Below are 72089 nucleotides of genomic sequence, written 5' to 3' on the forward strand. Positions count from 1 at the left end.
TACGAACCACAGTTGAAGCTTTAGCATGATCCTTTATTCTAGCAGGGAAGGGTGGTTTCTCAATAAAAGCAGTAGGAACAACATGATCATAATAAGTGATAGTCTTTTCTTCAACTATAATAGGTGCAACTACTTTTACTTCAATGGGAGGATTATATTTAAACCACGTCTCCTTAGGGAGATCAACATGAGTAGCAAAGGAGTCACAGAAAGAAGCTACTATCTCAGAGTCTAGTCCATATTTAGTGCTAAATTCACTGAAAGCATCGGTATCCATAAAAGATTTAACACAATCAAACTTAGGTGTTATACCTGACTCCTTACCTTCGTTGAGATCCGAATCTTCAGATTTGCGTTTAATTCTTTCCAATAAACCCCATCTGAATTCAATAGTCTTCATCATAAAAGAGCCAGTACAAGAAGTATCGAGCATGGAGCGATTATCGAGAGAAAGCCGAGCATAAATTTTTTGAATAATAATTTCTCTTGAGAGCTCATGATTGGGGCATGAATATAACATCGGTTTAAGCCTCCCCCAAGCTTGAGCGATGCTTTCTCCTTCGCGAGGCCAAACATTATATATATAATTACGATCACGATGGACAAGATGCATAGGATTAAACTTCTGATGAAATTCCAATTTCAATCAGTTGTAGTTCCACGATCCCATATCATCACATAGCATAAACCATGTAAATTCCTTTCCCTTCAAAGATAAAGGGAAGACCTTCTTCTTGATAACATCCTCGGGCATACCTGCAAGCTTAAATAACCCACAAACTTCATCCACATAGATTAGGTGCAAGCCGGGATGTAATGTTCCATCTCCTGTAAAAGGATTAGCTAGCAGTTTCTCTACCATACCCGAAGGAATTTCAAAGTAAACATTTTTAGTAGGTTCAGTAGGTTGAGGAGCAACTCTTTGCTCTACTGGTTGGGGTGAAGATACCCCGAACAAGCCCCTCAAAGGATTATGTTCCATAGTAACAAGTGACAGTAAATTTCAGCACACTATATAAAATTTTCCTTACCAAAGGCGCTTCACTCCCCAGCAATGGCGCTAGAAAAGAGTTTTGATGACCCACAAGTGTAGGGGATCTATCGTAGCCTTTTCGATAAGTAAGAGTGTCGAACCCAACGAGGAGCAGAAGGAAATGATAAGTGATTTTCAGCAAGGTATTCTCTGCAAGCACTAAAATTATCGATATGGATATTTGCCGCGGGCCATGTGGATATGAAGGAGATAATCCTCGATCCATACCGTAGGATCTGTTGTGCCATCGTATGATTCGATGTTTACGGGTTTGAAACCCTCGGGGATTTGATGATCCATGAAAGTGCTAGTGATCGACTAGAGGGTGGGTGAATAGGCGATTTTTATGAAAGTCTTCAAAACATGTAAGTTTCGAAGACAATGACTTCACAAGAACCAACAGTAAGTAAAGGGAAGGGAAGTATGAAATCAGTGACTCGTTGAAGACAATGATTTGTTGGACCAGTTCCAGTTGCTGTGATAACTGTATGTCTGGTTAGGGAGGCCGAGATTCAACTCAAAAGACCTCATCTTCACCTTATTCCCCTTGAGCTAAGGACACCCAGTCCTCGCCCAATCACTCTGGTAAGTCTTCAAGGTAGACTTCCAAACCTTCACAGACTTCGTTCACCGGCGATCCACAATGACTCTTGGATGCTCAGAACGCGACGCCTAACCGGCTGGAGGATTCACAGTCCTCAAGTGTAATAAGTCTTCAGATCACACAGACAAGAAGACTTAAGTGATGCCTAACACTCTTTGGCTCTGGATGGTTAGGGCTTTATCCTCTCAAGGAATTCTCTCTCAAAGGCTTCGAGGTGGGTTGCTCTCAAACGACAGAAGCCGTACTTTAACTCTGAGCAGCCAACCGTTTATGGTTGTAGGGGGTGGGCTATTTATAGCCACTAGGCAACCCAACCTGATTTGTCCGAAATGACCCTGGGTCACTAAGGAACTAACATGTGTTCCAACGGTCAGATTTCAAACACACACGGTAACTTTACTTGGGCTACAAGCAAAGCTGACTTGTCCAACTCTGAACAAGATTCGCTCTCATTATCTTCACTCGAAGACATAGGATTTTGGTTAAGCATCACTTCAGTCATTCTGACTGGTTTTCTTGGACCCCACTTAATAATACGGTGGTTCCTATGACTCAACAAAGAAGAAAAAGAACTATGAAAGATCTAAGTCTTCGCGCTCCATAGTCTTCATGCGATGTCTTCTCTTGTCATAGTCTTCAAGGTGAATGTCTTCACGTACCACCTTTGACTTCAATGTCTTCATACATTTTTAGGGGTCATCTCTGGTAGGAAAACCGAATCAATGAGGGACTTCTACCTGTGTTATCCTGCAATTCTCACAAACACATTAGTCCCTCAACTAGGTTTGTCGTTAATACTCCAAAACCAACTAGGGGTGGCACTAGATGCACTTACAATCTCCCCCTTTTTGGTGATTGATGACAAACTAGTTGAAGTTTTCAACGGGGAATATAATATGTGAAATTGTAAAGGATAAGGAATTGTCTTCATAAGTTGCAAGGGCTCCCCCTGAAGATGTGCATATAAGTAATTTGCTTTTGGAATGCAAATGCACATGGAAGGTTGTACTTGTGGAGATCCTCTTCAACTTATGATGACAGTTCATCATGCATGAAAGGTATGTGAAGATAATGACATGCATAATGGTAAATGGACGTCTGCAAAATGATCTAAGTGCGGAATTTATTGTCGCACATGCGGAATTTATCATCGCATCACAAAATAGCAAATAAGTAGCAGACGACCATCGAGTTTAAGTGTTACAACTCATAGAACCAAATGTATCAAAACGAGAGTTGTAAGCACTAGGCAAAACTTATAAGCTTGAAGACTATCAAACTCATAAGCTTCTCCCCCTTTTGTCAGTGAGGACCAAAAAGGTTTGAAGACATAGAGCATCTACTCGTTCCCATGAAGAGTAGGTGAAGCAGCAGGGTCGTCGGTGGTGTTCGGCGGTGCAAAAGAACTTGGGGCAGTGTCGAGGCGTGCAGAAGTAGGGGGCGGTGAAGTGGCATCATCTTCGTCCTTGATCACTCTGGCATTCACAGTTGCCACAGAGGAAGAAAACTCAGAGTCTTCAAGAGATGGAGTTCGTCGCAGCACAGCCCTTTGGGGAGGTGTGGAGTCAAACTTGAAATGTTCAGAGAAGCCATCCTCTTGAAGATCATCCTCAGAACACATAAGCGTCAGCCCTTCCCATGTACGCCGACAGGTTTCATGGGCAACAAAGGCATTCTTGGTGGCAAGATTGCGAATGCGGTTCACATCCACCAAGAGGCTTTGCATTTGGCGCTTCAGCCAGTCATGATGCCTATCCTGTTTCTGATGAAGAGCAACTAGAATCTCTCGGTCATTGAGAACTAGAGATCGTTTCTTGGGTCGTTGGGCAATAGTGCTTTCAGTGGCTTCAGTAAGAGGACGATGAGGTGCACGTGTAATACAAGCCAGAGGATAAACACGAGTGACTGCTTCAGCTCCTTCAATGTTCTGAGTGAAACTTTGATGCTCCGCATTCTGAAGACTAAGAGATTCCTTGGCAGGCTCTGGATAAATGGCTTCAACGGACATATCCACATCAGGCAGAAAGATCCGATGATTGCGAGTAGATGGCTGATATGAGATAGCTGAGTGGAGTTTAATCAGCTGCATTATCCATGGAGCGTAGAACTTCAAGCCAAAAAGATCAGATCCCGAGGCAGCAAGTTGGCGGATGAAGAAGTCTTGTGCATTGAAGCATTTGCCATGAAGAATATAGAAGACCAAAGTCTTCATTGCACCTTCCAACTTTGCATGTGGAGAATGTCCTTTGATGGGCCAGAGAGTTCGCCTTATGATGTGATAGATAGTCCTTGGCAGATACTCAAGGTCTTCAACAAAGAACACCTTAGGATATGCAGCATCGTGTGGCAAAGGCTTCATCATACAGAGCATCTGACTCATGTTCGGTTCAGGCTTCTGAAAGATGTTTTCCATAGCTTCACTATGAAGTTGACATCCAAGTTCATAGAGATCTCCAGGAGTGGGCAGACCAGTGAGCTCAATGATATCAAAGGCTTTGGCTTCGTGATGAACATTTCCTGTCATCCACTCAAGGACCCAAGTCTTCGGATCTCTGTTGTAACCACGTATGTGAAGTGTGGCATAAAATTGGAGCAGCAACTCTTCGTTCCAGTGCTCTTGGTCGGTGATGAAAGGCAACAATCCAACCTATTTGAAGCAATCCAGAGCTTCTTCCAGACAGGGTAGACCAGCTATTGCTTCGGTGTCAAGACGCATATGTGGGAAGATGCGACCTTGATTGTACAGAATGCAGGAGTAATAGCTTCGCTGCGGATAGCTCCAGAACCGATTAGAAGATATTCGTTCCCTTGAGTAGGGGTTCTTGGAGCTATTGAAGAAGGTATTGTCTGCTTTGAAGCCGTTGACATTGATGGATCCAGGCGCTGTTGCAGGACCTGGAAACCTGGGAAACCTTGGCATTGGCTTCTGTACCTGAGGCCTATGCTCAATATGATAGTCAAACTGAGGACCAGCAGCAGGTGCAGGAACAGAAGCAGTAGCATCATTGGCTTCGCTGACTTCTGGTTCTTGGGTTGGTGTAGGCTCCACATTTGCTTCAGCCATGACAACGTCAGTGGCTTCATTGGAGTTGGTGGTGGCAGCCTCAAGATTTTCTACCTCCACTTGATGAGCTGGAGGGTCGGGCACAAACACGTTCTCCTTGAGAACAGCTTCTTCCGTAGTTGGGGGAGTAGGAACACGTTCTTCTTCTTGGGTGTCATCGGCTGATGGAGCCGGAATGTCTTCAGCAGTTTTAGCCTCAGACTCGGAGACTTGAGACCTTGGTCCTTTGAGAAGCCTGGGTAACGCAGGCGACACCTTTGGAGATTGAGTTGGCTGGGCCTCAAAGTCATCTTCTTCTTCTTGTCGGGGTGGTGTGACTTGTTGTTGTGGGTGATCAGCCCATGATGCATCCTGAGCAATTGGCGTCAGAGGACGACCAATGCTGATGAGTTCGTTGTGCCTAAGCACATGCGATGATACCTGTTGGTGCTCGATCTGAGGAAGTACTACATCATCTTCAACATGGTCATGGTGACCAATGTCTTCAGCTTCATGAGCCTCTGTGAAGGCAGGCTCAGGGACAGTTAGTTGACGCTCTTGATATTCAGCGGTAGGCCGAACCACGGAGATAGGTTCAACAATTAAGGGCTCTGTGGGAGCAGCCCGATCCTTCTTGGTCTTGCGCGTCTTCTTGGAGGGAGCAGCAGCAGAGGCTTCAGGATGCTTTCTCTTTCTGGCTTCAGCCTCAGCAGTCCTCGTCTTATTTAGTTCTGAAGCGGTAGACCTGGCTTTTGGCTTCGAGCCAGTCATGCTGGTTGGGAAGACAATGGGATGTGCTTCCTGCCTTGGTGCGTCGGGATCGGCCATAGCGGGCTTCTTCTTCTGCTGCTTTGCAGCCATCCTGGGGTCAATGCCAGGATGCCCAAGGGCCTTGCACTTCTCAGCCTCATTGTAGGCTTGCACACACCTATCAGCCAGGCTCTTCATGCGCTCACGAGAACCTTGAGCTTCTTCACGCTTCTTGAGAAAGGCTTCTTTGAGCTCGTGCAACATGATCTTGAAGTTCTTGACCTCTTGCACACTGAGCTTGGCCATCTGCTTCTTGAACTGAGCTTTCTCAAAGTCAATCTTTTGCTTCAGTTCGACGATGCGCTGAGCTAGAGCTAGCTCGGAAGTAATGGCGCCATGGAAGGCGACACTGAGGCCAATGGGAAGTTGCAGGTCTTCAAAGCTGAGGTTGGGCGTTTCAAACCACTCATCGATGAAGTCGTGGATGATTGCCACGTCAAAGAGAAGCAAATTGTTGATGATTTCTGCTTCTTCTTTGCTCTAGATCAGTTGCTCAAGAGCGTCATCTGCCAGATCTTCATCACTGGACAGATCAATGGCATCGTTGCGCAGAATGGCAGCAGCAGTCAGTTCTTGGCTAGTGTGAGGCAGAGGCATCTTGAATCTCAAGGGCTTGGAGATACGTGACAGATCTTCAAACTACACACTGTCTTCAGGAGGTGCAGTAGCCAGTGGCTTCGCCCATGAGATTTTTGGTGCTGAGGCAGGCTTTGAAGCTTTAGGTTGCTTCAGTTTCTTTGGCTTCGGCGCTGCAGGCGCTTCATCAGATTCAGCGTCATCTGCAGGCTCATCCACAGTTGTCCCTTGAACCACGATGTGAGTGATGAGACCTTCCAGGTTGTAGAAGGGCCCAACAAGATTGGGTTCAGCTTCGTAGGTGCCATCGGCACGGGGAGCAGAGGGACCAGGGTTGAAGTCTAGTCCCAAAGACTTCTTGTTCTGCTTCGCCGAATTCTGGGCAAACTGGAAGTTGCGCTTGAACAGATTGTCGTCACGACACCATAGCAGTGACGATGGGTTAGCATCAGCAGGCTGTGGTCCACGGACCATGCAGGGATAGAAGCCTTGTTCAATGGCTTCATCTCTGGACCTGGGTTGAAGATTTCTGTATAGGATGTCTCCCCATGGTCACTTGATGGCATTCTTCTCAGCATATTCCTTTGTCACAAACCTGTACTTGAACCATTGTTCTTCCCAATATCGTCGAATCCATTGGATTCGTGTCTTGCGCTGATTGTAATCCTCTTCTGGATCTGTCTTGTATAGTTCTGAGAGGTCATCGGGCAGATCTCTTGATGTTTCACCTCGACGCTTTCTGCCACCCTTCCTTACTGATTTCTCTGCAGCCATGAACTTTAAACTGAATGGCTTCAATACGTTCAAAGGCTTCAAGGGCTTTCGCTTGCTGGACAAACAGGAACTGGCTTCGGGAGAATTTATATGATGCTGTAAGAATTCTGCAAATGAATGCAGACTATGAGAACCAAGGGATTCTCCCACGGACATGTACCTGTGACAGCATTAAGGTGCGAGGGAAGGGGAAGAGGTCATATGCATTCTCAGAAGATTTTGAAGATAAATCAGTTTAGAATACATTGACCTCATCGTGCGAAGACATTCACTCATAGATAAGGAGTTGGTTCCAGATTTGTACGAATCTACAGATCAGTACAAGTGAGGAATCTAACTACTTTGTGAAGCATAAGTGAACATACTAGGCATAATATGAGATGCAGTATGAAGTGGATCCAACATGTGTGAACAGAAACTGCTTGTGGTAGAAAGTGACGAATCTATAGGATCAAAGGGGCCATCAAAAGGAAGTTTTATTTACCACACAAGGAACTGCTAGACGGAGTGGAAGAGGAGGCCGAGCAGTTCGATCGTCCGTGCCCTAACTTGGCGACGGAGGACACCTACGGCGACGGCGGAGAAGACGATGTCCGCGGCTGGCGTGAAGACGGCGTCGGAGAGGTCGCGACAGCTAAGCGCTTCGTCGCCGGCATCGTCGAGGGCTAGCGGTGGCACTAGGGTTCGTGCGAGAGTGGAAGAAAGGATAATGACTGTGGTGAGGCGTGTATTTATAGGGACAGGGACGGCACAGTGTTATTACACAGGTGCCCCTGGCTATTCACATCTGAAGAACACGTGGCCATCATGCAGCATATCGGAGGTTGTTCCATGTTCCCACGCACGCCTGGATTGTCGGGTGGTCGTTCCCACTTCTCCGGGTTTCAGGTGAAGGAATTGGCATTGAAAATGGACTTAATGTTTGTCTCTGTATCTTCTGCTGACAAGGACGCAGAGAAGACATTCGACAGTTTCAATAGAATGCATATGATTTGGAGAGATAGAGTTTGAGATAGAAAGCATAGAGAGGGTAGGGTCCGATCACATTCACTTAGTTCAAAAGACTCAACAAGAAGACATAGCTATAAGTGAATGCTGTAGAGGACAGAACACTAGTATATATATATATATGATCAACATAATGAAGATAATCATGAAGACATGTTGAGATTGAAACCAAACCATATGTAAAGACACAGCAAATGTAACACCATGGGTAAAACACTTCAAACAGACGAATTTTGTGGTGGCGTTACCCACCGTATAGGAAGTATTAGACCCAGACACGGCGCACAATTATCGTGGCGCTCCGAAGTCAAATTCCACATTAATGTATTCACACTTGGAATGTATGTCTTCATTGATTGAAGATATACTTTACTTTGTGTGTTTCACATCTAAGTCATCAATATGCATAAGTGTTAGGATGTGTGCCTGATCACGGGACATTTGAGGATTCCAAGATATTTAGCTCATACCGTAACTTGCAAAATCTCTTCTCATCCAAGGGCTTGGTGAAGATATCTGCCAATTGCTCTTCAGTGTTGACGTGTATGATATCAATATCTTCCTTCACAACATGATCTCTGAGAAAGTGATGACGAATTTCAATGTGCTTTGTCTTCGAGTGCTGAACTGGGTTGTTGGCAATCTTGATGGCGCTTTCGTTGTTGCAGTAGAGTGGCACTTGCTTCGGATGAATGCCATAGTCTTTGAGTGTTTGCTTCATCCATAGAAGCTGAGCGTAGAAAGATCCAGCAGCAATGTATTCAGATTCAGCAGTAGAGAGAGATACACAGTTCTGCTTCTTTGAAGACCAACATACAAGTGATCGTCCTAGAAAATGACATGTGCCTGATGTAGACTTTCCATCCACCTTGTCACCAGCATAATCAGCATCCGAGAATCCAACCAGATCAAACTTTGAGCCCTTTGGATACCATAATCCTAGAGTTGGGGTGTAAGCCAAATATCCAAGAATTCGCTTCACAGCTAAGTGATGCGATTCCTTTGGCGTCGCTTGGAATCGAGCACACATGCAAACACTAAGCATAATATCTGGCCTAGATGCACATAGATAAAGTAAAGAACCAATCATGGAGCGGTATACCTTTTGATCGAACTCTTTACCATTGTCGTCGGGACCCAGATGATGTTTGGCTGGCATTGGCGTCGTGAAGCCTTTGTAGTCTTGCATACCAAACTTCTTCAGGCAATCTTTGAGATACTTCTCTTGAGATATAAAGATGCCATTGCGTTGCTGGCCTATTTGAAGACCAAAGAAGAACTTCAGCTCACCCATCATGGACATCTGATATTGCTCTTGCATCATATATCCAAACTCTTCACTTTATTTCTGATTGGTGCAGCCAAAGATAATGTCATCCACATATATTTGGCACACAAATAGTTCACCATCATATGTCTTCATGAAGAGAGTGGGGTCGAGGGAACCAGATTTGAAGCATTTGCTCTTCAGGAAGTCTTTGAGTGTGTCATACCAAGCCCGAGGGGCTTGTTTGAGGCCATACAGTGCCTTGTTGAGCTTGTATACCATGTCAGGATGTTTTGGATCTTCAAAGCCAGGTGGTTGTGTGACATATACTTCTTCTTCAATCTTGACATTGAGAAAAGCGCTCTTCACATCCATTTGATATAGAAGTATGTTGTGATGATTTGCATTGGCCAGCAGTATGCGTATGGCTTCACGTCTAGCCACAGGAGCAAATGTTTCATCGAAGTCAATCCCTTCAACTTGAGTGTATCCTTGAGCAACGAGACGAGCTTTGTTTCTGACAACTTGACCATGCTCATCTTGCTTGTTGCGATATATCCATTTGGTGCCTATTATATTGTGCTTCCAAGGATCAGGACACTTAACCAGTTCCCATACATTATTTAGCTCAAACTGTTGAAGCTCTTGTTGCATAGCTTGAATCCATTCAGGTTCCATGAAGTCTTCTTCAACTTTCTTGGGTTCTGTTATTGAGACGAATGCGAAGTGCCCACAGAAATTTGCTAGCTGAGTTGCCCTTGAACGAGTGAGTGGACCTGGTGCATTGATGCTATCGATTATTCTCTCAATCTGCACTTCATTTGCAACATGAGGATGTACAGGATGAAGATTTTGCTCTTGCTGATCATTGTCATTGTTAGAGGGATTGTCTTCAGGCTGAGCATTATCTTCAGGTTGATCAGGTGCGGAGATGATAAGTTCTTCTTCGGGTTGAGCTTCAGAAGGTATGATTTCTCCAGTTCCCATAAGTTTGATTGATTCACTGGATGGAACTTCATCTAGCACATTTGGCAGTTGCTCTCTTTGTGAGCCGTTAGTTTCATCGAACTGCACATCCACTGTTTCAACCACTTTGTAATGAAAGATATTGAAGACTCTGTAGGAGTGAGAATCCTTTCCATATCCAAGCATAAAACCCTCATGTGCTTTTGGTGCAAACATTGAAGTGTGATGTGGATCCTTGATCCAGAACTTGGCGCCAAATACTCTGAAGTAGCTGACATTTGGCTTCTTGCCAGTAAGGAGCTCATAGGATGTCTTGTTCAGAAGCTTGTGAAGATAAACACGGTTGATGATATGGCATGCAGTGTCAATGGCTTCAGGCCAGAATTTTCTTGGAGTCTTGTATTCATCAAGCATCGTTCGAGCCATCTCAATAAGTGTTCTGTTCTTGTGTTCGAAGACGCCATTCTGCTGTGGCGTGTACAGAGCTGAGAATTCATGTGTGATGCCCAAAGTATCAAGATATGTATCAAGGCCAGTGTTCTTGAATTCAGTGCCACTGTCACTTCTGATGTGCTTTATCTTGGCGCCATAGTTGTTCATTGCTCGATTGGCGAAGCGTCTGAAGACATCCTGCACTTCAGTCTTGTAAAGGATTATATGCACCCAAGTATATCTTGAATAATCATCAACAATGACAAAGCCATAGAGACAATCAGTAGTAGTAAGAGTTGAGTAATGAGTGGGACTGAAAAGATCCATGTGTAGCAGTTCGAAGGGTTGAGTCGTTGCCATGATTGTCTTCGAGGGATGCTTGGCCCTCATCATCTTTCTTGCTTCACAGGCACCGCATAAGTGATCCTTCTTGAACTTGACGCCCTCGATGCCTATGACATGCTTCTTCCTTGCAAGGGTGTGGAGGTTCCTCATGCCAGCATGCCCTAGCCTTCGATGCCAGAGCCGGCATTCGGAAGCTATTGCTAGAAGACATACTGCAAGTTGTGGTCCTGCTGAGAAATCTACCAAATACAAATCATTTTTACGATACCCTTCAAACACTAGAGACTTGTCAGATTCCATTAGTACAAGGCAACGATATTTTCCAAACATCACAATCATGTTTAAATCGCAAAGCATTGAGACAGACATTAAGTTGAAACCAAGGGATTCAACAAGCATGACTTTATCCATGTGTTGATCCTTTGAGATTGCAACTCTACCTAGACCCAATACCTTGCTTTTACCAGTTTCAGCAAATGTGATGTGACTTTTGTCTGATGGATGTAAAGTTGAGTCCATATGAAGGCTTCGCTTGCCAGTCATGTGATTTGTACACCCACTATCAGTAATCCATTCTGAAGCAGCTGGTGTCGTACCCTACAGTGCAGTTAGGGGGGATAGGCTTCACGAAGAGAATTGTGAAGCAAAAACATTTGACGAACCAGTGGATTATTAAAGCTTAGATCGAGATTAGGACTGATAGGACAAGTTGCAAGCGATTCAGGAACAAAGTACATAATAAGACCATTTTAGGCATTTGATCTTGCGCCCTACAAGATGTTTAAGGTCCCCAGCAATAGTGTCAGACGATTTTGGTTTTCGGCTGGAGACCTTTCCCTGCAAAAGAGAGTTAAGCTTTCTTAGCCACCCACATCTTCAGGGTGGCTTCGAAGCAATAAGTCTAAGTGCAGCATCTGAGAACTTTGGCTTTGGAGCCCTAGCAAAAAGTCTTGTAGGTGGACAATAGTACTCATAAGAATAAGCAGAATAGTTCTTGGTCTTATGAACATGGCGGTTTAATGGACCGCACTCATATTCCTAGGCCTGAGTATGGCTTCCCTGCAAAACATTTGCGTTAGTTTGATCAGGTGAGTCCTCTGTCTGTATGAAGCCTTTGGACCGTATGAAGCCTGTGGTCTGGGGTTTGTCTTCTTCACCTGTGGTGTCATGATGACATTCACAGGAAGATTCTCCAAACACCTTTTCGGCACCCAGATCTTCTTCATAGGCGGTCCATTCCTGCAGTTAGTACCAATGTACCTGGCAAACACTTCACCATTCTGATTCTTAAACAGTTTATAATTTGCATCAAAGGATTCATCAATAACAATGGGGTTAGCACAAGGGAAGCCAGATAGAGTGGATGGATCTGCTGAAGGTTCCTTTGCAGCAACCCATGTGGTTTTGGGGTACTGCTCACGTTTCCAGTAAGAGCCATCAGCATTCATTTTCCTTACGAACCCAACACCCTCTTTCCTAGGGTTTCGGTTCAGGATCTGCCTTTTGAGGACATCACATAGTGTCTGATGCCCTTTGAGACTTTTGTACATCCCTGTTTCAAGCAGTGTCTTCAACCTAGCATTCTCATCAGCAATAGCAGTGGTGTCCTCAGCAGAGGGGTTAGTTTCCACATCAACAGTTGAAGATATTGCAATAGTATCAGCAGCAGAACATTCAGCAACAGAAGTAGCGTTATCACGCTCAATGCATTTAAGACATGGTGGTTCAAATCCTTCCTGAGCTGAACTGATCTGTTCGGCGCGAAGTGACTCATTTTCTTTTTTAAGATCTTCATGAGCCGCTCTCAATTTCTCAAGATCTTGCTTCCTTTGAAGATAATCATAGGAAAGCCTTTGATGAGCTGTTGAGAGCGTTTCATGACGACTTTCAAGTTCCTCATACTTAACGTGAAGATTTTTTATGTCTTCAATTAAGGACTGAGATCGAGTCATTTTAGCGTCTAACAGATCATCGCTTTTGTCTAACAGTTTTTGAATGTGTTCCATGGTTTTCTGTTGTTCAGTTGCAATTTTAGCAAGTGTTTTGTAGCTGGATTTGGAACCACAATTAGAGTCATCGTCACTAGATGTTTGATAGTGAGTAGTGCATGTGTTTACCTTGGCACCACGTGCCCTGAAGCAGTAGGAAGGAGTGGAGTAGTCCTTGTCATTTGCATCGGTGTCGGTGATGAAGTCATTTTCTTCAGTGTTGAAGATGGAATTGGCAACGTATGCTGTAGCCAGACTTGCAATGCCAGAGTTGGACTCCTCCTCAGACTCCACCTCCGCCTCCTCAGAAGCGGACTCATCCTCAGAGTCCATTTCCTTGCCAACAAATGCACGTGCCTTGCCAGATGAGCTCTTCTTGTGTGATGAAGACTTGGAAGAAGACTTTGAGTATTTCTTCTTCTTCTTGTCGTCAGAGTCATACTCTTTGCTCTTCTTCTTCTTGTTGTTCTCATTGTCCCACTGTGGACACTCAGAGATGTAGTGGCCGGGTTTCTTACACTTGTGACATGTTCTCTTCTTGTAGTCATGAGCAGAAGCTTCATCATTCCTTGAGCTTGATCGTGACGCTTTCTAAGGCCTTTCTTCTTGGTGAATTTTTGGAACTTCTTCACAAGCATAGCAAGCTCCCTTCCAATGTCTTCAGGATCATCAGAACTGCTGTCAGATTCTTCTTCAGATGAGGAGACAGCCTTTGCCTTCAAGGCACGAGTTCCCCCATAGTTGGGACCGTAGATGTCTCTTTTCTCAGAAAGCTGAAACTCGTGTGTGTTGAGCCTCTCAAGTATGTCAGACGGATCGAGTGTCTTGAAATCAGGACGTTCTTGAATCATCAGGGCTAGGGTGTCAAACGAACTGTCAAGTGATCTTAGGAGTGTCTTGACGACTTCATGCTTGGTGATCTCAGTAGCGCCGAGGGCTTGATGTTCATTTGTGATGTCAGTGAGTCGATCAAACATGAGCTGGACATTCTCATTGTCATTTCTCTTGAAGCGGTTGAAGAGGTTGTGAAGGACACTGATTCTCTGATCTCTCTGGGTTGAGACGCCTTCGTTGACCTTGGACAGCCAGTCCCAGACTAGCTTAGATGTTTCCAAAGCACTCACGCGGCCATACTGTCCTTTGGTCAGATGACCACAGATGATATTCTTGGCAGTAGAGTCCAGTTGAACGAACTTCTTGACATCAGCGGCAGTGACACCTTCTCCAGCCTTGGGAACGCCATTCTTGCCGACATACCATAGGTTGACATCAATGGCTTCAAGATGCATGTGCATCTTATTCTTCCAGTAGGGATATTCAGTTCCATCGAAGACGGGGCACACAGCGGAGACTTTAATTATCCCTGCAGTCGACATAGCTAAAACTCCAGGTGGTTAAACCGAATCACACAGAACAAGGGAGTACCTTGCTCTGATACCAATTGAAAGTGCTAGTGATCGACTAGAGGGGGGTCAATAGGCGATTTTTATGAAAGTCTTCAAAACATGTAAGTTTCGAAGACAAACGATAGAAATAAACCTATTATCATGCAGCGGAAGGTAGACTACACTAGACAAACCATGGTCATGTATTCAATGAAGTGAAAGCACAATGACAAATAGCAGCTAGGCAGTAAGGATCAGGTAGGAAGATGTTGAGAAGCCAATCAGTACACGTAATCACTTAGTGAAGTCGAATGGTGATGCTATCGTACAATGACTTCACAAGAACCAACAGTAAGTAAAGGGAAGGGAAGGATGAAACCAGTGACTCGTTGAAGACAATGATTTGTTGGACCAGTTCCAGTTGTTGTGACAACTGTACATCTAGTTAGGGAGGCTGAGATTCAACTCAGAAGACCTCGTCTTCACCTTATTCCCCTTGATCTAAGGACACCCAGTCCTCGCCCAATCACTCTGGTAAGTCTTCAAGGTAGACTTCCAAACCTTCACAGACTTCGTTCACTGGCGATCCACAATGACTCTTGGATGCTCAGAACGCGACGCCTAACCGGCTGGAGGATTCACAGTCCTCAAGTGTAATAAGTCTTCAGATCACACAGACAAGAAGACTTAAGTGATGCCTAACACTCTTTGGCTCTGGGTGGTTAGGGCTTTATCCTTTCAAGGAATTCTCTCTCAAAGGCTTCGAGGTGGGTTGCTCTCAAACGACAAAAGCCGTACTTTAACTCTGAGCAGCCAACCGTTTATGGTTGTAGGGGGTGGGCTATTTATAGCCACTAGGCAACCCGACCTGATTTGTCCGAAATGACCCTGGGTCACTAAGGAACTGACATGTGTTCCAACGGTCAGATTTCAAACACACACGGCAACTTTACTTGGGCTACAAGCAAAGCTGACTTGTCCAACTCTGAACAAGATTCGCTCTCATTGTCTTCACTCGAAGACATAAGATTTTGGTTAAGCATCACTTCAGTCATTCTGACTGGTTTTCTTGGACCCCACTTAATAGTACGGTGGTTCCTATGACTCAACAAAGAAGAAAAAGAACTACGAAAGATCTAAGTCTTCGCGCTCCATAGTCTTCATGCGATGTCTTCTCTTGTCATAGTCTTCAAGGTGAATGTCTTCACGTACCACCTTTGACTTCAATGTCTTCATACATTTTTAGGGGTCATCTCTGGTAGGAAAACCGAATCAATGAGGGACTTCTACTGGTGTTATCCTGCAATTCTCACAAACACATTAGTCCCTCAACTAGGTTTGTCGTTAATACTCCAAAACCAACTAGGGGTGGCACTAGATGCACTTACAATCCATTACTTCGTCTGTGAAGCATAGTGGGTGTGCGGCGCCTCTGTACTAGGCTATATCACGATGTAGCTCCTCTAATCGGGGTAGCAACCTGCGCTTTGGGTAGCTCTTGGAGGGGCGTTCGAGTTTATGCTCTTCGGCCGCAAGGACTTCAGTCCATCTGTCGACTAGCAAATCTTGATCAGCTCTAAGATGTTGCTGTTTTTTCTTGAGGCTTCTTGCTGTGGCCATAAGCCTGCGTTGAAAACGCTCTTGCTCGACGGGATCCTCTGGCACGACGAATTCGTCGTCGTCGAGGCTTGCCTCGTCTTCGGAGGGAGGCATATAATTATCGTCCTCGACCTCTCTGTCTGCCGCTCTCTCATGAGGGCTGGCTTCTCCGTCCTCCTGTGCTTAATCTTGCTGGAGGGGGTTTTCTTCAGCGCTCTCCGGAGTATTATTATCTCCCGTGCTGGAGTCACCGTACTTGCTTTGGCGGGATTTTGAGCGGCGCCGCTGACGCCGATGCTTAGGCTTTTTCTTGGAGGGGTCATCCTCCGCTGTTCCATCGCCATCTCCTTCTTTTGGGGTGTCCACCATGTATATGTCATACGACAAGGTGGCTTTTCAGGGCCCAGTAGGCGCCGGTTCTTCATCGTCTCCTGCATCGGCATCCATACCGTCGATGTCTTCGAAGTCGAAGTCGAGCATGTCGGTTAAATCGTCGACAGTGGCTACAAAGTGGGTGGTTGGTGGGCTTTGAATTTCTTCATCGTCCGTATCCCAACCTTGCTGACCGTAGTCCGGCCAGGGCTCTCCTGATAAAGAGAGAGACTTTAGTGTTTTCAGAATATCGCCGAAAGGCGAGTGCTGAAAGATGTCCGCGGTAGTAAACTCCATGATCGGCGCCCAATCAGATTCGATCGGCAGGGGCGCGGAGGGTTCGGAGTCCGGAGGGGAGTCCGGCTCCTTGGAGTCATGAGTATTGCGGAGTGCGGGGCTGGTGTTCGGCTCGACCGCCGTTGGGATCGCAGCCCCTGAGGCGGCGTCCAACCACCCATCCTCGATCGGCGCAGTTGGCTCCGAATTAAGGGTCGAAGCCGATGCATGCCAACTAGACTTTTTGGATGATGTGGCACACAATTAAACCGGAAAGGAGGTAGTATGAGAATAGCCACAATGGAGAGTATAGTAGTAACATACACATATCCCTAGACTATATATGATACTACCTTCATAGCGGGTAGTAACATAAGTGTAGTGTCATGCAAAGCTTCATTTATTTGGTTATAGACTCATATTGCATTGGGACATGTGATGTTATAGTAACTAGCTAAGTTATTGAAACTATCTCTCTCCTCATTAACTTATTGCCACATAAGCAAGTTTGCTGAGTTGGAGTCGATGTTACTGCTGAAGTTACTCCCACTGTGGCTAGTGATCTCATACTAGCTAGCTAGTCGTCTATGATATAATAGCTACCTCACTAAGAGCTTGGTTAATAATACATCCAAGGGTCGGCTATAAGAAGTTGCCATGTCATATACAACCAATCTCTTAGCAGGCATGTACAATAGTAAGTTTTATATACATACTAGTTTATCAATAGTTGGCCCACCTTACATCCTCACAAAGTGTCTTGGGTCTCGTGTTGCAGCTTGCTCTACTAACCAATAGCCCGCTTCTCTTCTCTTTCCTCCAACTAATAAGCACATATATATTATTCTATTCCTTATAGCCTTCTTAGACTACCCACAGTGGGAGTAACATAGGTAGCAACATCACACGTATCTAGATGAAATAGATGATGTGGCAAGCAATAAATGAAGAAAGAGAGGAAAGTGGTAACATAGCTAGTTAGACTGGCCACAATGGGTAGTAACATAGACTAGTAACATGCACATGTTACTAGTCTATGTTACTACCTCTACAGTGGGGAGTAACATATGTGTGGTAACATGCAACACTTCATTTATTAGGCTATAGACTCATTTTGCCTTGATATGTGTGTGATGTTACTCATACTACTAGTAACTAGCTATGTTACCACTTTCCTCCATTTCTTCATTTATTGCTTGCCACATCATCTATTTAACCTAGATATGTGTGATGTTACTACCTATATATGTTAGGGCATCTCCAATGGTTGTAAGATAGTTGTTGGTAGACTTAACCACATACAATAAATGAGGGAAGATATCAAGGTTGTATGTACATGAACCAACACCCCTTGCACAAGCTCCAATGTAGAATGAGAGAGCACCTTATTTATTATCTCACGTCCAACTAGGCAAACTAGATACTATCCATTGGAGTTGTTGTATGTTAAGGTGTTGGTTGATGACATGGCATATTTTACCAACAAGCTAACATACAAACTGTTGGAGATGCCCTTACTCCCACTGTGGGTAGTCTAAGACTACCCATAGTGGGAGTAACATATATAGGTAGTAACATCACACATATCTAGGTTAAATAGATGATGTGGCATGAAATAAATGAAGAAAGAGATTAAAGTGGTAACATAGCTAGTTACTACTAGTATGAGTAACATCACACACATATATCAAGGCAAGATGTGTCTATAGCCTAATAAATGAAGTGTTGCATGTTACCACACACATATGTTACTCCCCACTATAGATGTAGTAACATAGACTAGTAACATGGGAATGTTACTAGTCTATGTTACTACCCATTGTGGCTAGTCTTACTAGTAGAATAACATCACACATCTCAAGACAAGATGAGTCTATAGCCTAATAAATGAAGTGTTGCATGTTACTACACATATGTTACTCCCCACTATAGAGGTAGTAACATAGACTAGTAACATTCTATGTTACTACCCATTGTGGCTAGTCTTAATTATGTCACTCTATTCTGTACTTGCTCTAATGCAAAGTATCATAGAGTAGCTATAGTATCATATGTATTACTTTATTTATATTGTCATGCATGACACATAGTAGCATAGCATTTATTATGATACGGTTTCATGATATGATACTTAACCCTCTCTTTCTTCATTTAATTAATTGCCTAGTTGGCATGCATGATACTAGCTATGATACCCCCTTACTATCAGCCTAGCAAAGTTGTACAGATCATTTGTGCGTCGCTTTGTGAGTTTTCATCCGTTTGTTCGAGAAGCGGGGAGAAGTTTCCAACATTTTGGCCGCGAGGTGTGGCCACTAGCATAGGCCTAGTTGGTATTTTAATTACAGGAAATTCATATGGAGTTCGGACATCATCAAAATCGACGTGTGCCTGTGGCATGCTCTCACGACCCCGTGGAGAAAAAATGGTAAAGTTTGGCACAAGTTTTGATGACCGCTCCTTCCAAATCGGAGCATCTCACATGAAGGATAATGGTTTTCCAAAAGGAGACGTGTCAATTCAAACTCCTGTGGCCAATGACTTTATCGTTTGGCCTCATAAAAATTTCCCCATGGTACGCAATCACCAATATACCACTTGTTTGATTTTCTGGAGCATTTGAGGTATCATTAGCTATATTTAAGACATTTTTTGAGATTAACATGCATTTTGTGCATAAAAATAAAATTATAACCGGAACTGCATGTGCTCTCGAAAGGGATGAGGATCGCCGTTCGATCTCCAATCATCCAACGGTGCAGACGTACGATCCGTGGGGTTTGGGTTCTGGCCAATCAGAAAGCATGACTCGGATCATGGGCGGGGTGGCGGGGTTTGGTTGGCACACGGCTTTCATCAACGAACCGTGTGCTATTCGCAAACCAGATTGCATATATTTGTTCACACATACTGTAGTGAGATCAATTGAGTGTGCTACCTCTATGATATAATAATAATAACAAAAAATAGTTCATATTCATTGCCCGAGCTGACAATATATCAAGGTCAACATATTAACGGTTCTTACATCAACATAAAACTGGGCATAACTCACAAATTCAGTACATGCGACAGTTCTAAATTGAACGAATTAAGTTGCAGGGAAGGCATAAAGACTAGTCTTACAACTTAATTCCCATGTACATGGGGGAACTGGGATCATTAAGTTGACCCTGAATAAACTTGGGGTTTTTGATGATTTTATGTTGCTCTGTTACACGGGTGCCTGATCCCTTGGCTGGCAACTCATCAAATTCATCATACTCATCCTAATCGGCAACATCGTCGACACCCAGCACCCTTATCTTCCCATGCATCGCTCAATGTCCGTTCTTATGCAAGGGGTCTTCCACAAAGAAAATCTGGGTAGCATCGCTGGCAAGAATGAATGGGTCCGCGTGATATGCCATCGTTGTCCTGTTAACACAGGTCTTCTTGTACTCATCAATCCTTACCTAACTAAGAGGGATCCATGCGCACCTAAATAATGCCACCTTAACTTTCATATAGTCAAGCTCCCAAATCTCTTTGATGGTTCCATAGTATACCCTTTTATCAGCTTCGTTTATAGTCAAGCATTCTATTCGAATAGAGCTGTTATGATACAAGGTCTTCTTATCATGTTCCTCAGTGTAGAACGTGTATCCATTTATGTCATATGCTTGGTACGACAGCACCGTAGGTGATGGCTTTTGTGCCAACCATGTAGCAATGTCATCGGTGGATCCTTGTGCTAAACGATTCTTCACCCATTCGGCATAGTTCTTAGTGTGCTCCTTCATCTCCACATCCGATGAAGGCACCATTGGTAAGAATCTTTGGCATATCTCCGCCAAGTGTTCTTTGGCATAAGAGATGAGAACTGGGCTGTTAAGCAGTACCGTCAAATGGGCTTTCTCTGCCAATTCTCTGGGTGCAGCCATTTGCGTGCCAGCAAGGACCGTCTTACCTTTCAACCTTCCCTCGCAGTGAGAGAGGGGCAAACCTATAGGTCTTTTTTTCATGTATTCGGTGCAAAACTCCTTGTAGGATGCTTGCCTCTGGATGGTTTCGGTTCTGACAAAAGCGCTTCAGTATTCCCATGAACCACTCGAAGGGATACATGTTGCGAAGAAACACAGGACCATAATACTTTATCTCATCGACAAGGTGCACAATGAGATGGACCATGACATCAAAGAATGACGGTGGGAAAAACATCTCTAGGTTGGACAATATTCTTGCAATATCATCTTGCATATGATCCAACTCTTCAGGATCTACAACTTTTTGCCATAGTTGGTTGAAGAAATCACATAGGTCAATGAGTGTGTTTCTTATATCTTTGTGCATTAGATTCCTGATGGCCACCGGGAGGATTTGTGTCAACATTACGTGGCAATCATGTGACTTCATGTGTCCCAACTTCATTTTACCTGAGCTCACATCCACGAGACTTCTGATGTTTGCGTGGTAGGAAGAGGGTGTCTTAACTGACAACAAATAGGTGAAGAACTGTGTTGCTTATTTTGTACTGAAATTGTAACTCTGGCGAGCTTTGATGAATTTGACATCATCTTCTGCTTCACTCTTGCCTTGTGGTTGATCAGCAAGCATATCGAGCCGTGAACCGTCACCATCCTTTCTTTTACCTTTAATCTTGAGTAGAGTACCAAGGATGCTTTCGCATACGTTCTTCTCTACGTGCATGACATCGATGCAGTGACGTACACGTAGAATCTCCTAGTAAGGTAATTTCCAGAACACCGATTTCTTCTTAAACACTTGATCCTTGGGTGTTAGTTTCACTGTTTTTAGCCATGTTGTGGACCACCTCCCCTTCATAGGGTCTTGGGCCCACACCTGCCTCTGTCGTACCATCAAATTCAGCTTTCATCTTTCGGTATGGGTGATTTTTCCGTAAGAACCTACGATGACACAAATACACTATTTTGCGCAAGTTGGGAAGTCTTCTGCTAGCTGTCCTATCCATGCATGTGACACACCCTACATCTCCCCTTGTTTTCTGCCCCGATGTGTTGCCTAATGCCGACATGTCTTGAATGGTGTGCACCAGCATCGCATGTAGATCAAAAATCTCCTTTCTGTAAGCATCATAACATTTTACAACAGGCGCATCTATCCACACTGTCAGCAGTTCTTCTACCAGTAGCTGAAAGTAAATGTCGATGTCATTTCTAGGTTGCTTCGGGCCTTGGATAATCATTGACATCATAATGTATTTTTTCTTCATAACAACCAAGGAGCTAGGTTATATATGCACAGATGCATCGGCTATGTGCTGTGATTGGTGCTCATATCACCAAAAGGATTCATCCCGTCAGTACACTCCCCGAGTCTTATACTTCTAGGATCCTCGACAAATTTTTCAAACTTTTTGTCGATTAATTCGCACTGAGCCCCATCTTTTGGGTGCCTCATAAACTTATCCGAAATTCGCTCATCATGATGCCACCGCAACCTCTTTTCCTCTCTAGGGTTTGCAAACAAACGCCTCAACCTTGGAATTTAAGGCAAGTACTAAACAACCTTGAACGAGATTCCTGTCTTGATCTCGTCGTCCAATTTGTACTTGTCCTTTGCTCTCTTGCACTTGTATCGTGCATGCTTGCATGTGGGACATGCTCGAAAATCTTTGTACTCACCACGATACAATATACAATCATTCACACAAGTGTGTATCTTCTGTACTTCAAGTTCCAATGGACAAACAATTTTATTCGCTTCATTCGTGCTTCTGGGGAGCACATTATCTTCCGGAAGAATTTCTTTCAAAATACCTAACATCTCTATGAAGCCCTTGTTTGATAGACCGCTTGCTGCTTTAAATCTGAGAAGCACCAGGGTGGCACTCAACCTGGAATATTTCTTTTTGCAACCTAGATACAATTCTTTCTTGGAGTCTGCATCAATGGTTGGCAGATCCTTTTACCCAATCATATCCTTTTCTAGGCCCTCGAAATCTGCAATCATAGCAGCAAAATCTGGCATATCAAGAATGTCCTCATCTGCGTCGACATCTTGGTTTTCCAGTGGGCATTTCGGCTTTCCGGCGTTCCATTGGTAGCTTGACGCCTCTGCCCCGATGTTACGTTCAACATCCATGTGACACTGATCGGGGTTTGGCATCTCGCTGCCCTGGGTATCTTCATCCATGACCTCCTCTTCACTGTGTCTGGTCCAACGTGTATATCCATCCATGGATCCCCTAGAGACTAAGTGCATTTGGACATCTGCAACTTCATGTGACTCTGTATTGGCATAATCAGTACATGGACACAGGATGTAATCCGCATCACCAATTCTCCTCTTTGTACTTTTAGCCAAATTCATGAACTCTATCACGCCGCTGATAAAATCTGCGGTTTTTCGATTCTTCATCCATCGAGATCATTCCATCTGCAGCACACGAATGGTAATTAAAAACAAGACAACAACATTAATACACAGATTAACTGTTGCCCAAAGATGCATGCATAAATCACAAGGTTTTATTTTAATAATTACTAAGGGTGCTCCATGTTGTTATCCAGACGTGCAATGACAAAAATTAATGGCCCGTCAATTTACACGCAGAGTACTAGTTACAACACTACACTTAGGAATTGAATACCTTAATTTAGCCACTCTCAAAAGGAATACCTTAATTAATTACCCGCGCGGCGACCTCCACCCAGTAGACAGACAAGCGCGATGCGGCGGCACGCCAAGATAGCAGGGTCAAGGAGCAAACCTTAGTGTGGCTGCTGCCTGAAGTTCGACCTCCACTATCCCGCCATTGACCGTGATGGATGTGCTCGAATCACGCCGCAGCCGACCTTGATGGTTGAGCTCCTCCTATCTCCCGCCACAGACCGAGGATTGACCTCCTATGACGCCACCACCGCCCACCGACCGAGGATTGACCTCTTCTCCAGTAGCCACTTCCTAGGCCGCCGCCGCCAACTCTATATGCAGAGCGGCTGTTTTTTTTGGACGGATACCCGCGGGGCGGCTATTTACATGGTATCTCACCGTAACTCAATTATATGGACATGGTAGTACATCATACGATTATGTAATGACAACCGTGTCTAACCTACGTTGTCTTCTCACATGGTTTGGTGCGGAAAACGTGTGTGACGTTATAATACCTAACACAAATGACATGTACAAACAGTGTGCCGTATACAACTTATATATAGTGCCACTAGTAGTTCCCGACCGTTAGCTTATCTCCACAATTTGCCCATTTCCCCCAAATCCCTACATAGCCTCCAAATTCCCTCGCGTGGCGCTGACATTGGGGGAATGCGGATGAGTGGTGCTGATGGTTTCGGTGCGGCTGCTCCTGCTCGTATCGCCGCCACGATGGCGGTCGCCGCCGAGCACTTACCTAAGGTCATTAGAAGGCAGGTGTACTACAGATCCAAATCATCCTGTCAGGTTCCAATCTATCCCGATCTTTTTTAGCATGTCCAAAGTATAGCTCCTTGTTGAATCCGTCCTGAATGACCCCCCTAGGAAAGCGATCTGCCGCCGGATCCGGAGCTTGACTCCAGACTCCCGCAAGACAAGTTCGACTCCGATTTCTGGGCCACCGAGAAGTACGAAAAGCTGAGTTGTGTGCACGGGCACACTCCCGCTTGACGTGTATGCACGAAGGGATTCGACATTGGCAGGTGGTTTCTTAGTTGCCCCTTAGAGGTTAGTGCTAATTAAGTTCATCATTTTACTTCAGTTAATGCCACCGCTCATCCAGAATACTATTTAACGTTGGCAGGGATATGAGGCTTGTGCCTTTGTTAACTGTCTGGATGAAGAATGGCATGGCAGGGCTCAGAGTGTTATCACCAAGCTCGCAGAAGATAATGTAAAGCTAAAGAAGAAACTGATTGATCTGGAATGTACAATCAGTACGATGAAGCAAGAAATAATCAATCACAGGCAACAGATGAAAGCAAGAGACAAGAAGGAACTAGCATGTGTAGTTGTGGTTGTCACATTAGCCATGTTCTGTGCGTTGTTTGAAATGATGATTAGGGGTTTTGTTTGACAGTATTGCTAAAGCACATCTAGATGTGCTCTAAGTAATGCACATCTAGGTCCTATATATGCCATTGATGTTACGCGAAGATTCGTGCAGATATTTTTCTTTGTCTTTTCCTTTCTAGTTTGATTATTACTGGCTTTATCAATAAGAAGAGCTCAATGTATTGCTTGCCAATTGTCCTACTCCGTTCGTACTGGTACTGGTGCATAATCCCAAAACTCGTTCCTTGTTTTTGTCTTGAAAAAGGAAACCAGCCAAATAGCCAATAGGAGTCCTGCGCAACCCCGGGAATTTGGAGCGACTGGGTATAATTCCGGTTGATTATATCAGCGGTTAGATAATATGTCAACCCCTGCTTCAATTCCCCCCCCCCACTGCGCAAGAACATCAAAAACTTCAAATTGGACTCATTTCCGCTCAACAAATAAAGGCTTGGGCTAACAAAAACCTACCTAATGGAGAGGTCGTTGGCGAAGTCACAAGGCCCCCCGCTTCAATTGGCAGTTCCTCTTCTCTACATACCCGCACACGTAAGTGTCCACCATCTTCATCGTCCCTGGCAGGCCGCGCTACACACTAGCACACACTCTGCAGCCATGTTGAGCGATAGCGAGGATGACAGTTCGGCCAATAGTCTGGTGCCCGATGATAGGTCAACATCGGAATCATCCGCTCGTCTTCCATGAGTCTGGCGTCGAGCCTAGACCTTGATTATATCCGGTTCATGGAAGGGACGCCGCCTCCGGAGTCGTCAGACGACAACCAGACGGACGAGGAGCCATCGGAGGACGAAGAAGAGGACGACGATGATGATGAGGAGGAATGGTTGAACGAGGAGGAGGAGGAGGACGACAACAACGACGGTGATGACGACGACGGCGATGAAAAGCCAACGGTCAGCGGCAAGAAGTGTCCTCACCAAGACGATATCGCGGGGCCATCTAGCAACAACAACAAGAAGAAGAAGGACTAAATTAAGCAGACTATATATATCTCTGTTTATCCTGTCAATCTCATCGCAGACGGTTAGGAATATGTATTCGACAAAGATCTTCTACATTATCGCCCACAGGTTGGTTTGTTGAACTGTGTGCCCTGACGAGCACACAATTCACAAAAAAGACTATATGGGCTGTCTATAATGATCACACACAATTTTGATTACCAACCTGTTTGCCGGGCATCACACACATCTTGTTACGCCGAATCCTTTGTGTTCACCTCAACCATTGCAAACGGTTCATTAGAGTGAACTGTTTGCCGTATATCGCACACACCTTGATCTGGCTGCCAGTTTCTGCTGTTCTATCTCATCACAAACAGTTCGTACAGATCAACCGTATGCCCTTCATCACACATGCAACTAAAATCTGAACCGTGTTTGATGCATCCTCCATCGCAAACGATTTGCACCTTTTTTGACGGTTTTCATACACCACCGTTTGTGATTATTGCATCGCACACAGTTTCTCGAAGGGTCTCTGATCGTAGTGTCGCGTTAGCAGCATCCTGCAGTAGTGTGTGTTCGATATTTTGATAGTATGTATGTTGTGATTCTCTTAGTGGTGTCATGTGAACGTCAACTACATGACACTTCACCATATTTGGGCCTAAGGGAATGCATTGTGGAGTAGAAATTAGATGATGGGTTGCGAGAGTGACAGAATCTTAAACCCCAGTTTATGCGCTATTCCGTAAGGGGCTGAATGGATCCAAAAGTTTAATGCTATGGTTAGAATTTTTTAATACTTTTCTTGTAGTTGCAGATGCTTGCGGGAGGGTTAATCATAAGTAACAGGTTTGTTCAAGTAAGAACAACACCTAAGCACCGGTTCACCCACATATCAAATTATCAAAGTACCGAACACGAATTAAGCCAACATGATGAAAGTGACTAGATGAAAATCCCGTGTACCCTCAAGAATGCTTTGCTTATCATAAGAGACCGTTTTGGCCTATCCTTTGCCTCAAAAGTATTGGGCTACCTTTCTGCACTTGTGTTACTACTATCGTTATGTGCTCATTACAAATTACCTTGATATCAAACTACTCTGCTACTTACAATTTCAGCACTTGCAAACATTACCTTGCTGAAAACCACTTGTCATTTCCTTCTGCTCCTCGTTGCGTTCGACACTCTTACTTATCAAAAAGAGCTACAATTGATCCCCTATACTCATGGGTCATCCAGGCTATTTTCTGGCGTCGTTGCCGGGGAGTGAAGCGCCTTTTGTAAGTGGAATTTGGTAAGGGAACATTTATATAGTGTGCTGAAATTTATTGTCACATGTTACTATGGAAAACAATCCTTTGAGGGGTTTGTTCGGGGTATCTTCACCTCGACCGGAACCACAATTAGCTACCCCTCAACCTAGTGCACCTACTGAAAATATTGAATATGAAATTCCTTCGGGTATGATAGAACAACTGCTAGCTAATCCTTATGCAGGAGATGGAACCGAACATCCTGATATGCACTTGATATACGTAGAACAAATTTGTGGATTGTTCAAGCTTGCAGGTTTCCCCGGAGATGAAGTTATGAAGATGGTTTTCCCTTTATCTTTGAAGGAAAAAGCATTGGCATGGTATAGGCTATGCGATGATATTGGATCTTGGAATTGGAATTGATTGAAATTGGCACTACAAAAAAAAGACACATCGGTGACATTTTGGGCCGAACGAATTTTTTTCTGTCACACTTATGACACTTCTATGAAAATAATTGTGACAAAACATGGTATCATCATAGATGTGGTGGGGTCCTACTTCTATGACAAAAAATCATGACAAAAAATGGGCTTTTTGTCCTGGGCGGGCCGGAGACGCAGCTGCATGACATTCTTTGGGTCGTCCATGACGGAAAAAACCGTGGTAGAAGCGAGGGCGAGGAAAATATCTGGGTGTTCCCGGTTACGGTGGGTGGTCGGGGCCAAGCGATGCGCGTTTCTCTCATACGCGCATGCGCGTGGGTGCGAGGCGTTGGGCTCTAACTAAACCCGAGCGATTGCACTGCAGGCTACGCGTTACTGAAACCGAGCGATCAATCGATGGCTATTAATGAACCCGATCGAGCGATTCCTTCGCTACTGCTGCTAACTGAAGCCGATCGATGCTGCCTCTAGATGAACAGTGAGCGTTGCTGGGGGGTTTGGATGAACAGTTCCCGGTGGGGGTGGATGAACAGGACCCTGTGGTGTTGCCTCTGGATGAACAGGATCCCGATCGATCGAGCCGGTTGGGGCTGGATGAACAGGACCCCGTGGAGGGCAGGATGAACAGTAGACGGTGGAGGGCTGGATGAACAGTAGCCCATGGAGGGGTGGTTGAACAGGAGCCCGTGGAGAGGGCTGGTTGGACAGTAGCCGGTGGAGTAGCGCGCGGTGGAGCTGGATGAACATGAGCCCGTGGATGAACAGTCGCAGGTGGAGACTGGAGGAGGTCGACTGTGGATGAACAGTATCCCATGGAGGCTGGAGGGGGTCGACGGTGGAGATGAACAGTATCCCGTGGAGTCCCGTTTTGCGGTACGCCACACCCCTCCCGATGAACAGGACCCCCATTTCGATCGTAGTGCTCCAACACAAGTCCGTTTCCTCTGTTTTGCGGTACGCAACACCCCTCCCGATCAACAGGACCCCCGTTCCGACCGTAGGAGGTCCGTTTCCTCCGTTTTACGGTACGCCAGACCCCTCCCGATGAACAGGATCCTATTTCGAATGTGGCCAGTCGAACACAAGGCCGTTTCCTCCGTTCTGCGGTACGCCAGGCCTCGTTTCCATCAGCTATTCCGTCCAAGCCCTCCCGATGAACATGACGACGCATTCCGTTCCGACCTAGCCAGTTGGCTCCCCATGAACACGACGACGCCGCTGTTTCTCCGTTCCGACCCAGCCATGTACACGAGCCATGGCCGTACGTACGCGCGAGTAGGCGTTCGAGACCCCGCCCATATGTACGTACGTGGCCGTATTTACTTTCTTGCACCCTGGCCGCTGTACGTACGTGTACATGCTACGTGCGCGCCTCTACTACGACACGTGCACACCTCTATATCGACCAGTATGTACATACACGTTCATGACCAGAATGACAACGCTATGTATGCTTCGACCAAATGGGTCCCGACTGTCACGCACTTCCTTGCGTGCGAAGATGTAGCTGGTGGGTCCCAGCTGTCAGGGGGGCGAATCATTTTTTTGCCCGGACGCACTTCCTTGTGTGCGAAGATGTAGCTGGTGGGTCCCAGCAGTCAGGGGGAAATGTTTTTTTCATGAAATACGATGGCCCGTCCGGTGGGTCCCCGCTGTCAGGTGGGGGAATATTTATTCTGCGCGTAATAAGGAGGCACTTCCTTGCTGCGGCCGTGGACCCAGCTGCCAGCCTCTCCACGTACAGTACTCTTCCGATGGAAGTCGTTCCTTGACCACATTGACCACGCCATGCCAAGAGCACCAGGGCGGTGGACGACGGTGAGGCATAGGAAGGGGACGACGCGGAGCCGGGGAAGACGCGGTAGTGGAAGCCCGCATGGAGGGGAGTACGAGGGTTCACTGGTTCGGCTGCAGTGTGAGGCTGCCGTCGCCGCAGGGCCTCGCTAGCGGTGGGAATAGTAGGGGGCAGTGAGGCCTCCGCGGCAGCACAACCGACCACGGGAGGCTGGAGCATGCGGCACGACCGGTGCTGCTTTGGGCGGCTGGAGCAAGAAGACCAGAGGTTGAAGAAGCACTACGGCCGTTGGATGGACATCGTACGGTCACTGGAGCTAAAACCGTGCATATTGACTAAGTTGACAAAGCCCTCCGTCCCCGTCAACTTAGTAGGCCCACAAGTCAGCCTCCCACTATACTGGGTCACAGCTAGCAGGGGGAGTATTCATTTTTTTTGTGCGTAATAAGGAGGCACTTCCTTGCGTGCGAAGATATAGCTGGTGGGTCCGAGCTGTCAGCGGCGGTAACATTTTTTCATGAAATACAGAGGCCCTTTCGGTGGGTCCCAGATGTCGGGTGGAGGAATCATTATTTTGCGCATAATAAGGAGGCATTTTCTTGCGTGCGACCATGACCCAGCTATCAGCCTCTCCACGTACAGTCCACTTCAGATGCATGTCGGTCGTTGACCATGTTGACCAGGCCATGCCGAGAGCACCAGGGCGGTGGACGACGGCGAGGCCTAGGAAGGGAACGACACAGAGCCAAGGAAGACTCGGTAGTTGTTTCCCACGTGGAGGGGAGTACGACTGTACGAGGGTTTGCTGGTTCGTCTGCCGTCGCTGGAGAATAATAGCAGGTGTGGGTGAGTAGAGGGATGTCTAGGCCAACGATGGGAGTACGATGGGGCGGTGAGTCCTGTGCAACAGCACAACCGGCCGCGGGGAGGAGAGAGCAGGCAGTCCCGCCGGCTCTTGTTTGAGCGGCTGGAGCAGGAAGAGCAGAGATTGAAGAAGCACGACGGCCGTTGGATGGACATCTAACAGTCACTGCTTGTGCGTCAACCTTTTTTTGGAAAGCCTCAAATCTTTGGGAAACATCATACATCCCATCTGCCATTATTTCTAATAATTTACAACCCATTTGCTAATTCTTAAGGTTTTTTTGGAGCTCATATTCTTTTTGTTAGCATTACAGCCCATATTGTGGCCACGGTTAAAAAATTATACGGAATTTTGCATATTTCGGTGCGGTCCGAACTGTTTTTAATCCCAAAATTTTGAGTCATGTTCAAACTGATTTTAAAAATAAATATATATCAATATAAAATCCAACAAATTGTCCACGCATAAAAAATCAATGCAATTTAAAATCTCGAAATGAAAAAAAAGAAATTTGAAACTAATTGCCGGTTTGATGTGTTTTAAAAATGTACAAACCATTTCTCATTACTGATAGGCCATTTTCTCGGCCAGCAGAATGAAAGCTCTCCTCGTCTTGAAAGATTTCCAGCCCAACAGGCCTGACAAAGTGACTTACTTGGCAAATCACAAAAAAACTGGGCTGTGGCCGTGGACCCAACTGTCAGCCTCTCCACGTACAGTACTCTTCCGATGGAAGTCGGTCATTGACCACATTGACCACGCCATGCCAAGAGCACCAAGGCTGTGGACGACGGCGAGGCCTAGGAAGGGGACGACGCGGAGCCGGGGAACATGCGGTAGTGGATGCCCACGCGGAGAGGAGTACGAGGGTTCACTGGTTCGGCTGCGGTGTGAGGCTGTCGTCGCCGCAGGGCCTGGCTAGCGATGGGAGTAGTAGGGGGCGATTAGGCCTGAACGGCAACACAACCGGCCACTGGAGGCAGGAGCAGGCGGTCTCACCGGTGCTGGTTTGGGCGGCTGGTGCAAGAAGAGCAGCGATTGAAGAAGCAGCAGGACCGTTCGATTCAAATCCAACGGTTACTGCTGCTATAATCGATTGTTGACTAAGTTGACAAGCCCTGCGTACGCGTCAACTTAGTAGGCCCACATGTCAGCCTCCCAACCGGTGCGCCCCAGATGTCAGTGGGAGGAATCATTTTTTTCGCGTAATAAGGAGGCAGTTGATTGCGTGCGGCCAGGCCAGCAGAGGGAGTGGGGTGGGGCGGGGAAGCCTGCGCGGCATCATAGCGGGCCACAAGAGGAGGGAGCAGGCAGTCCCGTCGGCGCTAATTTAGGCGGCTGGAGTAGGAAGATCAGAGATTGAAGAAGCACGCCAGCCATTGGATGGACATCCAACAGTCACTGCTGCTAGAATCATGTGTTGACTGACAAAGCCTTGCGTAAACAAGTCAGCCTCGAAATCTGTGGTGTGTACAACCCATTTGCTATTATTTTTATATTTTTTACTCATTTTCTAATTCATATGGAATTTATTGCAGCCCGTTCCATTTATAGAATTGCTGTCCATTTTCTGGTCAGTACCAGGGTTAAAAAATTTAACTAAATATGCGGAAATTTTGAAAATTCGCAAATTTTTGTTGGGGAACAAAATATTCTTAATCCAAAAATTAGTAGCCATACTAAAACAAATTTAAAAATAAATTAGTACTATGTCATGTTAAATCCAGTGAAATACGTATAAGATATCAGTGAAGAACAAAAACAAAAAAAGAAACTAATATCCCATTTGCTATATTTTTTTTGGAATTTTCAACCCCTTTTGATATTACTTTTAACAGGCATTGACCATACTCTTTGGCCAGGCCGGAATGCATCCCTCCTCATCTTGAAAGATTTGCAGCCCAGTAAGTCGGAGAAAACAAATAGGCCTATCTTGGGAATTCTTCAAAAAGAAATACTGGGCTACCTATTTTCCCAAAGAAAAAACTGTTGGGATGGTCATGTTGTTAGGCGGGCCACAGAGACCGCACAACCCAGTTTATAGCCTGCTCCTCCGAATTACTACTAAAAAAAGTTGTGCAATTCTGGCGTTAATTGACTATACGTTGAAAATGATGTGGGTCCCAGATATCAGTAGGGTGGATTAGAGTAAAAAACAAGGGGTTCATCTTAGTAGTAAAAGAGGCGCTTGCTTGTGTTCAGGAGTGGACCTGGTGGGTCCATACTATCATACTCACAACTACAGTCCTCTCCCGATTCACTATGTTGACAGGGACCGTTTCAAAAAATACTATGTTGACAGGGCCGGACGGCGGCGCTGCGGCGAGCGCAGCAAGGCGGTGGATAAAGTGCTGCCGCCAATGTGCTGGGCTGGGTTGGACATTCTTATTGAAAAATAAAAATGGACCAGATCTATTTATGACGTTGACTACGATTTGCATGGGCCCGCTGGTTGCAGGAAGAAAATGCTGGGAGGAAGAAGACTGGTCGCTATCTTTGCCGAAGAATAATATCGACTGAATGTAACGACACTAGCATAGGAAATAATATCCTCCTGTTAAATCGTGAATTTAAAGAACTAGTGCATGAGCATTTAGCTTTATTATTTACTTATTTATGTTTAGGGGACCATGATCATGTACCTGGGCCGGATTCATGTGAGAGCCTCCCTTCCAGTTAATTATGGACTTCTCTATTGGGCCTTCATCAGTGGGCTGCATGTTATCAACAAGTGGAAAATGTGTTCCGTACGAAAAATAGTATGCGCTACGTACGGTACGGGGCACTAAAGGATCGAACCATGCAACGACTTCCAAAACATTGTGTTTGTCATTCTAACAACACATTTATTCAACCAACAGACGAAATATACTACTGATTGTACATTGAAAATAGTAGCAGCAGCAACCAGGGCTGGGGGTGCAACAGAAGTAGTAAGCAGGCCAGAAGAGTGAAGACGCATCTCTCTCTTCCAAACCAAACATCAGCCATCATTACAAAAGGGATACCAAAAAAGAAAAAGTGTATGCATCAAACTAAATAAAGATCCTACTACACCAAGTGTACGTATCTAACTAACTGGCTCAGTTAGACGTTACTATTTATTAAGCTGTGGAGATTGGCTGACGGCTTGAACCAGATGGGTGCCTGACGGGGGAAACTCCAGCCAGGAGGTCGAAGTCTGATACTTGCGACCCTCTCTCCTACTTTGGGTATGGTACATGCAGAGACGCATGGTACGCTATGTACACACAGTTTTGCCTGATGAATGAAACCGCGCTGCCATCATGATCCTTGCCGTCGGTTATCTCCTGGTTAATCGGATAATTCAGTCCGACAAACAGAGAGCGTGTACCAAGGCTACTTACCAACCTCCAGTCAAAAATTCCTGAAGGCCCAGAGAAGCTGGGATCCTTCTCAAAGACCTCACAGTGACTGTGATTGTATTCCGTGAAACAACATGTCCGGTACGTGTGAACGATCATCAATCGTTCGCCATTGTCTGATCGAGCCAGGAACCACCTACAACTGCCATGCCGCTTTTCTTTGAAAGGTTCTGGGATTAGGAAGGGTAGGGACACCAGGCGGCCTACAACATCATATCAAGTTGGAGTCAAATAAAAAAGGGCTCTTGATGTAGTCAATCTTAAGAACAACATGTTATGAGCATGAATATTTTTTCAGTAAATGTTGACAGTAATATAAGCAAGCCATCATGATATCATAGGAAAGTAACATAAAAAAAGTTGGAGTCAAATAAAAAAGGGCTCTTTGATGTAGTCAATCTTAAGATCAACATGTTATGAGCATGAATATTTTTTAGTAAATGTTGACAGTAATATAAGCAAGCCATCATGATATCATAGGAAAGTAACATACTGCTGTAACAACCGTTTGTAGCGATGACTGGAGTAGGCCAGCAATACGTCCAGTGATAGAAGGAGTCGACAGAGTAAATGAAGCCCTTGTGTTCAATGGCATCAGAGAACCAAGGAGGATGTATGATCCTACGATGGACGTGCAGACTTATCCACTTACCGCAGTGACCTGTCAGATAGGCGAGACCGCAGTTGAAGAATGCAATTAGCCTGAAGTCTTTATAATTCGCAGATCTTGTGGGCACTTGGCAGATTACAACCTTGAGCAAATCAAACTTGGTATCATGTTGGTTACCGTAAGATTCTGAGTATTCTGGGCCGCGGTGCCAAAGCAGTGTAGTGTTAATTGAAGGAAGGGGGGTCAATCGCCGGGTGTAGACCTCCACGAGCATCCAGCTGCCACGACCGTCGACGAGCACCATCCAAGACGTGTTCATGCCGACCCAGTACATACCGTTAATGTAGTTGAGGGTGACGGGGATAGGATCGCAATCAAGGGGGTTGATTCTCGCCACCCTACGATCGTTATGCTGCGTGACACGCCGTTTCTGGAGATCAGGCGACATCAGCAAGCAAGGTGCTGGCCTGAAAAGCTCCGGCCTGAGGGCTCTGAGTAAACGGTACAGCCCTGACGAGCACGCGGCGAGCGGCATGGTAGTGAGATTGTCCACACGCGAAACAATGAGCTTGATTACCTCTGTGGGAGCGAATTCCAGCCACTCTTTCGTCGGACACTGCTCGGTTCTGCCATTGTTAGTGCTTGGGTTTCGGACGAGGGGTGGAGGCGCCTTAGCGGGGATGGAAGATTGGACGAGGGGGGGAGGCGCCTTAGCGGGGATGGAGGAGCGGACAAAGATGGAGAAGCGAATATGTGCTGCGGGAAGTGGACAGGTGATGATGACTACATCACGCCGCTTGACTTACGAGACACATACCAGCAGCGTAGGGTCATATCGAAGTCAGACAACTTGCTTGAGTGATCACAGTATTGGTACTCCCTACAGTACCTGCTACTATGCCCTAACTTGCTTGAGTAGAGTAGTAGTGGAGTAGGAGTCGCTCGAGGATCAGCGCCGCCTGCTAGTCTCGGAGGAGGACGACATCGTATCCCTCTTGATCGTGGCCACCGGGCACCTTCCATGCAACGCACGGGCACCTTACTATATATTAGTACGACCAAAAATTGAACTAACATTATATATAGTACGATAAATGATGATGCATGTCACCTAAAATTATATCATTGAAAACTATGTTCAAATACGAACCAAACGATATTGTTTTTGTTGACATGAACTAGCATTTTGTCAGTTAAATCTCCAGTCAAATTCAATGGGGGATAAACCACGACCGATGTAGTAGTACTAGTGTAGAGGGCGGCGCTGCACAGGAGTCTCACCCCGCTCGTGGCGCGGTAGTAAAGCCGTCATATCACAAAACCCAACCACTCCCAGTAATAAGTGGCCTGGTAAAATAAATGGACGAGCAACCATCACATCCCTCCGTCTTTTTTGCATTTCATCTCTCTGCATTTACTTTCTTCGGTTCATCTCGCACACTCGATCCCTAGCTACCACTCCTAGTATCCCTAGCTACTACTCCTAGGGCCAGTTCTTTTGGCGGCTTCCCCAGCTTTTCCCATAAGACTAGTCATAGTGGCGAGTAACATTAAGGTGCCTCACTCATTTATTTGGGATTCTAAACTACTACTTGTAGTACTTCTGTCCTGGTTTATTCCTCACCATTGTAATTTGTGCTAAATTTTGACCAAAGATTTAACTGATAAAATATTAGTGCATGTGACATGCACTAACATTTCATTAGTTAAATTTATGATCAAAATTTGACACCGATTACAATGGGGACCAATAAACCAGGACAGAGGTAGTAGTTATGGGATTACTAATCTAGAAGCCTAAAAGAACTGGCCCCTGGTACTCCTACTAGTAGTAGTACTCAAGTTGGAATTCCAATTGCACGACACAACTTGTCAGGTAAAAAATTCGATACAGGGTGTAGGAAGCGGTTTGGGAATTTGCATGCCTTTCCAACCAGTGAGATACTCTATACAAATTACGACAGAGAAATAACCACAGAGAAGGAAGCTAAAAGTAAACAATCAAACGAGCATTTTTGCAATTTTTTTGCATTGAATCGTTTCACAAGCTTGACTAGTGTTGTTTTTCTACTTTTACAAAAACCGCATCGTAATGTTAAAACATGCATTTGCACGTACATAAGTAATAGTAGTACTCCCTTCGTCTAGGTGTATAAGTCTTCCCTCCTTCTTGGTCACGGTGCACAACCAAAGATGACTTATTGACCTGGACGGAGGGAGTAGCACAGTCTGCAAGCATATATAGAGAGAGACGTGTAGTGCGATAGTATATAGTAAAGTTTGTGCTATATGCCCGCACATCGCTATCTATCTCGCACGCACAATCTCTTCGTGAATACCCTGTTTAGCAAGTAGCTTTCCATCACATACACACACATTTCTCTCCTTAGGTTTGTTTTCTCTCAATATCTGACACACACACACACAGCACACATCACACACACACACCCTCCCCTGAGCACACAATTCATCCCCATCCAAGGTTATATGGCGACCACTCTCGCTTGTGCTTCTTCACACCCCATCATGCACAACACGTCAATCTTCAAAGAGGGCATTGAGGAGATCGAAGACGGCGACCACAGTCCGCTAGAGAATGCGGGGCCATTTGGAAGCAGGATGATGTGATGACGGCTGACTGACGCCTCCCCCACCCTCTCTCTCTCTCGCACAAAATTACCAATCCCTCTCTCCCCCGCACAAATTTATCAATCCCTCAACCCACGAGATCCTTCCCCTCTCATCCAAGTTTTTCCATCTCTCTCATCAAACCTGTTGTCTCTTCTCCTTCCACGTGTACAGAATCCGGATGCACACGCATCTCACGTATATTACATGTCTCCATCTTTCTCACAGACCTAACCTCTTCCTCTCTCTTTCTCTCTCTATCTCCCTCTTTCTGTTTAGTTAGGTTTGTCTCCTACTCTCTCGTCCACATACATACAATCTTTCCCGCCCTATCTGCTCCATCTTCGCAAGCTCTCTCTGCACGTTTCATTCACACATTGGGATATGTTCAAAATGTTGCTTTTATAATGGTTGATGTAGAGTTATTGTTGGTTTTGTTGCATCCTACAAAGTAATAACTATGAAATGCATTTTGATTGTCATTTGACTTGGATTATGAGAGTTTGAGCATGTTGTGAAGTACTATAGACCTCGTATACAGCTTGGAATTTGACAATGATTGTAACTATTGAATTGTATAGACCATTACATTTGAAGTCAGTAGCCTAATATATTTATTTCACAATTTCAACAAATGATTAATTCACTACATACTAAGAAAACAAATGTGTACACCCTCCGTTTTTATTTAAGTCTACGTATTAGCATTGGTCAAAGTCAAGTTTTGTAAACTCTCAGAAAGTTAATAACAAAAAATATTAACATATACAATAACAAATAAATACCATTAGATTCATTATTGAATGTACTTTCACATCATACATATCCATTATGGTAAATGTTTATATTTTTCTATAAACTTGGTCAAAATTTAGGAAGTTTGACTTCGGTCAAACCTAATATGCAGAGTTTACTAGTACTACTCGCTAGTTGCTTAGCCAAATCACCCAACACGCCACACGGGGAGTTCAGTGTCACAAAATTTTGAGGTCGGCGGGAAAATCTCCCGTGACCCTGATTCGAGCAGTGGGAAGTTACCATCGTAGCCTTCGGAACAGTCCTACGGATGATGGTTGGTAGGGGGCTGTTTTCGTAACTTCAGGTTCACCCTACCCAGCCAACCCCACCCCGGCACCCAGAGTAGTACACCTGAATACTCCCCATTTTCTATCCCCGCCGCAAAATAGACTTCTCCATGGCACCGCATCCTTTGTGCTCCTCCCCTTCTACATCGGCGCACTCGTCCACCGCAGCGCATCTGCCTCATCGATGACCTCGTACGCCGCACTGGAGCCGGTCCACCGTCGTCGTCGTACACGGAGCCTCTTCCCCGACACCGTCTTCCACGGTCTCGGATCTGCTTCCCGGAAGCCGACGCCAAGCGGAGAAGCACCACCGTCATGGACAATGAACTGACTCCCATTGCCAACCATGACTCACATAGGCCGCCGCGACTATCGTTCTCCTCCTCGATTGGTAATGTGTATATTGATTCACTTAGCAGTACATGTGCAGTTCCAATTTTGTTCATACCTACCCTTCAAATTTCCTGGGTGCTATTGTTCCCGTAAAAGTAATTGGTTATAGCCTCCATTGTCCAACGGAATATCATCTTGTAATTGTGCGTCCCTCCTGTATCACGCTGTGCTTGGGTAGGTATTTCATCTACAACCAGTAGTGTGGCAAATGATGGATAATTTTTTAGAACTAGCAAGATGCCCATGCGTTGCACGCATCAAGATGCATTTTTATGAGTAGTTTATCTTGTGGGAGAAAAGGATGAACAAGGGAATGCCTTATTTGCAAATGCGGAGAGGGGTGTGGGTATCTTTTTGGAAAATTGCCATAGTTTCCTTCCTATCCGTCGGATATAAATCGGATGGCCTATATTGCAGGATGGCAGGAACACCATCATCACCAACTCTGTTTTTTATAAGAGTAGGCAAAAAGTAGCGAATAAAAATAGAGAGTAGAGAAGTAGAGATAAATATTAAATATAAAATAAATATAACAATAGATAAGAGAGTAGAGATAGCAGAGACGCCGGGAAAGGATTGCGCTGATACGTCCATTTTGCATCATGCTTTTATATTGATATTTATTGCATTATGGGCTGTTATATTACATTATGTCACAATACTTCTGGCTATTCTCTCTTATTTTACAGGGTTTACATAAGGAGGGAGAATGCCGGTAGCTGGAATTCTGGGCTGGAAAAGGAGCAAATATTAGAGACCTATTCTGCACAACTCCAAAAGTCCTGAAACTCCATGGAACACCTTATAATAAATAATGAAAAATACTTGACAAAGATGAAGACCAGGGGGCCCACACCCTGCTCACGAGGGTGGGGGGCGTGCCCCCTACCTCGTGGGCCCCCTGGTGGCTCTCCGATGGCCATCTTCTGCTATATGAAGTCTTCCGTCGTGAAAAAAAATAAGAAGCAACCTTTTGGGACGAAACTCCACCGCCACGAGGCGGAACCTTGGCGGATCCAATCTAGAGCTCCGGCAGAGCTGTTCTGCCGAGGAAACTTCCCTCCCGGAGGGGGAAATCATCGCCATCGTCATCACCAATGCTCCTCTCATCGGGAGAGGGCAATCTCCATCAACATCTTCATCAGCACCATCTCATCTCAAAACCCTAGTTCATCTCTTGTATCCAATTCTTGTCTCCAAGTCCGGGATTGGTGCTAGTAGGTTGCTAGTAGTGTTAATTACTCCTTGTAGTTGATGCTAGTTGGTTTAATTGGTGGAAGATCATATGTTCAGATCCTATATGCATATTAATACCCCTCTAATTATGAACATGTTTATGCTTTGTGAGTAGTTACGTTTGTTCCTGAGGACAAGGGAGAAGTCTTGCTATTAGTAGTCATGTGAATTTGGTATTCGTTCGATATTTTGATGAGATGTATGTTGTCTAGCCTCTAGTGGTGTTATGTGAACGTTGACTACATAACACTTCACCATTATTTGGGCCTAGAGGAAGGCATTGGGAAGTAATAAGTAGATGATGCACTACTAGGGAAAAGCCTATACACAGAATCTTATCAGCAGCGCGCTTTAAAATAAGGCACTGCTGCTAATGAGCCGTAGCGAGCTCAAGAATAACTTGCTGCTGAAATAAATATAGCAGTAGCGCACCAGATGAAAGACGCACTACTGCTATAATTCCCACGAGGCCGCCGTGAGGCTAGCTATAGCAGCAACGCATTATAACAAAGGGTGCTACTGCTACGTAGCATAGTAGCAGCGCATTTCGCCAATAAGCGCTACTGCTAAGTTTACTACAAAAATTTAGTCCCACCTCGCTCCATGAAGAGAGTTTCTACCACCTTAAATATGTTACTTCTCAAACTTTGACAAGCACTTGGTCTTCATTGAACTCTATGTGTAGAATTTGTGGCTGCAATATGAGTCTTCACTTGTTCCTAAACCGGTGAGGACTCATATTGAAAAATCAGATTGTACACCAAAAGATCGTTGATGATCAATGTATTTTTGATACATTGAACTATAAGTCTATTTTTACATGCTGACACATAGCAGTAGCGCTTCTTTGTTAAAGGCGCTGCTGCTAGGTAGTTTAGCAGTAGCGTCTTTCTCTATAGCGCGCTACTACTAAGCCATTCCATCTCCCACCCCATCTCCTCTATCCGATCCAGTCACAGTCACACACTCACTGGATCCCTCTCTATCCCCCGCGTCGGTCCTCCCCCGTCACCCCTCCTCCCTCTGCGCCGCCGTCACCTCCTCCTCCTTGCTGGACTCGGTACCGGCCTCCTCCTCCTCCTCCATCCTCCCTCTCCACTCGCCGCTGGCCGACCCCTCCTCGCTCCGCCTTCCCCCTCCGTCCTCCCTCCAATGGCCGCCGGCCGGCCCCTCCTCCTCCTTGCTGGACTCGGCACCGGCCTCCTCCTCCGTCCTCCCTACATTTTGATTTAGTTGATTTAGTAGGCTAGTTGATTTAGAATATTTTGATTTAGTTGATTTAGTAGGCTAGTTGATTTAGAACATTTTGATTTAGTTGATTTAGTTTAGTAGGCTAGTTTATTTAGTTGATTTAGAACATTTTGATTTAGTTGATTTAGTAGGCTAGTTCATTTAGTTGATTTAGAACATTTTGATTTAGTTGATTTAGTAGGATAGTTCATTTAGTTGATTTAGTATGCACCATTTTTATTTAGTTGATTTAGAACATTTTCATTTAGTTGATTTAGAACATTTTCATTTAGTTGATTTAGTTACTTTTTGGCAAAATGTAGGTGGTACCTTGTCATCTAATATGTTACTAGATCTTAGGATTATAATTGTCCATCAAATTGCTTCTCGCGGAAGAACCAAAATATCTCATGCTACTTTTTTTCTTTCCTGTGAAGTGGATCGTTAATCCTTTGCTCATATTACTATAGGAAAAATGGCGCCACCACCAGCACCACTATGTCGACTGTGCAAGTCAAGGTGCGCCAGCAGCCTTGCAACTGGCAAGCTATTCGACATCTACTTCCAGCCGGGTTTTCGTCATGTAGCAGTAAGAAATTAGATGAAATGTAATAACTATTTTATTTTTAGTGTTGGCATTACTGCATTGTGTCATTTTTCTTATTTTACACAGATCGTCCCATGCAATGTGAGGTTGAAATTCAACAAGCTGACAGGAGACACTGTGACTTTGAGGCTCCTGGGGGCCATACACTTCGAGAAAGGACGCAATATGTCGCACATTGGAGGAGATGGATGGGCCCGTTTCGTCGCTCGCATGCGTCTTACTGGTGGTGAGTTGATCAGCTTCTCCTTCAGAGCAGAAAGACCCAAGCTAGCTGTCATTTATCTCAACCTAGTGGAAGATGATGAAGATGACGAAGATGATGAAGATAATGAGGACCCACTCGATGAAGATGATGAGGACCCACTTCATGAAGCCATCGTAGCTCAAAGAACAAGGCTGAGCGAGGAGGAGGTGTCCAACCTGTGGGACATAATTCCGCCACGTGCTGACTTTGTCGGGGTGCCATTGGTGACCCGCCTGACAAATACCACGGTTGATCGACATGATATGGTATGTTATACTTACAAATGCAAATTATCCGATGAAATACTTAGTGTACAGTACAATGATATGGTATGTTGTGTGGAATCTAGTCGATGATATGTTTTAGTGTAGAGTTCGATCACATGCTTATTAGTGTAGAATCTAAGGAAACTATTAATAGTGTAGATAATCCATATGTACTTATTTGCGAGGCTATTTATTAATTGAAATGTTTTTCTTATTCAGAAATTGGCAAAGATCATATCTGTGAGTTATGGTATCGAGCCTGATGAAGAAGGCTCAGCTAGACTACGCCTTACTGCAAGGGGCTCCATCACAACCTGTACTTACCACGTGGACACGGACGGTCGCACACACTTAAACTCGGTTGGGTGGAAGAAATTCCTCGATGGCAAGAATCTTCGTGTTGGACAGGCCATCCTAATTACTATTAGGAACACCAACCGCCCAGGCTTGAGGATGATGATTGTCTTCGATATCATCTAAAACTACATATGTGTGTGTGGCTATATCATCTAGAACTACATATGTGTGTGTGGCTATATCATCTAGAACTACATATGATGATCGTCGTCGATATCATCTAGAACTACATATGATGATCGCGTTGATATGACCTTGTACTGCTGGAGGATGCATGTTGACTATGCATTAAATTGTTATCTAGTACTCCCTTCATTCCAAATTACTCACGTGGTTTGAACTAAAACCATGATGAGTAATTTGGAACGAAGGGAGTACTACCCAGTAATGGTTTATGAATTTGATATCTACTAGCAATACCTAGTATCTAGTATCTGAAAGGGAAACTGAAAGGGAAAGGGGTACGGGGGGGTGATGAAAGATATAGCAGTAGCAAGGGACTACGAAATCGCTACAACTAAGTAATAGTAGCGCTTCATAAAAAGCGCTGCTGATATCGTCAACAGTAGTAGCGCGGGTAAGGACCGCGCTACTACTATAAGTTAGTTGTAGCGCCTTATCAGTAGCACGGCCACCCGCGCTGTGCTAGCCTCAAAACCCGTGCTACTACTTGGGTTTTCCCTAGTAGTGATGGGTTGCTAGAGTGACAGAAGCTTAAACCCTAGTTTATGTGTTGCTTCGTAAGGGGCTGATTTGGATCCATATGTTTCATGCTATGGTTAGGTTTACCTTAATACTTTTGTTGTAGTTGCGGATGCTTGCAATCTATCTATACTTCTAATAATTATGAACTCCCAAGAAATTCCCACGTTAATCAGTAAATACGAGCCGTACATCCGGTGGGGCCGAATTATTACGGTGTAGATTGACTGGTGAAATCCTCAATAAAAATGATTTTATATAACTTTTATTTTAATCAATCTAACAATCCCATATGTTCCTTCAAAAAAACTCCCGATCTGTTCCAATAACCCACGTTATTAATTAACTGTCAAAAATCAAAATAGATAAAATACTAACCGTCAATGCTTGGGAGCCAGTTATAATGGTCCGAGTTTAATATGCTGACTTTGACGTAGAAAACGTTGTAATAACAAACTCTAACCTTAGATTCCATAGTCAAAAAAAATTCTAACCTAACTTCCTTTGACCTGCTAACATTATCTCCCATGAAGAAACCCTAGCGCCGTCAAGAAACACTTGCGCTGTCCTCTCCATGCCATCCTAAACTTTGAAGTTTCATCCCGGACAGCCTTAAGGAAGAGCTACAGCCTAGACTAGATGGCCTCCCATGCGGGGCTGCATGCTGGCTCTTCCATCGTGAGCTAGGGCGGCTGGATAACCGTGCACGGCATCGACGCAAGGGCAGGTACACGCTTCACTTGATTTGTTGGGGCGACCTCAAGGGCGAGGAGATGGTGGATGACTGGAGGACGATGGAAGCGCTGCTCGGAAAACTCAATGTTACAGATACACCCGGTCGAGTGGTTTCTCACAATACTCGCATACGAGAAGATGGGTTTACGGTAAAATACGGTCAGTTACAAAACCTAGCAGACTGTTGGATCTATTCTACTTGGAGACGAGCATGTACAAGCCAATCGCTTCATCTATTCCACGGAAACACACATACACGTACACACGATTTGATTGCCATGCTCGTAACATGCCTAATCACGCAAGCGTGTATATGTGCATGGAGTCTACGTACGGTCGGAAAGAACTCGATCGATTCAATAGCGTGCTCTCAACGGTAAATTAATTGTCTAGCGATGAAATATGATCAGGTCTACACCAACATCCAATGACTGAATATTTACTACTTTTTTGCATGCTATGCATGGCAGTGTTTAGATTTTAAAATTTGAAAGTTAATTGCGATCTGCATAACAATAATTGGTAATCTCAGTCATGCATGCAAGCGCTTCACCATCTGGGGGTTTGTCTTATTGCAATGTTTTGAAATTCGGATTACGGAATAAAACACATTATGTTTGCATTACTTCTACTGATTTATTTATTTTTTCTTCTAGAGTGCATGCATACATATCGTGTGTAAATGGTTTGAATTATTTGCTCCTGGCATATATGTACGTAAAACACATGGTTTACCGGCAGTTGTTTCCAGGGATATGCATTTATGGATTGTCACTTAATTAGGACTTGGGTCTAAACTCATCTATGTGTTTGAACTGTTGATACGTAACTTAGTGATGTTCTCATGCATGGTAGTAGGCCACACCTAATTTCTTAACCAACACTCGGGTTGCCGCCTTCTTTTCATCTTACAACACCTGAATCATGTTAAACACTTATACATTTGTTAGTTTCATGAGGAACAACATAATCAAAATTATTTCATGGCGGGTTCGCCAATTCTGCCAGTTTGAGATGGTACACAGGAACACATTGTCTATACATACATTCTTAGGTGAAGTTCGATGATAGGTTAATTTGTAACTATGGAATAAAACAAGAGTTCAAAGATTTAAAGATGTTTTGAAAACCCATAGGAACAATAAATAATTTACTTTGATATTTAGAAAATAATTTATTTGATATTCATAAAATAGATGTTCACCAAGCATTATAAACTTATGAGATCACAAAACTATTTTTAATCAAAATACTACGTTATTATGTATTACCACTCGACCATTTTGAAAACTTTTTAACAGTGAAAGTTAGAGAAGTTTACCTGCACATTTTACTGGCAGCATTCATTTAGTACAATATGTCACATAAAAATATTAATATTCTATAGTTCGGAGTTTCAAATTGCATTACCATATATGTTTCAAGATATATTAGGATACAAGAAAACAATTACATAAACGGAAATAAAATCGCTCCACCACCTGGAATTTGTGTTTTTAAAACACACTTCAAATAGTTACATGTATAAAAGGTGACACCCTTTCTATAAGGAAATAAGTAGTGTATTCGGCGGCTCGATCTACATCCTCCCCAATGAGAACAACAAACATATTATTAGGGCAATTGTTCAAGCATGATTGCATCTTCTCTAATTTCCTGATTTAATGAACTCTAAAGCAATACCACAGTATCACAAACATACATGAGAAAACAATTCCCAGTTTCACAAAGCCGGAGAGTATCGTCTTGCTTTTGCTGAGATAAAATATTTGAATTTTCTGTACTAAATGAGCAAATTTGACACATATATTTCTTACCACCTCTATTTCTTAAAAAAATTGTACTAATCAAATTCCAGTGTGTGCGGATTAGTTGTTTAATAAAATTTATAGCACAACTGATAACATATGTTCAGTTAATGGTTCATGGTTTTCAATGTTGTAGGCCGATGCCACTATGATGTATTTTGCTTCTCTGCATATTTATTTAGTTCTTAGACCTTTTCTTTCTATCTTCTGCCGCTCTTGATTGTATCAGCTTCACACAAGTCCTATGGCAATCCTCAATGGATAAGGTAACACTGCCGAATATTCTTACCGCTATGTAGATGTTACTTCACATGACCATTCTTCTATTTGTTTATTAGTATATTGTATTGTGACAGCTTAATACGCTAAATCATGGACGATCAATACATGAGTCAGGATCTATGAAGCTTGCTTTTGTAGTACAGCTAGCCTTTTTTGCATGTGCAAGTATTATATTGGCCTGGCCACTTCTATAAAATTTACGCATGATATTAAATACATATGTATATATTAATTTGACCTACTATACCTGGCATTTGTTCTATTTTATAATGTTATAATCCAATATCTTAGATTTCTTTCCAAAAATGTTAGTTGATATACGTGTGTCATGCATGTCCTTTCTAATCGACATTTGAAGTGTATGATGTGTGTTGCAAACATTCTCATGGATTACTCTATAATTTTCAGAACAAAGTAAATATTGTCCTTTTTCGCACCATCATTTTCCAAATTAATAAAATGTGTATGTACTTCCGATCAACATCTCATTGGCATAAGAAGAGTCTTTTTTCCTTTTTAGTTTCCTTTGTTGTAATTTTTTAGTTATTATCTAATATCCTCATAAGAAAAAACAATAGTACTCATATGCAGGTTTATGTGTGTGGTTCACATTGATTTTTGACTATAAACATTATCATGATTACAAATGTGCCCGTGCGAATGCACGGGTCGACGACTAGTAGAGGTTAATCATAAGTGGGATGCTTGTTCAAGTAAGGACAACACCCAAGCACCGGTCCACCCACATATCAAATTATCAAAGTACCGAACGTGAATCATATAAACGTGATGAAAACTAGCTTGACGATATTCCCATGTGTCCTCGGGAGCGCTTTTACTTATATAAGAGTTTGTCCAGGCTTGTCCTTTCCTACAAAAAGGATTGGGCCACCTTGATGCACTTTATTTACTTTTGTTACTTGTTACTCGTTACAACTTATCCTATCACAAAACTATCTATTACCACTTATTTCGGTACTTGCAGAGAATACCTTGCTGAAAACCGCTTGTCATTTCCTTCTGCTCCTCGTTGGGTTCAACACTCTTACTTATCGAAAGGACTACGATAGATCCCCTATACTTGTGGGTCATCAAGACTCTTTTCTGGCACCGTTGCCGGGGAGTGAAGCGCCTTTGGTAAGTGGAATTTGGTAAGGAAAGATTTATATAGTGTGCTGAAATTTACTGTCACTTGTTACTATGGAAAGTAATCCTCTGAGGGGCTTGTTCGGGGTATCTTCACCCCGACCAGTAGAGCAAAGAGTTGCTCCTCAACCTACGGAACCTACTGAAAATGAAAATGAAGATGAAAATGCTTGATTTGAAGTTCCTTCGGGTATAATGGAAAAACTGCTAGCTAATCCTTTTTTAGGAGATGGAACAAAACATCCTGATGAACATCTAATATCTGTGGATGAAGTTTGTGGATTATTTGAGCTTGCAGGTGTACCTGGAGATGTTGTTAAGAAGAAGGTCTTCCCTTTATCTTTGAGGGGAGATGCATCGACATGGTATAGGCTACGTGATGATATGAGGACTTGGAATTACAAATGATTGAAATTGGAATTTCATGAGAAGTTTTATCCTATGCATCTTGTTCATCGTGATCGCAATTATATATATAATTTTTGGCCTCGCGAAGGAGAGAGCATCACTCAAGCTTGGGGGAGGCTTAAGTCAATTTTATATTCATGCCCCAATCATGAGCTCTCAAGAGAAATGATTATTCAAAAATTTTATGCTCGGCTTTCAGGTAACAATCGCACCATGCTTCATACTTCTTGTGCTGGCTCTTTTATGATGAAGACTATTGAATTCAAATGGGATTTATTGGAAAGAATTAAACGCAACTCTGAAGATTGGGACCTCGACAATGGTAAGGAGTCAGGTATGACACCTAAGTTTGATTGTGTTAAATCTTTTATAGATACCGATATTTTCTGTAAGTTTAGCACTAAATATGGACTTGATTCTGAGATAGTAGCCTCTTTCTGTGAATCTTTAGCTACTTATGTTGATCTCCCCAAGGAGAAGTGGTTTAAATATCATCCTCGCATAGAAGTAAAAGTAGTTGCACCTATTAAAGTTGAAGAAAAGACTATAACTTATAATGATCCTACTGTTCCTACTTCTTATGTTGAGAAACCAGCTTTCCTTGTTAGAATAAAGGATCATGCTAAAGCTTCAACTGTGGTTCGTAAAAGTAATATTAAAACATATGCACCTCCTGAGAAAGTTAAAGTTGAACCTAATATTGCTATTGTTAAAGATCTCTTGTCTGATAATATAGATGGGCATGTTATTTAATTCTGTAATGAAACTGCTAGAATTGCTAAACCCCGTGATATAGATACACCTAGACCTGTGGTAGGCATGCCTTTTATTTCTATTAAAATAGGAGATCATTGTTATCATGGCTTATGTGATATGGGTGCTAGTGCTAGTGCAATACCTATTGACTTATACAAAGAAATTATGCATGACATTGCACCTGTTGAGTTAGAAGAAGTTGATGTCACTATTAAACTTGCTAATAGAGATACTATATCACCAATGGGAATTGTTAGAGATATTGAAGTCTTGTGTGGGAAAACTAAATATCCTGCTGATTTTCTTGTTCGTGGTTCCCCACAAGATAGCTTTTGTCCCATTATATTTGGTAGACCCTTCTTGAATACTGTTAATGCTACCATAGATTGCACAAGGGATGTTGTTACTGTCAGCTTAGATGATATGACTCAGGAATTTAATTTCTCTGAATTTAGTAAACAACACCGTGAAGAAGAATTGCCTAGTAAGGATGAAATTATTGGTCTTGCTTCTATTGCTGTACCTCCTAGTGATCCTTTAGAACAATATTTGCTAGACCATGAGAATGATATGTTTATGAATGAAAGAAGGGAAATAGATGAAGTATTATTTAAACAGGAACCTATTCTGAAACATAATTTTCCTGTTGAAATCCTAGGGGATCCCCCTCCACCTATGGGTGATCCCGTGTTTGAGCTTAAACCGTTGCCTGATAATCTTAAATATGCTTATCTTGATGAAAATAAGATATATCCTGTTATTATTAGTGCTAACCTTTCAGATCATGAAGAAGAAAGATTATTGAAAACTCTGAAGAAGCACCGTGCTGCTATTGGATATACTCTTGATGATCTTAAGGGCATTAGTTCCACTCTATGTCAACATAAAATAAATTTGGAAGCAGATGCCAAACCAGTCTGTGATCCTCAACGATGTCTGAATCCTAAAATGAAAGAAGTGGTAAGAAAAGAAATACTAAAGCTTCTGGAGGCAGGTATAATTTATCTCGTTGATGATAGTCAGTGGGTAAATCATGTTCATTGTGTCCTTAAGAAGGGAGGTATTATGCCGGGGTACTGATCCACGGGCACCTATGGGACTGGCGGACCGGGTCCCTTTCGGTTCGGCGGGGGCGGAGGTCGTGCAAAGAGCAAATCGAGGCGATGCACGCGAGCGATTTACCCAGGTTCAGGCCGCACGGATGCGTAAAACCCTACTCCTGCTTTGTGGTTTGTATTGATTTCTTGCTCGGGAGCGCGGAGTGCTACAGTACACACCAGCAGCTAGCGAGACCGAGCGTGAGTGTTCGAACCCCCCTCTACGTTGCGCACGGGCCTCCTTTTATATGCTCAAGGGGTTACCGACAGGTGGCAACGGAGGTAAAGGGCAAAAATGGAAAGGTGCCGTGGTAGGCACAGCTACCCGCTACAGTGTATCATACCTAACCCTGACGGCAGGGGACAAGGGCCTTAAATGCCCGTCTGTGTCGCTTAAACAGTGCGAAAAGGGACCGCCAGGGACGCCACCGTTCGCCACGATGGCGATCTTGTCAGCGCCGCTTGCCACCGCACGCCGCTGGCTGCACAGCCTCCCGCCACGTACACCTGGAAGGTCCCCAGAGCGACACGTTGGTGGATGTGCTGGAGCGCGGGCCCAGAGAGGTGGCTCGCCGTGGCAAGCGCCTTGCCGCTGTCGTTGTCTTGTCGCGTCCGGGAGCTTGTCGCTCACCGGGCCTTGCCGGGACGCGTGGTGCGCTGCGGCAAGTTCCTTGAAATGCCTTGGGTGGCCTTCCCGGCAAGCTCCTCCTGCCGGGGTCTTGGATACTTTTGTTAGCCTTCCCGGCAAGCTCCTCTTGCCGGGGTCTTGTCTCCTTGCCTTGGATACTTTGTTCTTGAATGGCTCCAAAGGAACCACGGAGGACCTTGGCGGTCACCCGGCAAGCCTTGCCGCGGGATGCTGCGACTGCCCGTGCACAAGTTCGGGATACTAGGGTACCCTTACTCTGGTACACCGACAGGAGCCCCCGGGCCTGGGCCATACACGGTGCCGAGCGCTGTTGGGCCAGGCCCAAAATAGGGCACGGGCGCGCGCGGCCTAGGTTACGCCGTATCTCACTCCGTATCCACCGCGCCCTCCCCGAACGGCACGTGTTGAATGCGGCGTCGTGGGAGAGATCGTGGGGGTTTCTTTATTCGGAAATGCGGAACGTCCGCCCCCTCCCCCTTTATAAGCAGGGGAAACAGGGGCAGTTCGCCCACTTGCCCGTTGCCGTTCCAATCTCAGAAATCTCTGCCGCTCCCTCGCCTTCCCAAAGCAGAGAGAGAGCAGCGCTCCGCCCCCACATCGCCACCAGCACCACCAACACCGTCGACCTCCTCCACTGCTTCCGCCATGGCTCCAAAAGCCGACAAGGGGAAGGCCGTGAAGTCGACCGAGGCGCAGCGGCTCGCGGCGCTGCGGAAGGAGCGGGTCGTCTTCCCCCCCCCCAAGCTTGGCGCGAAGGAGCTGAGGGAGAACTATTACCTTTTCTGGTCGGCGGAGACGCGCGCGCATCCGCGCACAAAGGTACTCCCCGCCGCCGCTTGGAAGAAGGCTCCGAATGGATACCCCTTCTTTGCTCTGTTCTTCTACTGCGGGCTCTGCCCGCCTTTCTCTGATTTCTTCTGTGACATCATGAACACCTACGGATTCCACCTCCTTGACTTCACCCCCAATGCCGTCCTGACAATGGCAGTTTTCGCACATCTCTGCGAAAACTTTGTCGGAGTCCTTCCCAACGTAGCCCTCTTCCGCCACTTCTTCATACCCCGAGTGGAGAGAGGAGAGCCTCTATCTGGCGGAATCGCCTGGGTCTCAAGGTCCGGCAAGAAGGAAACGTATCTGGAGGGAGAATTCCGCGGCAAGTGGGAGGAGTGGAGAGCTGATTGGTGCTGGATTGACGAGGAGAGCCCGCAGCCATTCACCATCCGGCGCCGAACCCCAGTAGCCCGCGGCAGCGATTGGAGTGACGTGGCCCCGGAGGACGACAAGCTGAAGATTGCTGTCACCAGGATCCTGCACCTGAGGCTTGCCGGGCTTACTGTTGGCGCTGTTGGCGCAGACTTCCTTCGCCGCCGCATCGCCCCCCTGCAGGAACGGGGGAGGCCCACTTGGGAGTTCAAGAACGCGGCAGATATCATGAGGCTGCGGCCGGGCCTCAACTACAACTTCACAGTCTTGGAGCTCAACGCGATGCTGTAGGAACTGTTCAAGTATGACCCCAACATCCCGAGGTGTTCAGGTTGCCGGGGGAAGTCGTTCCTTTGTGCAACAACTCCTCGCTCGACCGCATCCGCGCAATGATGCTGGAGTGCTACTCGCACGGGATCGTGCCAACTTGGCAGGAGCCTGCAGACGAGGTCGTGCAGCAGTTCTTTGACGACTTGGTGGAGGTGCCAATCCACCCCGACGAGAAGGACGGCCTCACCCGCGACACCACGGATGCGGAGATGGCGCTCATCGCCACTAGGCTGGAGGAGGCAGCGGCAGCCGCAGCGGCGGGTGAATTTGGGTTCACTATGGAGGAAGCAGACGCAGCGGAGGCGGCAAGCCGTGCCGAGCGAGGGGAGGCCGCCGGCAAGAAGGAGCTTGCCGGGCGTGGCGCCGAGCCGAGCGAGCCCGCCAAGGACACGAGCGGCTCGTTGGAAATTAACTCCTCTTCCACCTCGTCTTCAGACAGCCCACCGCAAGCAGAGCCTCCATCCCCACAAAGAAGGCGTCTCCGCAAGGTCGGTGACATGGCAGAGCGGCAAGCGGGTCAACAGTCGCCACGCCGCGTGACACGCTCGACCGCGGCAAACACCGTTGCCGCGGGAGCGCCTCATGCGGTGACGGCAACTGGAGCGGAGTCTAGCCGGACCACCACTTCAGTTCCTGCCGCTGCTCACGCCGCGCCGACAGCCGGGGCGGGGTCGTCTCAGACCGCCGCCACCGCTCCCGCCAAGCGGCCAAGGGAATCTTCTCCTCCGCCTCCTCACGCCGGGCGCGCGCCGGGCTTTGACTTCTCCGTGTTAAGCTCCGGTGAGGAAGAAGAAGAAGAGTAAGCTTCTCTTGCTGTACTTGCATTTCTTCGATTTTTGCTGTTGGTCTTGTTTCTCACTTGCTTTTCTTCTGAACTTGTTCCTTTTCAGGACTCTGGCCCAGAGAGCGGCGAAGAGAGCCAAGGTCCCGGTGATCGTCATCGAGGACGAGCCTACTGCAACAGCAGGTGGCGCGCCCGAGACAACCTTGCCGGACCCGGCGACTTTTCTCCAGGGCAGCCCCCAGCGTAAGTGTATGATTTTCTTTCCGCTGCGAGGCGCGCATGGGTACTTGTCTTTGCTGATATCTGCTTGTTGACTTGTGTAGGAGCCGAGCAGCCCCACCAGGAGCCAAGGGAGAATTCCCCGACAAGGGAGAACTCTCCGGCAAGGGAGGGCTTCCCGGTAAGGGAGAAGTCTCTGGCAAGGGAGGGTTCTCCGGCAAGGGACAGCACCAGCGGCCCCTCGACGGCGGAGACCACTACTGCAGAGCCTGGTGCAGGTACTCCTCTTGCTTCAAAACTTCCCTTGGGTTCTTCTTCTTTTGATCTTCTTGAGTTTTTGCTGGATTTTGCTTGACTCTTCTCCCCTTGCCGGCTGTCAGACCCATCTGCTGCGGAGCGGATGGAGACCGAGGTCGCCGCCGAGGACGTAGCCGGCGCGGGTGATCCCGCCGGCGCCGGGGCCGCCAAGGCTGGCGCCGCGGCGACTGGCGAGGGATCTGGCGATCGTACTGATGGCCCAGAGGCCGCAGGAGCGCCAGGCGCTACACCGACCACCGACCCGACCGCCGAAGCCGCAGCGCCAAGCACCGAGGAGCGCCAGCCGGGCGTTTACTTGAAGGCCGGCGAAGGCGTCTTCATCAACCTCCCCTGGGCGTCAAGCTCCAGGGCACCAGTCGAGGGGGAGATCTTCGACGGAGAAGTGCTTGCCTCCGCGGGGTTGAAGCTGGTCGACGCGCCAAGCAGCAGCAGGAACGAGCCCGAAGAAGAGCGGCTGCTGCGGAAGTTGATGTCACTCTACCGCGTGTGGCAAGCCAAGCTGGAATCCCGAGAGGCGCTTGTCGCGAAGGCGGGAGCAGACATTGAAAAACGCGCGGAAGAGCTCGGGGGTTTCCACCGGGAAGCCGTCCGATCCCTGGCTGAGGAGCGGGAGCAGCTCGCTGAAGCGCAGAAGGCCTTCCTCCTTGAGAAGGCCGAAGTCGAAGAGCGGCTGCGACTTGCCGCTGTGAAGCTAGCCGCGGAGGAGGGCGAGCTGGCGCAGCGGAAGGTCAATCTCGACTCCCACGAGGAGGAGCTTGCCGCGCGCGAGGGAAAGCTCAGTGAAGCCCTCAAACAAGCAGAGGACGCCGCCGCCGCCGCCGAGGCCGCCAAGGAGGAGTTGAAGACGAGGGTGGCGCAGCTAGAAGCCGATCTCGCCGAGAAGGGCAGAGAGCTCAGCGCCGCCAAGGTCTCCAACGTGGATCTTGAGTTGAAGCTAACCACTTTGACCATGACTCTGGACAGCGCCAAGAAGCGGGAGGTGGCCTTGAAGGAGGAAATCAAGGCCGACAAGGCGCTGTTGGAGAGCGCTGCCGCCGCCCAGAACGCTTCCAGGGAGACCGTGACGCACTGGACGGAGAGTCTTGTGAATGCCGCCACAGATATCGACAAGGAGCTGGCGCAGCTGGGGATGGAGGATCTCGGGTATCCCTCCGACGACAACCTCCAACCCAGCGCCAAGCTCGTCCTGTTCTTCAAGGGCGTGGCGACGGCCCTTCAGCGGCTCCGGGAAAGGATCCCCAAGCAGCTGGCCGACGAATCGCGCAAGATCTGCGCGGGAGCTCTTCAGAAAGTGTTGATGAAGGTGGCCTTCCGCAATCCGGGCCTCCGCCTCACCAACATCCTCAGGACCCTGCCGCCGGAAGCTGATCTGGAGGAGCTCAAGGCCCCTGTCGCACCCATTGTGGACAAGGTGAGCGGGATCAAGAGGGTCGAAGGCGATCGCGTAGATTAGGCCGCCCATTTCTTCTTTCCTTGTCGCTGTTTATTATGTCATGAAAACAATCTATTAGAGCTGCGACAAGCTATCTTTGTAATATAGCTTTGTTCTATGGAATGATTGCAATGTTATTCCCTTTACTTGATCCCTCCCTTTGTATGTCTTTTTACCCTATGCTTTTAGGGAACTTGCCGGTGCAGGCACCTGGGCCGCGAGCGCTGAGTGCGGGACGTCAGCAGCCTGCTGGCGGTGCCGCTACCGGTAAGAAACCTTGTCACAACTAGTTGCAGCTCACTTAAGTTGCTGAGCGAACTCGAAACAAAGTAAGGGCGCTAGCGGCTCACTTAAGTTGCTGAGCGGACTCGAAGCAAAGTAAGGGCGCTAGCAGCTCCCTTAAGTTGTTGAGTGGACTCGAAACAAAGTAAAGGCGCAACTAGCAACGAGTTGGTTCCTCCGCGCACAGGTTTTCCATACAAAGTGTGGTCGTTCAAGGGAGGTAACTTAAAATTTAAAAAATTTGATTGCTCAAACTTTGGCAACTTAGCTTTTCTGTTGTTTGCTTCCCGGCAAGGAGAAACTTCCTTGAGCGACGCCCGGTCCATACCACTATCTTCTCCTCCCCCCCCCCCCCCCGGCAAACTTGTGGGCGAGGGAACCTTCTTTTCCTTGAGAAAAAAGAAAGGAGAGAAAATAGAGATTTGGAGCCTTACGGCTCGTTATTGCTTACCGTGGGGTAGGTGCTGCACAAAGTGTCAGATCATATATGCCAAAAATAGGAAGCATGAAATTGACAAAATGTGCGGAGCACATGAGGTTTACTTATGCACGGGGTCTGCGCCCGGCTTTGTACAAAGGATTACATGCAACAGCGGCAAGACTTGTACAAAAGGTGGTTGCCGGAACAGGTTCCGACAACCGCGCCTTACGGGTAAAACTTACGAAGATGCTCAATGTTCCAGGAGTTGCTCACCGGAATTCCATCTTCGGTCTCAAGGCGGACAGCGCCAGGCCTAGTGACTCATTTCACCCAGTAAGGGCCTTCCCACTTCGGCGTCAACTTGTTGGAATTCTTGGCGGACTGAACACGCCGAAGAACAAGGTCGCCTTCCTCGAGACTTCTGGCATTAATTTTGCGCTATGGTAGTGGCGCAAAGCTTGCTGGTAGCGAGCAGCTCGCACAGCAGCCTGAAGACGGTCTTCCTCAAGGAGCAGCGCGTCATCTTGTTGCAGCTGCTCTTGCTCGAGCTCATCATAAGCGAGCACTCGAGGTGACCCGTATACGAGTTCGGTGGGGATAACTACCTCTTCTCCATAGACTAGAGCGAAAGGTGTCTGTTCAGTGGCTCGATTTGGCGTCGTCCTGATCGACCAAAGAACCACCGACAGCTCCTCGATCCAGTTTCTTCCGCACTTGTGCAGCCTGTCGAAAGTTCTGGTCTTGAGCCCGCGCAGCACTTCAGCATTTGCCCTCTCCGCTTGACCGTTGCTTCTCGGGTGAGCAACAGAAGCGAAGCAGACCTTGGCGCCAAGATCTTGGATGTAATGCATGAAGGTGCGGCTCGTAAATTGTGTGCCGTTGTCGGTGATTATCCTGTTAGGGATCCCGAAGCGGCAAACAATCGACCTGAAGAACTTGACTGCTGACTGTGCTGTCACCTTCCTCACTGGTTCCACTTCCGGCCACTTTGTGAACTTGTCGATTGCAACGTACAAGTACTCAAAGCCCCCGACAGCTCGAGGAAAGGGGCCAAGGATATCGAGCCCCCAGACCGAAAATGGCCAGGATAAAGGGATCGTCTGGAGAGCTTGAGCTGGCTGGTGTATCTGCTTGGAATGGAACTGGCACGCTTCACACTTGGTTACTTGTGGAGGGCTGTTGGCCAGAAGAAACCTTGCCGGAATGCTTTGCCGACAAGTGCTCTTGCGCCAATGTGGTGACCACATATGCCTCCATGTATCTCTGCCAACAGCTTTTGTCCGTCTTCCCAGTGAATACACTTCAATTTCACACCGTTGAGTCTTCTTCTGTACAGTGTCTTATCGACAAACTAGTACATACTTGACTGACGAGCTACTCTTTCCGCTTCTTCTTGCTCTTCGGGAAGTTCTCCTGTCCGAAGGAAACTAACAATCTGCTGCGCCCATGCTGGAGCTTGTGGCTCGACAACAAGGACTAAAGGCAAATCTGCGGCTGCGGGAACGTCCACTTCTACGGCAAGAACCTGCGGCTCTGCCGGAGCGCGACGTTCCCCGGCAAGTTTGCCGGAGCAAAACTTGTCGGGAGCTTCTGCTTCAACGGAACAAACCCTGGGGTTTGCCGGAGCAGACTGCTCCTCAGCGCTTTTGGCGTTGATCTTGTGGACTTTCTTGGCGGCGGCTTCGGGAAGCTCTGCCGGCAAATAGTCACTAGAAACCAACTTCCTCTTTTTGCTCTGTCTAGTTGATGGCGTCACGGACGGTTGAGTCAGCTTGAGCACAAAGATCCCTAGCTCCACAGGTAACTTAAGTGCGGCGCACTTTGACAGGCCATCTGCAATGGCGTTCTGAGCTCTTGGAACATGCTCCATCTGCAGGCCGTCAAAGTGCTCTTCTAGCTTTCTCACTTCGTCGACGTAAGCTTCCATCAACGGACTCTGATAATTCTTGTTTACTTGACGGACGACAAGCTGTGAGTCACCCCTAACAATGAGCTTCTTGATCCCAAGGTCTGCCGCGATCCGGAGACCGGCAAGCAAGCCTTCATACTCTGCAGTATTGTTTGTTGCTTGCTCCTTGGGAAAGTGCATCTGGACAACGTACTTGAGGTGCTCTCCGGTGGGTGCGACAAGAAGCACGCCAGCACCGGCGCCTTGCAGCGAAAAGGCACCATCAAAGTACATCAGCCACTCTTTGCTTGCTTCCTTGACGGGGATGCTTGTTTCTGGAATTTCTTCATCTGGTGTTGGCGTCCATTCTGCTATGAATTCTGCCAATGCTCTGCTCTGGATAGTTGAAGTGCTCTCAAACTTGAGGCCAAAGTTTGCCAGTTCCAGTGCCCACTCAACAATCCTGCCTGTCGCTTCTGGATTCTGCAGTATCCTCTTCAGCGGAAAGCGAGTGACAACTGTGATCTCATGTGCTTGGAAGTAATGGCGTAGCTTTCTCGAGGCCATGAGAAGGCCGAAAAGCAATTTCTGCACACCAGAGTACCTTGACCTAGCCCCCAGCAGAAGGGAGCTGACAAAGTAAACTGGGCGCTGCACCATTTTCTTCTGTATCTCCTCTACGCATCTGCGCAGGTTCATCTTTGTCGGGACCAGAGCTTGTCGGGGGAGCGCCCTGCTTGTCGCTGGATGTGCTTGCCGTGGTTGCGGGCTCGTCATCTCCCTCCCTCTCTGCTACTAACGCAGCACTGACCACTTGATTGGTTGCCGCTATGTACAGCAGCAACTTCTCTTGTGGCTTAGGTGCGACAAGTATTGGAGGGGAGGATAGGTATCTCTTCAAGTCTTGCAGCGCAGCCTCCGCTTCCGAAGTCCATCTCATTGGACCTGGCTTTTTCAATAATTTGAAAAAGGGCAGGGCGCGCTCAGCAGACCTAGAGATAAACCTGCTGAGAGCAGCCACGCAACCGGCAAGTCTTTGTACATCTTTGACGCGCTTGGGTGCTTCAATCTGCTCAATGGCCTTGATCTTGTCGGGATTGGCTTCAATTCCCCGCTGAGACACGAAGAACCCGAGAAGCTTGCCGGAGGGGACTCCAAACACACACTTCTCTGGGTTGAGCTTGAGGCTGATCTTGTGCAGATTTGCAAAGGTCTCGTCTAAATCTTGAATCAAAGTTGCTCTGTCCTTGCTCTTAACTACTATATCATCCATGTAGGCTTCCACATTTCTGTGTATTTGCAGCTCAAGAGCGACATGGACTACTCTTGCAAATGTTGAACCAGCATTTTTTAACCCGAAAGGCATCCGTATAAAGCAATACATGCCACATGGAGTAATAAATGCGGTCTTTTCCTCATCCTCTTCTGCCATGAAGATCTGATGATATCCTGAATATGCGTCAAGAAATGAAAGCAAATCACATCCGGCTGTGGAGTCAACAATCTAGTCAATGCGCGGCAAAGGAAATGGGTCTTTGGGACAAGCTTTGTTAACATCGGTAAAATCGATACAAAGTCTCCATTTCCCATTTGCCTTGCGCACGACTACAGGATTGGCCAAGCACGTGGGATGGAGCACTCCTCTGACAAGGCCTGCTGCTTCCAATTTCTTGATCTCTTCTGCAATGAATTCTTGGCGCTCCACTGCCTGCTTCCTGACCTTCTGCTTGACGGGCCGCGCATGAGGACAAACGGCAAGGTGGTGCTCAATCACTTTCCTGGGAACACCGGGGGTGTCAGACGGTTGCCACGCAAACACGTCGACATTTGCCCGCAGGAAAGCAACGAGCGCGCTTTCCTATTTAGGATCGAGAGTAGCACTGATGGTGAAGGTACCACCAGTGTTGTCCTCCTTGGCGGACACCTTTTTCGTCTCTGGCGGAGCTGCCATCGTCTTCTTACACTTGCCGGTGGAGCTCGATGGTGCGTTCTCGACGGCAGCGCAGCACTCCGAAGAGGTGCGCTTGCCGGAGTGGGCATCAGAACTCTTGCCGGACTTGGTCTTCTTCCCTCCGGGAGCTTCAGCGGCAAGTGACTTGTGGTCTGCTGCGGCTGATGCTTCCCGGTAGATCTTATCGGCACAGATAAGTGCATCCTTCTTGTCGCCAGGGACAGAGATGACGCTTATCGGGCCTGGCATCTTCAGCATGTTGTATGCATAATGAGAGGCTGCCATGAACTTGGCGAGTGCTGGACGGCCAAGTATCCCATTGTAAGGCAATGGAATATCGGCAATGTCAAATGTGACCCTCTCAGTCCTGAAGTTCAGCTCGCTGCCAAATGTAACTGGCAACGTGACCTTCCCCTTCGGCTTGCTCCTTCCCGGGTTGATTCCTTGGAATGTGCCGGTCTCTTCGAGCTTGCTGTCAGGGATTTGGAGTTTTTGGAGTACAGCAGAGGAGATCAGGTTCAAGCCGGCCCCGCCGTCAACTAGCATCTTGGTGACCTTGAGGTTGCGGATAGTTGGTGAAACCAACATCGGCAAACACCCGACCGCAGTTGTGTGATCAGGGTGGTCCTCAATGTCAAAGATGATAGGCGTGCTGGACCATTTCAGAAGTTTGCGCGATTCGATAGGTGGTTCCGCTGCATTGACTTCCCGCACCCACTGCTTGAGTTGCCGGTGTGAAGTATGCAGAGAGGCACCGCCGTCAATGCACAAAACCTCTGTGGCTTTTTGAAACTCCTGCTCACTGGTCTCAACATCATCCATGTCTTCGTCGTCGTCGTCGTCTTCATCGTTGTCGCGGCCGCGGGGAGGTCTATCTCCTTGCCACTGCTTGGCCTTGCCGTGGCGTCCTCCCTGGCCGGCGCGTTTCTTGCCTGATTCTGCAGCGCCACCTTGGGCTCTCTCCTTGTCTCGCCGCTCGTACTCAGCCTTTTGCTGCTGGACAAGCTGCTCGACCTTCTTGCAACTCTGGAGGTCGTGGCCCTTGGTGCGGTGAATCTTGCAGTATTGCTTGTCGGAGCCGTCCTGCTTGTCGGCGACCGCCACAGCCTGGCAGTTGGCGCACGTGGCAATCTCCTTGCCGGAGCTGCCAACCTTGGCTTTGTTGGCGCCACCTTCGTTGCCGGACTGCTCAACGACTAGCACCTCTTTGCCTTTCTTCTTCCTGTTCCGCCGCCGGTTCTTCTTTGCCGGGGCAGCATCTTCGCTGTCAGATCCTTCCGCTCCTGCATTCTCTCCGGGGAGTCTCCTCCCTTCCTCAGCACGTGCACACTTGTCGGCCAGGGCGTATAGCTCACTGACATCCCTGATCCTGCGCATCGCCATCTCCTCCCGCATCCTGCGGTTACGCATGTTCTGATGGAAGGCGCTGATGACCGCGGCGGGGTGGACGTCTGGGATGTTATACTGTACACGGCTGAACCTCTGAATGTACTTGCGCAGGGGCTCTCCTTCCTTCTGGGCGAGCAGATGAAGGTCGCTCTCTTGGCCATGAGGTTTGTGGCCGCCTGTAAAGGCACCGACAAACTGATGGCATAGATCAGCCCAGGAGGATATGGAGTTGTCCGGCAAGTGCATGAGCCAGGACCTGACATTGGGCTTGAGCACCAACGGGAAGTAGTTGGCAAGGATCTTGTCGTCTCGCCCCCCGGCAGCCTGCACCGCGATGGTGTAGATGCTAAGGAACTCCGATGGATGCGTCTTGCCGTCGTACTTCTCTGGTACATCTGGTTTGAAATTCTTCGTGCTGGGCCACTGGACTTGCCGCAGCTCACGAGTGAACGCAGGGCAACCTACCGCATACGGCAAGTTGCCTGGTTCCCCTGGCGCATGCATGTCAACAGAGGGCCCAGCGCGCTGGTCTGATTGACGCCGCGCTTCTCTTCGGCGCTCGATGCGAGTACGAGCGTCTTCTTGTTGTCGTTCTTGAAGAACTTGGCGCTGATCGCGACGAGCTCGCGGATCTGACGACGCGGTGGAGTCGCTGTCGAGGTGGATCCGGCGAGTCGGCGATCTTGGCCTTCGGGGCGGAGAGTGCACGGTAGTTGCACCCCCACCAGTCTTGTCGTCTCCGGCTGGTGCCTGGTTGGCTTGCCGCGGCTGCGACGTGCTCGGCTGCCGTGGAGTGTCGCCGTTGGCGAAGCCGATGAGACTCTGGATGGTGGCCCTCCAATCGTCGATCTTGTCCGCCGTTGGAGGGTAGTCTAGGAGCAGCTAAGCTCGCGCCAGAGCTTCTGCTGCAGTGGCGGGTGGCGGTGGCGACCGGTGCGAGGAGCGGGATATGCTCAGACTTCTAACCACGTTAGAAGGAGCAGTATCCCGTCCAGGCGACCGTGTCTCGCTCGCGCCAGCAGGTTGACGTGCATGGTGGTCTTGAGTGCTCCGAGATCCACCAGCTCGGTCTTGATCTAGCGAGCGCATGGTACCATGAGTACCATGACGCTGCCGGTCCCGCGCCTCCTGAGACGAGCGCGGTGCATGTACGGACGCCGAGGTCTTGGAGTGCGCCCGGTCATTGTGGGAGCCGGCTACGCCGCCGATGGGCAACGCAGCCTTGTCCTTGGACCTGGCAGTACCGCGAGCTCCCTCGTCGATGCTCGTTCTTCCACCGGCGTCTGCCCCACCGACCGTTTGCTTCGGCGGTGGTTGGCTCGGCGCGGACGGAGCAGCTGCCTCTGAAACCTTCTTCTTCGGTGGCATGTTGATGAAGATGATGAAGATCTAGCTCGCGAGAACGCCGGATCTGATTCACACAACTTCGACGCCCCTACCTGGCGCGCCAAAGATGCCGGGGTACTGATCCACGGGCACCTATGGGACCGGCGGACCGGGTCCCTTTCGGTTCAGCGGGGGCAGAGGTCGTGCAAAGAGCAAATCGAGGCGATGCACGCGAGCGATTTACCCAGGTTCAGGCGGCACGGATGCGTAAAACCCTACTCCTACTTTGTGGTTTGTATTGATTTCTTGCTCGGGAGCGCGGAGTGCTACAGTACACACCAGCAGCTAGCGAGACCGAGCGTGAGTGTTCGAACCCCCCTCTACGTTGCGCACGGGCCTCCTTTTATATGCTCAAGGGGTTACCGACAGGTGGCAACGGAGGTAAAGGGCAAAAATGGAAAGGTGCTGTGGTAGGCACAACTACCCGCTACAGTGTATCATACCTAACCCTGACGGCAGGGGACAAGGGCCTTAAATGCCCATCTGTGTCGCTTAAACAGTGCGAAAAGGGACCGCCAGGGACGCCACCGTTCGCCACGATGGCGATCTTGTCAGCGCCGCTTGCCACCGCACGCCGCTGGCTGCACAGCCTCCCGCCACGTACGCCTGGAAGGGCCCTAGAGTGACACGTTGGTGGATGTGCTGGAGCGCGGGCCCAGAGAGGTGGCTCGCCGCGGCAAGCGCCTTGCCGCTGTCGTTGTCTTGTCGCATCCGGGAGCTTGTCGCTCACCGGGCCTTGCCGGGACGCGTGGTGCGCCACGACAAGTTCCTTGAAATGCCTTGGGTGGCCTTCCCGGCAAGCTCCTCCTGCCGGGGTCTTGGGATACTTTTGTTAGCCTTCCCGGCAAGCTCCTCTTGCCGGGGTCTTGTCTCCTTGCCTTGGATACTTTGTTCTTGAATGGCTCCAAAGGAACCACGGAGGACCTTGGCGGTCACCCGGCAAGCCTTGCCGCGGGATGCTGCGACTGCCCGTGCACAAGTTCGGGATACTAGGGTACCCTTACTCTGGTACACCGACATATTACTGTTGTTCCTAATGATAAAGATGAATTGATTCCACAAAGAATTATTACAGGTTATAGGATGGTAATTGATTTCCATAAATTAAATAAGGCTACTAAGAAAGATCATTACCCCTTACCTTTTATCGATCAAATGCTAGAAAGATTATGCAAACATACACATTACTGCTTTCTAGATGGTTATTATGGTTTCTCTCAAATACCTGTGTCGGCTAAAGATTAATCAAAAGACTACTTTTACATGCCCTTTTGGTACATTTGCTTATAGATGTATGCCTTTTGGTTTATGTAATGCACCTGCTACCTTTCAAAGATGCATGATGGCTATATTCTCTGACTTTTGTGAAAAGATTTGTGAGATTTTCATGGACGACTTTTCCGTCTATGGATCTTCTTTTGATGATTGCTTGAGTAATCTTCATCGAGTTTTGCAGAGATGTGAAGAAACTAATCTTGTCTTGAATTGGGAAAAGTGTCACTTTATGGTTAATGAAGGTATTGTCTTGGGGCATAAAGTTTCTGAAAGAGGTATTGAAGTTGATAAAGCCAAGTTTGATGCTATTGAAAAGATGCCATGTCCCAAGGACATCAAAGGTATAGGAAGTTTCCTTGGTCACGCCGGATTTTATAGGAGGTTCATTAAGGACTTCTCAAAAATTTCTCGGCCCCTGACTAATTTATTACAAAAAGATATACCATTTGTCCTTGATGATGATTATGTAGAAGCATTTGAAATACTTAAGAAAGCATTAGTCTCTGCACCTGTTGTTCAGCCACCTGATTGGAATTTACCCTTTGAAATTATGTGTGATGCTAGCGATTATGCTGTAGGTGCTGTTCTAGGGCAAAGAGTTGATAAGTAATTAAATGTTATCCATTATGCTAGTAAGACTCTAGACAATGCTCAAAGAAATTATGCTACTACTGAAAAAGAACTTTTAGCAGTTGTATTTGCTTGTGATAAGTTCAGATCTTATATTGTTGATTCTAAAGTAACTATCCACACTGATCATGCCGCTATTAAATATCTTATGGAGAAGAAAGATGCTAAACCTAGACTTATTAGATGGGTTCTCTTGCTACAAGAATTTGATTTGCATATTGTTGATAGAAAAGGAGCTGAGAATCCCGTTGCAGACAACTTATCTAGGTTAGAGAATGTTCTTGATGACCCACTACCTATTGATGATAGCTTTCCTGATGAACAATTAAATGTCATAAGTACTTCTCGTAGTACTCCTTGGTATGCTGATTATGCTAATTATATTGTTGCTAAATTCATACCACCTAGCTTCACATGCCAACAAAACTAAAAGTTCTTATATGATTTGAGACATTACTTTTGGGATGACCCGCATCTTTATAAATAAGGAGTAGATGGTGTTATTAGACATTGTGTACCTGAGCATGAATAGGAACAGATCCTACGCAAGTGCCACTCCGAAACTTGTGGAGGACACCACGCGAGAGATAGAACTACACATAAGGTATTGCAATCCGGTTTTTATTGGCCTACTCTCTTCAAGGATGCCCGTAAGTTTGTCCTATCTTGTGATGAATGTCAAAGAATTGGTAATATTAGTAGACGTCAAGAAATGCCTATGAATTATTCACTTGTTATTGAACCATGTGATGTTTGGGGCTTTGACTATATGGGACCTTTTCCTTCCTCTAATGGTTATACACATATTCTAGTTGCTGTTGATTACGTTACTAAGTGGGTAGAAGCTATTCCAGCTAGTAGTGCTGATCATAACACTTCTATTAAAATGCTTAAAGAAGTTATCTTTCCAAGGTTTGGAGTTCCTAGATATTTAATGCCTGATGGTGGTTCAAATTTTATTCATGGTGCTTTCTGTAAAATGCTTGCTAAATATGACCTCAATCATAGAATTGCATCTCCGTATCACCCACAGTCTAGTGGTCAAGTAGAATTGAGTAATAGAGAACTCAAATTAATTTTGCAAAAGACGGTTAATAGGTCTAGAAAGAATTGGTCCAAGAAACTTGATGATGCATTATGGGCCTATAGAACTACATATATAAAAATCCTATGGGTATGTCTCCGTATAAAATGGTCTATGGAAAAGCATGTCACTTACCTCTCGAACTACAACACAAGGCTTATTGGGCTATTAAAGAACTTAATTATGATTTTAAACTTGCCGGTGAGAAGAGGTTATTTGATATTAGCTCACTACTATGCAAGATGTCTTCTCATGAGTCAGTCGAGGAGAGTCGGGTATCTAATCTGGCACCGGAACCAAGGGCAAATCGTGACCCTGACCACTTTGGGCCAGCAATGGAGGAAGAGATGGAGGCTGACTTAATGAGGGTAGATGCCATGGAGGATCAATAAGTCACCTCTCGCTTCCGAGCTGGGTTCACGATGGGGGAACTACAGAGCTCAGTTATCCCAAACTCGGTTATCCCTTCCAATGTTAGATTTCTTTCTTATGAAAATATGAAGAGGAGTGTCACTTGTTCTCCCGCAGCTATGAAACACCCTTGGGTGCAAGGAGCTTTAGCCGTTACAGGAAAGCTTCGTAAGGAAACAGTGGACCTCAAGCAGCAAGTCAACAAGCACGAGGAGGAGAATCGTATCCTGAGAGGAATCATCGCCAAGAATATTTCACCAACAACAAAGAAGGAGACATAATAACATGGGTATGGGCACTCCCCTTGGCAACTGCCAAGCTTGGGGGAGGTGCCCCGGTATCGTATCACAATCACAACTCCTATCTTTACCGTTTTCCTTAGTTCGATCCTATTAGTAGTATTTTGATCTAGTAGAATAAAGTTTATGGCATGATCTAGTTTTGAGTTTTACCTTATGATTTCTCAATGTAATCGAGTCTGTGAGCTATATAATAAAGATTAGTGTTGAGTCAAGGGCTTGCTTATTTTTGCCATGATCCCAAAATAAAAGAAAAAAAGAAAAGAGAAAAATAAATAAAAAGAAACAAAAGTTCATATTGATCTTATTGAGAGTAATGACTTCACATAGGAAGAGTATGATGATTTAAAAGTTGTTGGGAGTTGACAAACATAGTTTTGGTCATTGTTGCAATTAATAGGAAGTAATAAAGAAAGAGAGGTCTTCACATATAAATATATTATCATTGACATCTTTTATGATTGTGAGCACTCATTAAAATATGACATGTTAAAGAGTTGATATTGGACAAGGAAGACAACATGATGAGTTATGTTTTCTTATATCTGAGATAAAGTATGTTGTCATGGATCCTCCAACATGTTGAGCTTGCCTTTCCCCCTCTTGCTAGCCAAATTCTCAGCACCAAGTAGAAATACTACTTGTGCTTCCAAATACCCTTAAACCAGTTTTGCCATGAGAGTCCACCATATCTACCAATGGATTGAGTAAGATCCTTCAAGTAAGTTGTCATTGGTGCAAAGCAATAAAAATTGCTCTAAATATGTATGATTAGTGTGGGAGAAATAAGCTTTATACGATCTTATGATGTGGAAGTAATAAAAGCGACGAACTGCATAATAAAGGTTCAGATCACAAGGGGCAATAAATGTGACGTTCTTTCGCATTAAGATTTCGTGCATCCAACCACAAAAGCGCATGGCAAGCTCTGCTTCCCTCTACGAAGGCCATATCTTTTATTATTATCTTCTACCTTATGCAAGAGTCATTGTGATGTTCACCTTTCCTTTTTACATTTTATCCTTTGGCAAGCAAAGTGTGTTGGAAGATCCTGATAGATATATCTAATTGGATGTAGGGGGCATGAGTTATTATTGTTGACATTACCCTCGAGGTAAAAGGTTGTGGAGCGAAACTATAAGCCCCTATCTTTCTCTGTGTCCAATTAAAACTCCGTAACCATAAGTATTGCGTGAGTGTTAGCAATTATGAAGGACTAGATGATAGTTGAGTATGTGGACTTGGTTATTAGCTCTGACATAGACTCTTTCTGATGTTATGACAAATTGCAATTGCTTCAATGACTGAGGTTATAGTTTGTTGATTCTCAATAAGGTTTCTAATTCATACTTTTGCATTGTGAATAGATCATCACTTGAACACAAGTGATCATATGACAATATCTATATATGTTGCTGTTATGAGAATAATCATGATGCCTTCATGTCCGTATTTTATTTTTATCGATGCCTCTACCTCTAAACATGGGGACATATTTATTGTTATCGGCTTTCGCTTGAGGACAAGCGAGGTCTAAGCTTGGGGGAGTTGATACGTCCATTTTGCATCATGCTTTTATATCGATATTTATTGCATTATGGGCTGTTATTTCACATTATGTCACAATACTTATGGCTATTCTCTATTATTTTGCAGGGTTTACATAAGGAGGGAGAATGCCGGCAGCTGGAATTCTAGGTTGGAAAAGGAGCAAATATTAGAGACCTATTCTGCACAACTCCGAAAGTCCTGAAACTCCACGGAACACCTTATAATAAATAATGAAAAATCCTCGCCAAAGATGAAGACCAGAGGCCCACACCCTGCTCACGAGGGTGGGGTGCGCGCCCCCTACCTCGTGGGCCCCCTGGTGGCTCTCCGATGGCCATCTTCTGCTATATGAAGTCTTTTATCGAGAAAAAAAAATAAGAAGCAACCTTACAGGACGAAACTCCGCCGCCACGAGGCGGAACCTTGGCGGATCCAATCTAGAGCTCCGGTAGAGCTGTTCTGCCAGGGAAACTTCCCTCCCGGAGGGGGAAATCATCGCCATCGTAATCACCAACGCTCCTCTCATCGGGAGAGGGCAATCTCCATCAACATCTTCATCAGCACCATCTCATCTCAAAACCCTAGTTCATCTCTTGTATCCAATTCTTGTCTCCAAGTTCGGGATTGGTGCTAGTAGTTTGCTAGTAGTGTTAATTACTCCTTGTAGTTGATGCTAGTTGGTTTAATTGGTGGAAGATCATATGTTCAGATCCTATATGCATATTAATACCCCTCTGATTATGAACATGTTTATGCTTTTTGAGTAGTTACGTTTGTTCCTGAGGAAAAGGGAGAAGTCTTGCTATTAGTAGTCATGTGAATTTGGTATTCGTTCGATATTTTGATGAGATGTATGTTGTCTAGCCTCTAGTGGTGTTATGTGAACTTCGACTACATAACACTTCACCATTATTTGGGCCTAGAGGCAGGCATTGGGAAGTAATAAGTAGATGACGGGTTGCTAGAGTGACAGAAGCTTAAACCCTAGTTTATGCGTTGCTTCGTAAGGGGCTGATTTGGATCCATATGTTTCATGCTATGGTTAGGTTTACCTTAATACTTTTATTGTAGTTGCGGATGCTTGCAATAGAGGTTAATCATAAGTGGGATGCTTGTTCAAGTAAGAACAGCACCCAAGCATCGGTCCACCCACATATCAAATTATCAAAGTACCAAACGCGAATCATATGAACGTGATGAAAACTAGCTTGACGATATTCCCATGTGTCCTCGGGAGCGCTTTTCCTTATATAAGAGTTTGTCCAGGCTTTTCCTTTGCTACAAAAAGGATTGGGCCACCTTGCTACACTTTATTTACTTTTGTTACTTGTTGCTCGTTACAACTTATCCTATCACAAAACTATCTGTTAGCACTTATTTCAGTACTTGCAGAGAATACCTTACTGAAAACCGCTTGCCATTTCCTTCTGCTCCTCATTCGGTTCGACACTCTTACTTATCGAAAGGACTACGATAGATCCCCTATACTTGTGGGTCATCATGTGCGCGTGCGAGAAAAAGCGGTCAGGCGTGCGCTAGTTTTGGCGCGCGGCGTCTGGCGCGTTTTATAAAATCCAACGCCCTCCCACCGCTCTGTTCCTTGCCACCGCTCTCTCCCTGCTCTGTGCCTCGCCACCTCTCTCTCCTCGCTCTTTCTTGCCTCGCCGCTGCCATGCCACCATGCTACCGCGTTGCCGGGAAACTTGGGGATACCGCAGCGTCCGCGCACGCCCCTCCGGCGGCTTCTCCGCCGACATCCGGTTCTGCGGGATGCGCCTCGCCCTCGGCAATTTCGACACCGCCTAACAAGGCTGCCCACGCGTACGACACGGCAGCGTGGCGCCTCTGGTGGCCTCACAGAACATTGAACTTCCCCAACATGCCGACACGAGAGCGGGCACAGGAGCTCACGCCTCTGTCGCGGCTTATCACCGACGAGGATCATCGCGACAACCGGAGGCGGGAGCACCATCTCGGCATCACCGACATAGGCGAGGAAGCCATGGTGCTGTGGCGCCAACGCTTCCCGAGGACATCATCATCGAGCATGAGTTCTACAAGCAAAGGAGGGCGGAGAGGGATAAGAGGAGGGCGGAGCGAGCCGCCTATCGCGAGGACAAGCGTAGGCGAAAACCAGACGCTCAATTCAACATGAGGCTAGGAGCAGCGTCGCCCTGGGAATCCGACGACGATCGGTATCTTCACGCCTACAGTCAGACGTCGGAGGAGGACATCACCGAGGAGGAGTCGGACGATGAGGAGTAGTTGAATAATCTATTTTTTATCTATCTATTCTGAGAACTATCCTCTACTCTCTATCTCTACTTCTCGATCTCAGCACTGTAAATGCTTTTTTAAAGCACCGCGTGTTGCGATTCTGTTGGAGATGCTCTAACATGGCAGACGAGTGCTTTAATGTTGCCCACAAGATGCACGAGTATTACTAGTAGTATATTTTTCTTGCCATGTTGAGATTTTAAAACCACGAGTGCGAACATGCAGAGGAGCAATGAAGACCAAACACGAGATATTGGGGACATCTTCAAGGAGCGTGGCAAGTTAAAGAGGAGTTGCACCGAACCTGTAAAACGAGCTTTGGTAAGTAACACCCTTTCAATTACTTTCATTTAGCCTCGTGTTCTTCAATGTGTATATGTTGTAGTTTCTGTTTCTCTTAAGCCTCGTGTTCTTCGATGTGTCATAAGAAGAGTCTTTATCGTCCTAATGCTTTCGTTTTTAGCTTGATGTAGGAAGTGGGTGTTCTCACCTTGTAGTCTGTTTTTATATTTTTTTTCCTTTTGAATTCACTTCTCCCAGTTCTGTTTATCTGGCTTCTACTAAAGGGATCTGGGTTGCTCTGAGTAATTATCTAAAAAAGAAGTAACTTCATGTCAGGATGCAATTCCTGCGAGGAGGGAAGTATGGTCAACCTCGAGATCATGTTTCCAGAATGAGGCTGGATTAACACAAGGTGCCAGTTCCCTAATGATGCTGGATTAGACACAAGGTGCAAATTCCTAGACGATGCTGGATTACACACAAGCCAGGTGGAGTCGTCAGCTGTTCGTGTCCTCGTGGCTCTAGTAAAGGCTGAAAGAAAGCGTGCAGCAGCCCATGAGAATGTAGTTGAGTTCCTGAAGAAGTGAAAAGAGCAATCAGATGCTCTCTTCACCCATGCCAAAGAAGAGATGGAAGAAGCCAGAAATAAGCTAGCAGAGGCAGAGCAGGTTAGGCGTTTCTTGCTATCTAAAATTGTTGTCAATACAAAATTTCCTTCATAGTAGCTAGGTTCAAATGTTTATCTAGTCAGCATGCCTGTTGTGATGTCCATGCATCTACTAATGTGGCACAAAATATATTTTTTCCGGTTCATGTAATAACAACGATTACTTTCCAAACAATAACAGACGAAGCATTGGACATGGTATAGTTCACATGCAAGCCCGACATTCCAAGTTCAACTTCCACATCAAACTCATGTTCACATATATCTCCACATTCATACATAATGTCCACAACCATGATTTACTTCAAAGCCAAAAAAAATTTAGGAGAGTTATGAATAAAGAAAAACCTCTAGTTCCTGCTACCAGTGCGAGCACAACAAGTTAAGACCATGCATATTAATTATATTTTGGTCACTTTTTGTGTTCTAAAATGCCGGTTGGCTCGCGGAAGGACGTGTTGCCGGCACACGCGTGGATTCAATGAAGGCAGGCGGGGCAGTAAGCCGGTTGCATGCAAGGAGGCGTGTTCAGCCGGGCCTGCAGCGAGTGGGGCCCTCTTGGCCAGCATCCGGTTCAATGCCTGCGCTATGAGAGGTCGCGTCCGTGTCAGAGCAATCACTCCCTCCAGTCCTTTTTTGTTTGCATATAACAAAATCTCATTTTCCATTCACATTTTACAAGTAAAATTCATGGACAAACTTTGACCCCAAAAAACGATGGGGACTAGTAAACCAGAACGGAGGTAGTAGTTTTCTTTAATGAAAGAAGGGTTTCCCCCTTCTGATATTCATTACTAAAACCAACATCTACATCTAAACATAGTATTTGCCCTAGAACTACCAGGTTCAACATCTCGCAACATAAACCCATACAACCATACGCCAAGGAGGTACGTAGTAGGTAGTACTATGAATTCCATTTTCGCTCCATACCAATCATTCTAAAAACTACTTAGTACTTATAACGCGTCATTGAAAATCAGAACTCTTAACCCCGCTAAAAAATGATATTTTAAATGTGGCTACTCTATCTGTGGCAACTGGCGAACCACCGCCTCCAAGTCGTTCACCTGTGGTCCCGACCATCAACTCCTACAGATCAAATTATCACGCGAGCTGACTATTCCTACAAAGGTGCGCTCCACCACGTACCCGGTACCCGCGAATGCAGCAATCATGCACCTAGGGTTTTAGTGTTTATTTGTTGACGTTGCCTTTACGTAACACTCATGCGTGCGAGACAGCGAGAGACCGGCTGCGTGTGTGCGCCTCTTCTCTTCGTATATGTACTCCACCATTTGTCTGGTGTCCACAAAATTATAATAACTACTAGCAATGTGCCAATGCGTTGCCACACGATCTGAGTACATTAATACATATTCAGCGATTTGATAGAAAAAAAATCTAGTTTTGAAATACATATATCACTAAAAAATGTTATGTTTCACTCAAAATATATTCCTTTGGCGATTTTGATGAGATAAGGGAGGAATGTTGTTGGTTTCAAGATTCGAGAATTGTATATGTCTAATTTCTACTCTTACTAGCAAGATGCCTGTGCGTTGCACGGAACATCAAGATCTTGTGGGAGAAAACGATGAACGAGGGAAGGCCTTATCTGCAAATGTGGAGAGGAGTGCGGGTAAATTGCCATAGTTTCTTTCCTATCTGTCAGATATAAATCGGATGGCCTATATTGCAGGATGGCAAGCCCACCATCATCACCAACTTTGTTTTTTATCCCTACTCTTATAAAAAGCATAGTCAGTGATGATCGTGTGCCTGCCATCCTGCAATATAGGGCATCTGATCTATATCTAATGGATAGGAAGGAAACTATGGCAATTTAGCAAAAAGATATACACACCCCTCTCCACACTTGCAAATAAGGCCTTCCCTTGTTCATCCTTTTATCCCACAAGATAAACTACTCATACAAATGCACCTTCATGTTTCGTGCAATGCATGGGCATCTTGCTAGTTGTTGCAAAAAGCCCATGTGTGTGTGAGAGAGAGAGGGAGAGAGGAGGAGGATGGAGTGCATGTGTGACAAAGACACAAAGAGTGTGTGTGCGAGAGGTATGAGCTTAAAATGAGGTGATACTGTGTGTGTGCACGATTGAGAGGGCGTGTCTCAAGAAGGGAAGAAAAATCTACATAGATACAAGGAGCGGGAGAGAGACTTGTATGCGATAGTGGAAACATGAGTGTGCGGGTGTATAAACCTATCTAGAGGCTAGTGAATAAATGTTTGTGAGAGAAATACGATACGGGGGTGCGAAAGCGAGAGTTTGTGTGTGTGTGAGAGAGAGACGGTAGTCGGGAAGGGGAGTGGAAGCAGGAGTTGTGTGTGAGAGAGAGAGAGAGGGGGGGAGTTTGTCTGATCAGTAAACAAATGAATAATGTCTGTCTGGGATGGAGACGAAAAGGAGACCGCAACAAATGTTGTGTCTACAGGAGAAAGAGAGAGAGAGAGAGAGAGTAATTTTAGTGGTATGATTCATATCTAGAGACATATAGGGTGTGTGAGAGAATCCCATAGAGAGAAAGACAAGGTGAAA

The 72089-nt window shown here is 46.2% G+C and overlaps 1 protein-coding gene across 1 annotated transcript; it reads left to right on the top strand.

The window, feature by feature from the left end:
* The first annotated feature begins 23768 nt into the window (after nucleotides 1–23768).
* LOC147986151 (uncharacterized) lies at nucleotides 23769–41989 on the top strand. The gene is made up of 3 exons (XM_087541896.1): nucleotides 23769–23869; nucleotides 41086–41509; nucleotides 41729–41989. The coding sequence occupies exons 1-3, from the start codon at nucleotides 23769–23771 to the stop codon at nucleotides 41987–41989; spliced, it is 786 nt and encodes a 261-aa protein (XP_087398022.1).
* The last annotated feature ends 30100 nt before the right edge of the window (nucleotides 41990–72089 follow it).

Source organism: Triticum urartu, chromosome 2A, assembly GCF_056163025.1.
Source record: "Triticum urartu cultivar PI428250 chromosome 2A, HENAU_Tu73, whole genome shotgun sequence".
Classification (NCBI taxonomy): Eukaryota; Viridiplantae; Streptophyta; class Magnoliopsida; order Poales; family Poaceae; genus Triticum; species Triticum urartu.

Coding starts and splice junctions, on each gene's coding strand:
- LOC147986151 (XM_087541896.1), top strand. CDS start 23,769: ATGCGGATGAGTGGTGCTGATGGTTTCGGTGCGGCTGCTCCTGCTCGT. Junction 23,870..41,085: donor TTACCTAAGGTCATTAGAAG/GCAGGTGTACTA, acceptor ATGCAATGTGAG/GTTGAAATTCAACAAGCTGA. Junction 41,510..41,728: donor CGGTTGATCGACATGATATG/GTATGTTATACT, acceptor TTTCTTATTCAG/AAATTGGCAAAGATCATATC.